Source organism: Pristiophorus japonicus, chromosome 3, assembly GCF_044704955.1.
Source record: "Pristiophorus japonicus isolate sPriJap1 chromosome 3, sPriJap1.hap1, whole genome shotgun sequence".
NCBI classification, from domain to species: Eukaryota; Metazoa; Chordata; class Chondrichthyes; family Pristiophoridae; genus Pristiophorus; species Pristiophorus japonicus.
In genome coordinates, this window is record NC_091979.1 from 249,298,691 (window position 1) to 249,370,779 (window position 72,089).

At 45.5% G+C, this 72,089-nt stretch overlaps 1 long non-coding RNA gene across 1 annotated transcript; it reads right to left on the reverse strand.

Annotated features, from left to right (window-relative positions):
- Positions 1-7,884: 7,884 nt before the first annotated feature.
- Positions 7,885-57,168, reverse strand: LOC139259488 (uncharacterized). Its single transcript, XR_011592577.1, has 4 exons — positions 57,069-57,168; positions 56,211-56,317; positions 41,137-41,369; positions 7,885-10,030 (listed from the first exon to the last, which is right to left on the reverse strand). It is a non-coding gene; the product is annotated as an uncharacterized lncRNA (long non-coding RNA).
- Between the last annotated feature and the right edge of the window lie 14,921 nt (positions 57,169-72,089).

The following is a 72,089-nucleotide window of genomic DNA, read 5'->3' on the forward strand; positions in this document are numbered from 1 at the left end:
CTCCAAAAGTATTTCATTGGCTGTAAAGCGCTTTGAGACGTCCGGTGGTCGTGAAAGACATTATATAAATCCAAGACTTTCTTTTTTTTCTCTACAAGTTAAAGTGTCATATTTTAAATTTTATTCAGTTCATTTCAGATTCCAAGCAGTTGAGGTCGGTAACACAATCTCATCACGAAGATTTTATAGTTAAGTATATTCCAATGTTATAAATTATCCTACACTAATTGTACATTTTCCTAAATCTCCTTTCCAATCTTCAGTATTACAAGTTGCTGGAAAATATATTTTTCAGAAGGTTCAAAAAAAATGATTTGCACAATTGGAAAGTCAACAAGATCATACAGTATTCAAAGGGTGTAATGTATTTTAGATCTAGGATACATGATGTTACTTAGGATTCAAAAAGCACATACTGTCAGATTTCTTCATATAACAGGAATCTACTGAAAACGTGAAAATAAACCAGTGCGCAGAAACAACAGTTCCACACCAGTCTATAACATACATTAAGGTAGGGGTTGTTGTGTGAATTCATTCAGCATTATCAGGAGAAATTACAATGTAGGTGAGTGTTACTAATATTGTCATGGTGATGAATGACTGTTTCCCCCTCAAAACAAATCTAATGTTATAATCATTGATGGTTCAGTACAACATGATTTTGTTTTTTGCAACATCCCATCTGGTTTGTAGTCTGCACATACGCCCACCCCCGCCCTCCCCTCCACAACTGAGATTTTTTTTTGGAATACCGATCTAAGTTTACCATCAGAAATAGCTGGAATTACTTTAGCTAAAGTTCAACACTGAAGGGATAATAACTTTTAGATTTGTACATTCCTACAGCAATTAAGCAAAATGTAATTTAGTAACAAAATGAACTATCCCTTTGCTAATTCATAAAATATACCCAGCTTTAGATTATAATGGCCATAAGAGTTGGCATGGTTACCAGAGCACCAGATGCGATGTGATACAGGCATTACTGGGGCCACCACGTGAATTTGACACAGACATCATTGGGATGAGAACATTGGTAGAAAAAGAGAGAAAGAAAAATACAACCGTGTGTCCTTATTCACCCATGAGCAGCCCACCCATGTTCCTGCAAAACCAGCTGTGTATGTCAACTTCTGCCAGCATAGTACCGGCAGTAGTTTACCTGAATATAGAAGGATTGTAGCTGAAGAGGCCAAGACTGGCAGTGTTGATAATGTTGCAGATGCCTATCTGATGGTGAAATGGACACTATTGATGGGCAAATCTACATAAACACACAAAGGTCTTTTTCAGCAGAGGCTATTTTAAAAGTGATATGTTCGTAATAAAGGATGAAACTGAGTACTGTGTACAATGAGCAAGTGTGACCTTAGCTCCTTTAATAAGACTCCAGAGTGCAGGTACCTCGTGGGTGGCCTGCTTATATACTGTGCTCCCAAGGGATGCTGGGATCCCTTGGGATTCCAACAGGTAGGCCCTCTGGTGGTAGTGTAATACAGGTTACAGGCGTTAAATACATAACTTCAATTCCCTCGTGAAGTCAACAGTACACTTATTTACAAGGTGAGGCGATCTGGGGCTTTTCGCTCCCTTGTCAATCACCTCAGTACAAATGCAGGTGTCGGTGAGTTGGTTAGTTCTTCACTGGGCTGCTGGGCAACCGGCCTTGCCGGGCTGCTGGGGATGGTGAATTCGGCTTCGTGGTCAACCATGATGTCAGTTGCCACTTGTGTGTGTGTTGGAGGGTCAAAGTTGGTGGTGTCTTCTTCGGGTTGTTCTTGGATGTTGGTGAACCGCAATTTGATTTGGTCCAAATGTTTTCTGCACGTTAGTCCATTGGCCAACTTGACCTGAGATACCCTACTCCCCTCTTTGGCTATGACCGTGCCAGAAAGCCATTTGGGACCATGTCCATAATTGAGTACAAACACAGGATCATTGACCTCAATATCCCATGACAAATTTGCGCGATCATGGTACACACTTTGTTGATGCCACCTGCCCTCCATGTGATCATGGAGATCAGGGTGGACAAGAGAGAGCCTTGTTTTGAGCGCCCTTTTCATGAGCAGCTCGGCTGGGGGAACCCCGGTGAGTGAGTGGGATCTGGTGCGGTAGCTGAGCAGCACACTGGATAGTCGGGTTTGCAGGGAGCCTTCCGACATGCGTTTCAGGCTTTGCTTGATGGTCTGAAACTGCCCATTCTGCCTGGCCGTTGGATGCGGGCTTGAACAGGGCAGATGTGACATGCTTGATCCCATTGCGGGTCTTGAATTCCTTGAATTCAGTACTGGTGAAACACGGGCCATTGTCACTGACTAGGACATCAGGCAGGCCGTGAATGGAAAACATGGTTCGTAGGCTTTCAATAGTGGCTGTTGATGTGCTTTCAGACATTATTGCACATTCAATCCATTTTGAGTAAGCGTCCACGACAACCAAAAACATTTTGCCTAGAAATGGGCCCGCATAGTCCACGTGGATCCTAGACCACAGGTTGGAGGGCCACGACCACAAACTTAGTGGTGCCTCTCTGGATGCATTGTTCAGCTGAGAGCAAATGTTGCGCTGGCGCACGCATGACTCTAAATCTGAGTCGATGCCGGGCCACCACACATGGGATCTGGCTATGGCTTTCATCATTACAATGTCTGGGTGAGTGCTGTGCAGTTCACAAATGAACGTATTGCTGCCTTTCTTGGGCAAGACCACGCGATTACCCCACAACAGACAGTCCGCCTACAGGGACATTTCGTCTTTGCACCTGTGGAACGGCTTAATTGCCTCCTGCATCTCCGCTTGGATGCTGGACCAGCTCCCATGGAGGACACAGTTTTTTTACCAAGGACAGTAAAGGATCCTGGCTGGTCCAGGTCCTGATCTGACGGGCCGTAACGGGGGACTTTTTGTTTTCGAATGCATTCATTACCATGAGCAAGTCCGCTGGCTGTGCCATTTCCACCCAGGTGGTGGGCAATGGCAGCCGACTTAGAGCATCTGCGCAGTTCTCTGTGCCCAGTCTGTGGCGGATTACATAGTTGTCTGCCGACAGGGTAAGCGCCCATCTTTGGATGCGGGCAGAGGCATTGGTGTTAATCTCTTTGCTCTCAGAGAACAGCGATATGAGCAGCTTGTGGTCAGTTTCAAGCTCAAACTTGAGGCCAAATAAGTACTGGTGCATTTTCTTTACCCCGTAAACGCACGCCAGAGCCTCTTTTTCAATCATGCTGTAGGCCCTTTCGGCCTTGGACAAACTCCTGGACGCATAAGCGACTGGTTGCAAAATCCCCGATTCTTTAGCCTGTTGTAACACACACCCGACCCCGTATGACGACGCATCGCAAGCTAGCACTAATCTTTTACATGGGTTATACAGGACAAGCAGTTTGTTTGAACACAACAGAGTTCTGGCTTTCTTAAAGGCAGCCTCTTCTGAATTCCCCCATACTCAGTAGTCTCCCTTGCGCAGTAACGCATGTAGGAGTTCTAGCAGGGTGCTTAACCCAGGTAGGAAATTACCAAAATAGTTAAGGAGTCCCAGGAACGCCCGCAGCTCCGTCACGTTCTGTCATCTCGGCACGTTCTTGATGCCCTCTGTCTTGGCATCGATGGGTCTGATGCCGTCTACTGCGATTCTTCTTCCCAAGAACTCAACCTCCTGCGCCAGGAAAACACACTTCGAGCATTTCAACCTGAGCCCCATGCGATCCAACCAACTAAGAACCTCTTCCAGATTCTTCAAGTGCTCAGTGGTGTCCCGACCTGTAACCAGTATGTCGTCCTGGAAAACCAAGGTGCGAGGAACCAACTTTAGCAGGCTCTCCATGTTCCATTGGAAGATTGCCGCGGCCGACCGAATCCCGAACGGGCATCTGTTATAGATGAACAGACCTTTGTGCGTGTTGATGCAGGTGAGGCCTTTCGAAGACTCCTCCAGCTCCTGTGTCATGTAGGCAGCGGCCAGGTCCAGCTTGGTGAACGTCTTACCTCCAGCCAGAGTCGCAAATAGGTCATCTGCCTTGGGTAGCGGGTACTGGTCCTGTAGCGAAAAACGGTTAATCGTTACTTTATAGTCCCCACAAATTCTGACCGTGCCGTCCTCTTTAACTACTGGGACAATCGGACTAGCCCACTCGTTGAATTCCACCGGCGCGATGATGCCTTCTCGCTGCAGCCTGTCTAACTCAATTTCCACCTTCTCACGCATCATATATGGTACCGTCCATGCCTTATGGTGGATGGGTTGCTTACCGGGAACCAAATGGATCTGCACTTTTGCCCCCGAGAAGCTTCCAATGCCTGGCTCGAACAACGAAGGAAACCTGGACACATGAGGCGTCGTCGACGGACGAAAGCGCTCGGATGTCATCTCAGTTCCAGCAGATTTTTCCCAGTCAGCTTCTGCCAAACAATGTAGGGCCATCCCCTGGCACAATCCACAGCAGGAGTTCGTGTACTGCTCCATCATAGGAGACTTTGACTTTTGCACTGCCAATTACAGGGATTAGTTCCTTGGTGTAAGTCGTTAGTTTGGTGTGAATGGGCTGAGTTTGGGCCTGTGTGCCTTTTTGTCCCACAGCCTGTCGAAGGCCTTTTTACTCATTATGGACTGACTTGCATCTGTGTTCAGTTCCATAGATACTGGAATTCCGTTCAGTTCAACTTTTAACATTATTGGTGGACATTTCGTGGTGAATTTGTGTACCCCGTACACTTCTGCCTCCTCGGTACATGTCTCCAATTCAGCCTGATCCAAAGTGGATCGATCTTCCTCTGCAACGTGGTGGTTTGCAGGGTCTGAAGCTCACCTGCATGTTCGCTGGAGGTGTCCCATTGTTCTGCAACCGTTGCACGCATAGTGCTTAAAGCAGCATTGATGGGGCCTGTAAAGTCCTTACTCTACAGCATGAAACCACACGAGGCACATTCTGGGGACAAGGTCACTCTGTGACTTCAACTTTTTATTCACAGCATTCAACAAGTGATGACCTTGCATGGGACCTCCCTTTATATACCTGGGAGATCAGGTAAGGAGTGTCTCCCACAAGTTCACCCCTTGTGGTCAAGGTGTGCATCTAGGTTGTGTGTATACAGTAATACAGTGGTGTTACATTGTGGTTACATACATGACATCACCTTCCCACCCCCCAAAGTCTTGTTGGGATCATAGGTTTAGTCTTTCAGGTGGTCTACGCTCCCTCGTGGAGCGCCGCAGTTGGGGCTCTGGTTGTTGGACACTGACGCGAATGTCTGTCACCTGTGGTGATTCCGGCCTGTCCGGACTGACCGCAGGGACTGTGCATTCTTCTGATTGCTCTTGTTGCTCATTCACTGGCGGTGGTGTGAGCTCCATCTCATGGTCTTCTTCAGGTTCCTCCGTGTCGATGCTGAACCTTTTTTTTACTTGGACCATTGTTGAGTTTTACCATGAGGACCCTATTTCTCTCTTTGTTAATTACAGTACCCTCAAGCCATTTGGGCCCCATAGCGTGATTGAGGATGAATACAGGATCATTTATTTCTATACATCTCCCCCTCGAATTGCGGTCATGGTACTCATTTTGTGACTTGCAATTGCCCTCAACTATGTCGGTTAGGACTGGGTGAATGAGGGACAACCGGGTTTTGAGTGTCCGTTTCATTAGTAGCTCTGCGGGCGGGACTCCCGTGAGCGAGTGCGGTCGGGATCTATAGGCCAGCAGGAGACGCGATAGGTGGCATTGCAGGGAGGGTCCTTGAATCCTGAGCATACCTTGCTTAATGATTTGGACCGCACGTTCCACCTGGCCATTGGAAGCCGGCTTGAACGGCGCAGTCCTGACATGGTTGATGCCATTGCCCGACATAAACTCCCGGAATTCGTAGCTTGCGAAACATGGGCTATTATCACTAACCAGGATGTCTGGCAAGCCATGGGTTGCAAAGATTGCACGTAGGCTTTCCACGGTGGTGGACAACATGCATGAATTCAGAATGATGCACTCAATCCATTTCGCGTACGCACCTACCACAATAAGGAACATCTTTCCCATGAACGAGCCCGCGTAGTTAACATGAATGCGTGACCATGGCCTGGTGGGCCAGGGCCACGGGCTGAGCGGGGCCTCCCTGGGGGCATTACCCAGCTGGGCACACATCGTGCACCTGCGAACACAGTGTTCCAGGTCTGAATCAATTCCAGGCCACCAGCCTTCATCAGCACAATGCCTGGGTGCTCGCTGTGGAGTTCCCTGATGAATGCCTCCCTGCCCTTCCGGGGCTATAACTACCCGGCTGCCCCATAATAGGCAGTCGGCTTGGATGGAGAGCTCATCCATCCGTCTGTGGAATGGTCTGACCTCCTCAGGGCATGCTCCGTGTACGTTCTGCCATGTATATTACTGCTCGAAAATGACGTTACTTTGTGCACAGTACTGGCCGAAACTTCTTTACTCTGCAAAATCTTTGGTGTTGTCGCTGGTGGACATAAATGCCTGGGCTATCGTTGTGGCTTTACTTAGATTCGGAGTTTCAACAATCAACAGTTTGTGAAGGATTACCTCATGGCCAATGGCCAGTACAGAAATGTCTCTAAGTATTTGTTCTCGGAATCCCTCAAATTCACAATGTCCCGCGAGGCGCCTTCGTTCGGCGACATAGCTCACCACTTCTTGGCCCTCCGACTGTTGACACGTGTAGAACCGATATCTCGCCATCAAAACGCTCTCCTTAGGATTTAGGTGCTCCCGGACCAGCGTACACAATTCTTCATAGGATTTAGCTGTTGGTTTTTCCGGAGCTAGGAGATTCTTTATGAGACCATAGGTTGTTGCCCCACAGACAGTTAGGAGGATCGCCCTTCGTTTGGCAGCGTTCTCGTCCCCTTCCAGCTCGTTGGCCACAAAGTATTGGTCGAGTCTCTCCACAAATGCTTCCCAATCGTCCCCTTCTGAGAACTTCTCCAGGATACCAACTGTTCTTTGCATTTTCGCCGGTTGTTCGTTACCTCGTCGCCAATTGATATGTTCGTAATAAAGGATGAAACTGAGTACTGTGTACAATGAGCAAGTGTGACCTTAGCTCCTTTAATAAGACTCCAGAGTGTAGGTACCTCGTGGGTGGCCTGCTTATATACCATGCTCCCAAGGAATGCTGGGATCCCCTGGCACTCCAACAGGTAGGCCCTCTGGTGGTAGTGTAATACAGGTTACAAGAAGTTAAATACATAACAAAAAGAAAGAAAGATTTGGATTTATACAGTGCCTTTCATGATCACCGGACGCCTCAAAGTGCTTTGCAGCCAATGAAGTACTTTTGGAATGAAGTCACTGTTGTAGAAAACGCGGCAGCTCATTTGTGCACAACAAGCTCCCACAAACAGCAATGTGATAATGACCAGATAATCTGTTTTTTTGTTATGTTGATTGAGGGATAAATATTGACCAGGACACCAGGAATAACTCACCTGCTCTTCTTCAAAATAGTATCATGGGATCTTTTACATCCACCTGAGACAGCAGACGGAGCCTCGATTTAACATCTCATCTGAAAGACGGCACCTCTGAGAGTGCAGTACTCCCTCAGCACTGAACCTGAGTGTCAGTCTAGATTATTGTGCTCAAGTCCCTGGAGTGGAACTTGAACCCACAACCATCTGACTCAGAGGCACGGGGGCTACTCACTTCAAACTAATTAAATGAGAATAAAGAATCGCATGTACATCGTAAAGTTCCATCATAAAACATAAGAACATAAAAAGATAAGAAATAGGAACAGGAGTAGGCCATACGGCCCCTCGAGCCTGCTTCACCATTCAATAAGATCATGGCTGATCTGATCCTGGACTCAGCTCCACTTCCCCGCCCGCTCCCCATAACCCCTTATCCCCTTATCGTTTAAGAAATTGTCTATTTCTGTCTTAAATTTATTCAATGTCCCAGCTTCCACAGCTCCCTGAGGCAGCAAATTCCACAGATTTACAACCCTCTGAGAGAAGAAATTTCTCAACTCTGTTTTAAATGGACGGCCCCTTATTCTAAGATCATGCCTCTAGTTCTAGTCTCCCCTATCAGTTGAATCATCCTCTCTGCATCCAACTTGTCAAGCGCCCTCATAATCTTATACATTTCAATAAGATCACCTCTCCAATGAGTAGAGGCCCAACCTTCCTCATAAGTCAACCCCAGAATCAACCTAGTGAATCTTCTCTGTGAACTGCCTCCAAAGCAAGTATATCCTTTCGTAAATATGGAAACCAAAACTGCATGCAGTATTCCAGGTGTGGCCTCACCAATACCTTGTATAGCTGTAGCAAGACTTCCCTGCTTTTATACTCCATTCCCTTTGCAATAAAGGCCAAGATACCATTGGCCTTCCTGATCACTTGTTGTACCTGCATACTATCCTTTTGTGTTTCATGCACAAGTACCCCAGGTCCCGCTGTACTGCAGCACTCTGCAATCTTTCTCCATTTAAATAATAACTTGCTTTTTGATTTTTTTCTGCCAAAGTGCATGACCTCACATTTTCCAACATTATACTCCATCTGCCAAATTTTTGCCCACTCACTTAGCCTGTCTATGTCCTTTTGTGTCCTCCTCACACATTGCTTTTCCTCCCATCTTTGTATCAGTAAACTTGGCTACGTTACACTCAGTCCCTTCTTCCAAGTTGTTAATGTAGATTGTAAATAGTTGGGGTCCCAGCACTGATCCCTGCGGCACCCCACTAGTTACTGGTTGCCAGCCAGAGAATGAACCATTTATCCCGACCCTTTGTTCTCTGTTAGTTAGCCAATCCTCTATCCATGCTAATATTTTACCCCCAACCCCGTGAACTTTTATCTTGTGCAGTGACCTTTTATGTGGCACCTTGTCAAATGCCTTCTGGTAGTCCAAATACACCACATCCACTGGTTCCCCTTTATCCACCCTGTTCATTACATCCTCAAAGAACTCCAGCGAATTTGTCAAACATGACTTCCCCTTCATAAATCCATGTTGACGCTGACTGATCAAATTTTGCTTTTCCAAATGTCTGCTACTGCTTCTTTAATAATGGACTCCAACATTTTCACAACCACATATGTTAGGTTAACTGGTCTATAGTTTCCTGCCATTTGTCTGCCTCCTTTTTTAAATAGGGGCATTACATTTGCAGTTTTCCAATCTGCTGGGACAAGAATCAAGGGAATTTTGGTAAATTACAACCAATGCATCAACAATCCCTGCCGCTACTTCTCTCAAGATCCTAGTGTTATACATGTAAACCTGTAAATACCTTATGTAACCATCAGAGGGCTCATCCCCTGGAGTCCCAAGGGATCCCACAATCCCTTGGGAACACCTGTACTTAAGGAGGCCTCACAGGCTGGAGAGGCACTCTGGAGACCTGTAATAAAAGACTAAGGTCACACTTTACTTTGAGCTCACAGTATCTGGCCAGACTCTTTATTCATACATAACACCTAGGATACAAGCCATCAGGTCCAGAGGACTTATCTGCCTTTAGTCCCATTATCTTACTGAGTACCACCTCCTTATTATTGTGATTGTGTTACGTTCCTCCCCCCCTATAGCCCCTTGACTATCCACTGTTGGAATATTGTTAGTGTCCTCTACCATAAAGACTGATACAAAATATTTGTTCAGAGTTTCCCATCTCCATGTTCCCCATTACTAATTCCCCATAACATCATAACGTAACATTTTATATAATGATGCTTTACAAACAGATTCAGAGTTGTAACACCATTGGAAGATTTGATTTAAGAAAAGTAAACATTCAGTCTCCCAAACTTTGATCCATATTGGAATTCCTTTTCACTTTAAGATGACATCATTTTAAAACATTTCTCTGAATACAGTTTGGTGTCTTTTCCATCTCGCTCGTCTCACAGCAGTGATGTTTCTTTCAGTATGTACCATGTATTAACAATTCTGAAACATGATCCATCTGTGTAGACATATCTCTGAACATGAAAGATTTTGGTAGCTATTTAACGTCATAAAGGATTTTATGGATTGATTTTTCTCCCGAGACAAAGGCCCTAAAGAGGAAGAAAGAAAGAATTTAACTTCCAAAGTGCCTTATTAGGTCCTAAACATGTCTCAAAGCACATCACATACGAAGATTTTATTCTTCATTGTAGTTATATAGGCAAATAAAGCAATCACAAATTGCAATTAAAATGAAATGAATCTGTTACTCGTGGTATTGGTTAAGGGAGAGTTGTTGGCCGGGACATTGGTCGACCTCCCTGCTCCTCTCGGAAAGAGCCATGGGATCTTTTACGTCCACTTGGCCAGGCAAACAGGGTCTTGGTTTCTCAGCTGTCCTCTGTCAGCAGCACCTCAGCTGATAAAGTCAATGTGCACTACCACCATAGATACATGTACCCTCTCCCTCCCCCCACCACACACACACACACACACACATACCTCCACCACAGCTATCAGACACACAAAAGATTCTTCACCTACAAACCTGCAGCACCCACATCCTCATAATTACGGCGGCACTGTAGGAAAAAGAAAGAAAAGAAAGACTTTCACAACCACCGGACATCTCAAAGCACTTTACAGTCAATGACGTACTTTTGAAATGTAGTCACTGTTGTAATGTGGGAAACGTGGCAGCCAATTTGCGCACAGCAAGCTCCCACATACAGCAATGTGATAACGAGCAGATAATCTGTTTTTTTGTTATGTTGATTGAGGTATAAATATTAACCAGGACACCAGGGATAACTCCTCTGCTCTTCTTCGAAATAGTGCCATGGGATCTTTTATGTCCACCTCAGAGAGGAGACGGGGCCTATATTTTAAGGCCTCATCTGAAAGACGGCACCTCCGACAGTGCAGTGCTCCCTCAGCACTGCACTAGGAGCGTCAGCCTAGATTTATGTGCTCAAGTCCCTGGAGTGGGACTTGAACCCACAACCTTTTGACTCAGAAGGTGAGGTGCTACCCACTGAGCCACAGCTGACACTGACAAGAGGAGGAATGATTTGCTGAAACATCTGCAGGGATATGTAAAACTTGAAATGTTGTCAGAGGATCTTTCATTCCCTCTATTCCCACCTCCATGCAATCCATCACCAGATCTTGAGCTATGGGGAACATCAGAATAGGATATCTAGGCCCTTTTTACACGTCAATTTAGAGACTGTGCATGTCACTAAGCAAACATGGTGGTCATTCGGTCTGTGTAAGCCTGAGCAGTGAACACAGGCAGTCTATTCGATCAGGGCAGCATCACAACTCACTTCATACACTTCTTATCTGAGCACACACAAACACACACCCACCACACACCTCCCAAACCCACACGATTTCCAGTAGTGAATCGCTGAAGAACGGTGATAAAATTTAAGCACAGAAGGAGGACATTTTAACCCAAACATGCCTCTGGAGAGAGAAATCAATCCATAAACTCCTTTATGCAGTTATTTTCCTGCTCTTTCCCTATAAAATTTGCTTCAAGTGTTGTTCTAACTTCCTCTTAAATATTGTGAGTGAATCAATTCCATTATTGTACGATAGTGTATTCTAGGTTCTAATAACGCTGTAAAATTCTCATCGTGTGTTCATATGTCCCCATGGCCTTGCCCCTTCCTCCAGCCCTACAACCCACCTAGATTTCTGCGTTCTTCCAATTCTGACCTCTTGCGCATCCCCGATTTTCATCGCTCCACCATTGGTGACCGTGCCTTCAGCTGCCTGGGTCCTAATTTCTGGAATTCTCTCCCTAAACCTCTCCACCTCTCTCTCTCCTCCTTTAAGATGTTCCTTAAAACCTACCTCTTCTGGCCTGATATCTCCTTGCGTGTCTCGGTGTAAAATTTTAACTGAAAATGCTCCTGTGAAGCATGTTCAGATGTTTTATCGCATTAAAGGTGCTATATAAATACAAGTTGTTGTTGTTAAAAAAAGAAAGAAAAACGTTTCTATCTTCCCCAGGATCAGGAACAGTGGCTGATATCACCCCCACCACACCCCGCAATTTTAAAAAGGCTAATTTGAACGTTCCTACTATTGTATTTGACAAGCTCAATACAAATTAAGGAAGGAATCTGGTCTGTGGGTTCAAATCCCAATCCAGGGACTTGAGCACATAAATCTAGGCTGACCCTCCAGTGCAGTGCTGAGGGAGCCCTGCACTGCCGGAGGTGTCGTCTTTCGGATGAGACGTTAAACCGAGGCCCCGTCTGCTCTCTCAGGTGGATGTAAAAGATCCCACGGCACTATTTTGAAGAAGAGCAGGTGAGTTATCCCCGTTGGTCTGGCCAATATTTATCCCTCAATCAACATAACAAAAAACAGATTATCTAGTCATTATCACCTTGCTGTTTGTGGCAGCTGGCTGTGCGCAAATTGGCTGCCGTGTTTCCCACGTTACAACAGTAACAACACTTCAAAAGTACTTAATTGGCTGCAAAGTGCTTTGAGATGTCTGGTGGTCATGAAAGGCGCTCTATAAATGCAAGGCATTCTTCTTTTTCAAACACGTGCCTGAACGTGCTCATGCAGGTACAACCCCACAGTGCAGCTGTTACAGAACATGGCAGTGGGACAGTGTGGCAGTGAGTTGTGCTTCCAGCAGTATCCCAGGGTATGGGTGCTCCTGCCCTCACTCACCTTGGCCAACCTGCTGACAGCTTTAAAAATTGTCCAGCTAATAGTGGCCATCTGTTGCTGCGGAGTACCCAGAATTGGTGTGAGAAGCAGGCATACCAAATCACTGATAACTGTAAGCAAATACCTGTTTTTTTAAAAGCATCATTAAAACACTCTTTACATGCAGTACTTTTATATTATGAGTATTATACAACATTATAATTTAGATGGAGCGTCCGTGATTACAAACCATTTGAAAAAGAGCCCTTCAACCAAAATAGCTTGAGAACAGCATGGATTGGTTAAGGGAAGGTCGTGTCTGACTAGCTTGATTCCATTTTTTGAGGAGGTAACAAGGAGGGTCGATGAGGGTAGTGCATTTGATGTAGTGTATATGGATTTTAGCAAGGCTCTTGATAAGGTCCCACATAGCAGACTGGTCACAAAAGTAAAAGCTTATGAGATCCAAGGCAAAGTGGCAAGTTGGATCCAAAATTTGCTCAGAGGCAGGAAGCAAAGGGTAATGGTCGATGGGTGTTTTTGTGACTGGAAGGCTGTTTTTAGGGGGGTTCCGCAGTGCTCAGTTCTAGGTCCCTTGCTTTTTGTGGTATACATCAATGATCTAGACTTGAATGTAGGGGGTATGATTAAGAAGTTTGTAGATGATACAAAAATTGGCCATGTGGTTGATAATGAAGAAGAAAGCTGTAGATTGCAGGAAGACATCAATAGACTGGTCAGGTGGGCAGAACAGTGGCAAATGGAATTCAATTCAGAGAAGTGTGAGGTAATGTGATAGGCTAACAAAGCAAGGGAATACACAATAAATGGTAGGACACTGTGTGGGCGATTACTTCAGCGATCAGCTCGGCGATATGAGCCGAAAGTGAGGAGGATAATTTTTCGGCGATGTTCCAGCCTGAATTTCCACTTTTTTGTCAAAATGGGTGATAAAAAGCCGTTTTGGGCGATATATGGATGATAAATGGGCGATGTGGTGGAAAATCTAGCCCTCAGTGTAGAGGAACAGAGGGACCTTGAAGTGCATGTCCACAGATCCCTGAAAGTAGTAGGACAGAAGGCACATGGGATACTTGCCTTTATTAGCCGAGGCATGGAATATAAGAGCAGGGAGGTTATGCTTGAACTGTATAAAACACTAGTTAGGCCACAGCTAGAGTACTGCGTGCAGTTCTGGTCACCACATTACAGGAGAGATGTGATTGCACTGGAGTGGATACAGAGGAGATTTACGAGGATGTTGCCTGGACTGGAGAATTTTAGCTATGAGGATAGATTGGATAGGCTGGGGTTGTTTTCTTTGGAATAGAGGAGGCTGAGGGGAGACCTAATTGAGGTGTATAAAATTATATGGGGCCTGTATAGAGTGGATAGGAAAGACCTATTTCCTTTAGCAGAGGGGGTCAACAACCAGGGGGCATAGATTTAAAGTAATTGGTAGGAGGTTTAGAGGGGATTTGAGAGGAAATGTTTTCACCCAGAGGGTGGTGGGGGGGCTGGAGCTCCATGCCTGAAAGGGTGATAGAGGCAGAAAGCCTCACCACATTTACTTGGATGTGCACTTAAAGTGCAGTAACCTACAAGGCTACGGACCAAGAGCTGGAAAATGGGATTAGGCTGGATAGCTCTTTGTCAGCCAGCATGAACACAATGGGCCAAATGATTCTATGATTCTATGTTAAACCACTGTCCAAGTGTATTCTCATTCATTCTATGAGATCCATAGATTGTAATATATACTTAAATTTTAAATTAACACATAATGTCTGCCTTTACTAAAAGAAACACAATTTGCGTTTAAGTAGCAGAAAGATTTGAAACCAGTATAATAACTTTGCTATTACAGGGTATGTATTTAGGCCCAATTACAATTACCTTTAAAGTAATCTTTTCAGGAGTATTTTTAGACATTCTACCTACAAAAGGGACATTTTGTGCTTTTTCCAGTATAATATCCATTGGCAAGGAGCCAGAATTAAAGTGATGCAAGAAAGAATGTATGAATTTGACGGGTTCTGCAGCACTGGACCAGAACTGAGATTTTTTAGCTCACGGCCAAATGTTGAAAATCACAAGAGTATTTTCATTGTTTTATGTTGTGTCAGCAACATTGCTACACGACAGCTACAATTTGACCAAAAAGCTCCAGCTACCAGCAAAGTGGAGGAGCAAGGTTGCGTGCTGACTGTTAAGGGCTTAGCCCTAGCTCTTGAACTTCAGGTAGGCCAAGGTAAGTGGAGAGGAATGGGAATACTGGGTCAGAGAGAGCCTTTGCCTCAAGCAGTTCATGGCTGCAGGGATCCAATTAAGGTAGCAGATCTGGTAGCAAGGCAATACAACTCATGATCGAAAAAATCTCTACATAGGAGCTCATTATCAGAGGATCTAAAGCCTCTATTGAGAGGATCAATGGTGTAGTCAAAGCATCCAATCTCAGCCAGTTTACTCATTCCCAATTACCAGACTCTACTGGTTACTTTGGCTATGATTTTGCCGACCGGGTCGGGAGGCGGGCAAAGTCAGTGGTGGGTTTCGACCCCACTCCTGTCTCCATGCCGACTTCTCCAACGAATTTCCCCAGATTGGGCTTGTTAAACCCGCCCTGCGAGGTTCCCGGCTAATTAAAAGGAAGCGGGTCCGATGATGTCATTTGATGAGGCGTCATCAGTCGGTTTCCTTAAAAGGACCGCGGCCCACTTTATTTTGACAGTTGTGCTGTCAGTGTTCTACAGCATTGAGGTGCTGCAAACACTGACAAGCATGGCACAGAGATTCAGGGCTGCACCCAGGCTCTCCCATGACTCCCACCCAGATGCTTATGGCGGGAGTCACAGCACATAGGGAGGTTCTCTTCCCTTCCAATGAGCAGATGAGACCTCCCCAGGACACCAACGCAGCCTGGTTGCACATTGTACAGAGGGCACAAGCAGGGATGTCGTCAGGAGGATCTGGCTGCAGTGGCACAAACCTTTCAATGATCTTAGTAGATCACAAAACGTTACTGCAAACCCACACTCAACCTCATCCTACTGTGCCACTCATCACATCCCCATCACACTGCCTTCCCTACCCAATTCCTACACATCCTTACTCACACCAACTTACCTTGGACCTCTCTAGCTACATTATCACATCCCCATCTCACTAGTCACCCCTCATCCTTGTCCAATCATACAAACTAACTACACACAAGGGTAGGCACTTGCGTCTTTTACCCAATATTCATGTAAAGTTTCTGTTAATGTGTTGCCAAACATTGACATCTTTATTTTCAACACTCTGTCTCCTTGGACATATTTGTGTACACCTTTGGAAGTGGTTTAGTGAGTTCCAGTGAATGGTGAAACATAATGGTATCCCCACAATGGTGATGAGTGTGAAAGGAATGGCTTGGGCATTGCAGGGATGCTTTATGGGGTGGTGCCAACCTGGCGCATCATGTGGCAGCCAGAGTGTACAGCATGAAGTGAAGTAAATCTGACCATGGTGAGGCCATCCCTGGTGTCCCGGCAGCAATGTAGTCATGTGCTGATGCCCTGTATCTTATCCAGCATCAGGTGATTGCCAAGAAGTTTGGTGTTGTTGTTGGTGCGGCTGGTGTGCCTGGTGATGTTGCTGTTGGGGCTGATCACGGTGAGATTCTGAGGACCAAGGTGAAATTTTTTCATGGGCACCAATACTGCTGGAATAGATGGCAGCTGAAGTTGAGATGACGGAAGCGATTTGTCAATGGTGAGAGATGATGCGTTCATAATAAAGGATGAAACTGAGTACTGTGAACAATGAACAAGTGTGACCTTAGCTTCTTTAATAAGACTCCAGAGTGCAGGTACCTCATGGGTGGCCTGCTTATATACCGTGCTCCCAAAGGATCCCAGCATCCCTTGGGAGCATGGTAGGCCCTCTAGTGGTAGTTAAAGGTTGCAAGGGGTTAAATACATAACAAGAGAGGTTGCTCCAATGAGGTGACACTGGATAGAGTTTACTCCAAGCACTTCCAACCTTCCTAAAGCTGAAAAGTGCATTCCAAATCCTGAAGACTCCAGCTTCTAACATTGGAAAGTGAACAGCTGTGAAATGGTAGCTTTTATACCACTTTTGCAGCTGTCACTTACTCAGAGCAACGGAGCGTCATCGCAAACCCGACCTACTTACCTGACATCATCCCCGAGCATCGTGAAACTCGTCAAAAAGGATCTTTTAACAACCTCTTAACTATTTCAATTGGCTCACCCGCCGCTTAGTGTTGGTTCTGTAAAGCGCAGACAGACCCGGCACTTGAGAAACTGAGAGGGAGGTGGGTTCACAGCAGGATCCCGACCCGCTGTCAATCTTTTACATTTTGACAGCAGACCCGCCTCCGAACCTGCCCTCTGAGCGCCGACAAGATTCCATTTGATTTTTCTCCTATTCCCTTTCACCTATCCACAACCACACATCTTCACTGATGGAGAAAATGGTCTGAAGTCTAGCTCCCAAACCTCCTTTATCGCAGTTCTGGATTTGGTGAAGATGGAGCTAACATTTAGCCACTATTACTCCTCCGTTCAAAAAAACCCATGTGATTACGTATTCAAGCTTGGCAATAAAAACAGCGGTAAGTATTTTTGATAGATAGCGTGTGGGCATTTGTGGTCAGTCTCAACCCAGGATAAAATCGTTGAGGATTATAAAAAAAATGAAACAGCAAATAAACGGGAAAAAGATCTACCATCCTCACGTGATTTCTGTCATGCATCACGCCTACAACTTGCTTGAGATTTTCTTCAAAATGCTTTTCTTTTAAATAGAAAGAATATGCATTTAAATCCCACCTTAGGGACATAGGAGTAGGCCATTCAGCCCCTCGAGCCTGTTCCGCCATTCAATTAGAATTCCTTGCTCTTCTTCAAAAAGTGCCATGGAATCTTTAACATCTACCTCAGCAGGTAGAGTCATCCATTTAGTGTCTCATCCGAAGGACAATAAGATTAAAATGAAGATATTTTTCTTCTCCTTTACTTCTTTAAATTTGCAGGGCAATGGGGAAAGAGCAGGGGAGTGGGACTAATTGGATCGCTCTATTAACGGCACGATGGTTAGAATGGCCTCCTTCTGTATGATTCTGTAAGGAGTTGCCTAACTGCAATGAAGAAGCCACTGTGCGAGGAACCCTTATGAATCCACCCCCTCCCACTCCCTGCCAATGCTGTCATTTTGACATTACTCAACTCAATCTTTTCTGATATAGTATGTTCTTAAGTGTGTGAATGACTTTGTACCATTAATGCATCAAAGAAAAGCAGATAAAATGTGATGCTCTACAAAAAGTAATGCAGCTTTAAACATATGAATAATGGGGCACTTTAGGATTGTATAAAGAGTACATTATATTGACTCAAGCACCCAACATGAACATCAAGTAGATTAGCATTTGCAATATGGAGAATGGGGAGGGGGGAGTATAACCATACACTTAACAGAAAATTACCCTGATTATTATGATAAACACAGTTATTTCTGAAATCTCCAAAAACATTTTAAGCTCTTCAGGCTGGAACATAATGAGCTTCAGTCGGAGACACTCAAGAAGTAATATGGTGCCATTTTTATAATGGTTTCTCTATGTATTAGAGGACATCGTAGGATACTTAATGTAAATAGTGTGTACTGTTTAACTGTTCGATGCTTTCCTGCTTTTCAGCTTTCAGTCGTGTTCTTGAAGACATTAGCTGGCAAGTTCTCGGTGAACTAGCGTACACAGGTAGGTTGTCATCGGCTCCCCTCATCATTGACCAACAGCAGAGGTCCCTGGCCTTGACCTCCCTCGAAGACAGTGGACAGCGCTCCACTGAACCCGCACGGGGCACGGACAATGTGGACCCTTGCTCCACAAGCAGAAGGTGATGGACGACCCAAAATACAACTGTGGCCTTGAGTCCCAGACCACGGAGCACTTCACATTGACCTGCCCACTAAGATCTGTCGCGGGAGGTCCCTCATTTCTCCACTCAACATCTCAGGAGGCCGTCGAATGGACAGCCAAAGTAGACATCCCATTATAAGCTTTTCCCCTCATATGAAACAACAACAACTCCTAACTGTAGTGCTGATTCACCCCTAATTTTTGTTGCACGCAGTATGAAGTGTGATGCAATTGGAAATAGGCAGCTATTACTAACTGGTTTGGGTCTGCTTGAGAACTCAGAGTGATGACGTTTAGCGAGGAAGACTGGACAAGTGACAGGCACATAATTGACAAATTACCATTTAAAATGGTGAGAACAAGCACATGCCTTGCAAAATCCTACACTTCACACAACATTTGCATCTTCTGCGCTTAAAAGGAAGAGGTTTCCATGGAAATTAATAACAAGAAATATGAATTTCTTTTCAAAAATTATGACATTATGATAGGGCCATATATTTAATGGGTGCGTGGTTGAACTGAGATTATACCATTTGTGTCTACGCTGATATTATTGTGACAATGGTTGCAAAATCTTGTGCAGCATGCACCAACATTTCTGATATACACTGCCTGCCAGAGTTCAAAATTGGAAAATTACCCTCTTTTAAAATTATATATATTAAGGAGCTAAATCAAAATAGTCAAAGTCAAATTAGATTCTATAAACGACTAGCTGAAAAGGATACCTAATGGCTTCTCTGTATGAACACACACCACTATCTGTCTGAACCCCCTGCAAAGTTAAATGGAAGCAGGAATTTCCTTCTGGGAACAATAACTAATCAAATGCTACATCCTTAAAAGAACAATGGGTGGGTTAACTTGCAGTTTACCATCAGACACAATTTAGCTGCTGATATTGCCAATTAGTGTAATAAAGTGCAAAGCCGATCTGTGATAAAAATAGCTAATAGAATGATTGAATCATACAGCACAGAAGGAGGCCATTTGGCCCATCGTGCATGTGCCAGCTCTTTGGAGCTCTCCAATTAGTCGCACACCCCTACTCTTTCCCCATAGCCCTGCAAATGAATGCTTTCCAAATATATATCCAATTCCCTTTTGAAAGTTTCTATTGAATCTGCTTCCACCACCCTTCCAGGTACTGCTTCCAGATCATAACAACTTGCTACGGAAAAATATTTCTACTCATCTTCCCTTTGGTTCTTTGTCAATTATTTTAAATCTGTGTTCATTGGTTACCGACCCTCTTGCCAGTAGACACAGTTTCTCCTTATTTTCTCTGTCCAAACCTTTCATAACTTTGAAAACCTCTATTAAATCTTCCCTTGACCCTTTCTGCTCTTCTCTAGCCTTGCCACATAACTGAAGTCCCTCAACCCTGGTATAATTCTAATAAATCTTCACTGCATTCTTTCTAAGACTTTGACGTCCTTTTGAAAGTGTGGTGCCCAGAATTGGACACAATACTCCAGCTGAGGCTCACTGAGCTGCTAACCTCCTGTACATATAATTTACTGCAGTTGCAATTGTTCAAGAGTTGGAAAAGATTAAATGTAGACATGCCACTTATGGATGTTTTTGGTCTATTTGGAACCATTATCAGTCGAGAGAATCCAACCTCCCGAGCTCAGCAGAAAACCATTTTTAAGCGCTCAGTAATTAGCATCATCTCTCTCCTGCACTAACCTGTACTTTCCTGGAACCTTAAACTTCTGGACCTCATTCCCCTCCCTCAATCTTCCCTTCCTCTGACAATCACAGTTCACTGCAGTGAGGGAGGACTCAGGAACACAAAGGCTGCTGTGAAAAATACCTCAAAAGATCCATTAATTTGATTCAAGAAAAATGCTTTTAATAGTACCAGTCAAAGGTTCAGCATTTTATTAGCATTTTTAGGCTGCTAATTTGTTTTTTCTTTTATATCATTTTCATTTGTGGTAAACAGGGAGTCAAGGGTTATGGGGAGCGGGCAGGGAAGTGGAGTTGAGGCCAAGATCATATCAGCCATGATCTTATTGAATGGCGGAGCAGGCTCGAGGGGCCAAATGACATACTCCTGTTCCTATTTCTTATGTCCTATTTCTTATGTGAACATGAATGAATCGTTTTTGGTACAAGCTATATAGTCTGCCAGCATGGTGTTTTCGACTAGTTGAGTGGGATCTGGCATACAGGATGAGGAGGCCATGGCCAGAATTTTCACAGGTAAGAACGGGCAGGTGGAGGTCTGGGGGAAGTGAAAGTTGTAAAAATGTAAAACCGCAACCCCAACCTGCCTGCTTTTACCTTTCACTCAGGCAGAACGGTGAGAGGGAGGGGGGGGATGGGGCAGGCTGTCAACCCACTGCCAGGAAGTGGTTTAGAAACATAGAAACATAGAAAATAGGTGCAGGAGTAGACCATTCGGCCCTTCGAGCCTGTTCCACCATTCAATATGATCATGGCTGATCATGCAACCTCAGTACCTCATTTCTGCTTTCTCTCCATGCTCCTTTATCCCTTTAGCCGTAAGGGCCACATCTAACTCCCTTTTGAATATATCTAACGAACTGGCCTCAACAACTTTCTGTGGTAGAGAATTCCACAGGTTCACCACTCTCTGAGTGAAGAAGTTTCCCCTCATCTCGGTCCTAAATGGCTTACCCCTTATCCTTAGACTGTGACCCCTGGTTCTGGACTTCCCCAACAATCGGGAACATGCTTCCTGCATCTAACCTGTCCAATCAGAATTTTATATGTTTCTTAAAAAGATCCCCTCTCATTCTTCTAAATTCCAGTGAATATAAACCTAGTTGATCCAGTATTTCTTCATATGTCGGTCCTGCCATCCTGGCCATCCCGGGAATCAGTCTGATGAACCTTCGCTGCACTCCCTCAATAGCAAGAATGTCCTTCCTCAGATTAGGAGACCAAAACTGAACACAATATTCCAGGTGAGGCCTCACCAAGGCCCTGTACAACTGCAGTAAGGCCTCCCTGCTCCTATACTCAAATCCTCTCGCTATGAAGGCCAACATGCCATTTGCCTTCTTCACCGCCTGCTGTACTTGCATGCCAACTTTCAATGACTGATGTACCATGACACCCAGGTCTCATTACACCTCCCCTTTTCCTAATCTTTCACCATTCTGATGATATTCTGCCTCCCTCTTTTTGCCACCAAAGTGGATAACCTCACATTTATCTACATTATACTGCATCTGCCATGCGTTTGCCCACTCACCTAACCTGTCCTCGTTGCCCTGCAGCCTCTTAGCATCCTCCTCACAGCTTACACTGCCACCCAACTTCGTGCCATCTGCAAACTTGGAGATATTACACTCAATTCCTTCATCTAAATCATTAATGTATATTGTAAATAGCTGGGGTCCCAGCACTTAAGCTTGCGGTACCCCACTAGTCACTGCCTGCCATTCTAAAAAGGACCCGTTTATTCCTACTCTTTGCTTCCTGTCTGCCAACCAGTTCTCTATCCACGTCAATACATTACCCCCAGTACCATGTGCTTTAATTTTGCACACTAAGCCCTTGTGTGGGACCTTGTGAAAAGCCTTTTGAAAGTCTAAATACACCACATCCACTGGCTCCCCCTTGTCCACTCTACTAGTTACATCCTCAGAAAACTCTAGACGATTTTTCAAGCATGATTTCCCTTTCATAAATCCATGCTGACTTGGATCTCTTTCAAATGCTTTCCAAATGCGTTGCTGTTACGTCTGTAATAATTGATTCCAACATTTCCCCACTACCGATGTCAGGCTAACCAGTCTGTAATTCCCTGTTTTCTCTCTCCCTCCTTTTTTAAAAAGTGGGGTTACATTAGCTACCCTCCAATCCATAGGAACTGATCCAGCGTCTATAGAATGTTAGAAAATGACCACCAATGCATCCACTATTTCTAGAGCCACTTCCTTAAGTACTCTGGGATGCAGACTATCAAGCCCTGGGAATTTATCGGCCTTCATTCCCATCAATTTCCCTAACACAATTTCCACCATCAGCCTGCACACCCCGAGATTGCGACTCTGCCCGGGGTCAGGGATTGAGAACCTCCCCCCCCCCCACCCCCCACCTTGCCCAAGGGATTGGAATCCTCCCTGCAACCATTCTTGTTCCAGCCTATCTATCAAGCCTGTTAAAGCTCCACAGCATGCCGGGAATTCCAAACTTCCAATTTTCTGGCCGTCTCCCGCGTCCCCCAGCACCACGCAGGTGGGACCCAGGAAAATCCCGTCCCATGTTACCACCAGTGCGTAACTCAATGGTAGAACGGTCCCTTGTTTGTCCTGTTGCAATACTATCCCAGATGCTTCTCACACAATGCCAAGTTTGGTTCATAGGATGTAGGCATTTGCCTACTGAGACTAACTTTTGCAGTGAGCACAATAGAGGAATGAAAAGGAAAGAAAAACAATAAGAAAAAAGGACGGAAGAATTAGCATGTAATTAGTGCTTTTTATGACCCCAGGATGTCCAAAAGTGATTTACAGCCAATAAGGTACTTTTGATGTATACTTACTGTTATAATGTAGGAAACATGACAGCTAATTTGCATACAGCAAAGTCCAACAAACAGCAAATTTGACAGTGACCTGATAATGTTCTTTTTAGTGACGTTGGTTGAGGGATAAATATTGGAGGAGAACTCCTCAGTTCTTCTTTGAAATGGTGCCATGTGACCTTTTGCGTCACCCAAGAGGGCAGGTGAGGCCTCGGTTTAATGTCTCATCTGAAAGATGGCACCTCCGACAATGCAGCACTCCCTCAGTACTGCACTGGGAGTGACTGCCTAGATCATGTGCTCAGGTCACTGGGATGGGACTTAACCCACCACCTTCTGACTGAGAAGCAATAGTGCTACCACTCACCCACGGTTGACATCTTATGCCAACATGAGAAAAGAGAGTTGCAAGGTTGCCAGAATTGTAACCATTAGTTGGGTCATTGAATATATTTAAGGTGGAGAGAGACAGATTTGTGAGCGATAAGGGAGTAAAGGATTATGGGAAACAGGCAGGGAAGTGGAGCTGAGTCCATTATCAGATCAGCCATGATCTTATTAAATGGCAGAGCAGGCTCGAGGGGCCCAATGGCCTACTCCTGCTCCTATTTCTTATGTTCTTATGTTCTTATTACAACAGTGAGTACATTCCAAAAACTTCATTGGCTGTAAAGCGCTTTGAGACATCCAGTAGTCGTGACAAGCACTATATAAATGCAAGTATTTTCTGTGTTTACAAGGTTCTTGACACAATACAAAATCTTCCCCAGTCAAGCTGCTGTAGGTAAGAATTGAGCAGAGGCCTTGGCATTTTCTTCACAGGAAGAGAAGGAATTGTACAGTGATGCACGCCAACTCCTCTTATGCCTCAATATTAGGTCAGTACAGAAGCTCGGAGCAGTTCACCAGTGCAACTTCTGACCAGGGATGGTAGATTGCATAAGGAATTCAAAAAGGAAGAAATGGGGGACTAAAATGAATTCATATCAAAAAGAAACAAAGAAAGTGGTTGAAAATGATTGAAGGTTTGCTTATGTATGATCAGATAAACATTAGGCTCGAAATTGCAGCTGACAATTAGCAGATCAATAAGTAGCACCTTAACATAAATTAGTTAACATTTCTGTTAAAATAGTGGCGAGAGATGACGTCCTTTGAATATATTAAGCACTTGTCTATTAGTAATAGCAACTGACAATTTTAGCTTACAGTGCATCATACATTTCAGCACATTATTTTTCATTACTGACATATTGCTGTATAATTTATCCAAAATTAAATTTACAATCAGTACATAAAACCCTTCTTTCAGATAAGTCATTAAATGAGGGTTCTATAAGCCTGGTTGATTGTAAATTATAAGTTGTAATGGGAACTTGCTGAAGTTAGTATTCTGGAAGGAAAACATCAAATGGACAGCAGGCTTTCATTACTCAAACTCATCTTGTGGTCTCATAAGTCAATTGTAGTGGTTTGTGGGGAAGAGGGGTTAAAAAGATCAATTTTAATATTTTAAAAAAAGAAAGCAGAGAGCATCCCTTACTCATTGGTGGTCATTGGATATGAAGCACTGACCACACTCGACCAGGCCAACATCGAAACACTGACCACATTCAACCAGGCCAACAGCCCCAGCATCAAAGCACTGACCACACTCGATCAGGTCAACATCCCCAGCATTGAAGCACTGACCACATTCGACCAGCTCCGTTGGGTGGGCTACATTGTTCGCATGCCTGGCACACGACTCCCAAAGCAAGCGCTCTACTCGGAACTCCTACACAGCAAGCGATCCCCAGGTGGGCAGAGGAAACATTTCAAGGACACCTTCAAAGCCTCCTTGATAAAATGCAACATCCCCACTGACACCTGGGAGTCCCTGGCCAAAGACCACTCTAAGTGGAGGAGGAGCATCTGGGAGGGTGCTGAGCACCTCGAGTCTCGTCGCCGAGAGCATGCAGAAAGCAAGCGTAGACAGCAGAAGAAGCATGCGGCAAACCAGACTCCCCACCCACCCTTTCCTTCAACCACTGTCTGTCCCACCTGTGACGGAGACTGTAATTCCCCCATTGGTCTGTACAGCCACCTGAGAACTCACTTTTAGAGTGGAAACAAGTCTTCCTCGATTTCGAGGGACTGTCTATGATGATGATTGAAATCACAATCCCCAATCCTAAACACCTCATTATAACAACTATGAATTACTTCTCATAACAACCAATTTAATTTATCATAAATAAGGTTTCCGTGACAAAAATAAGTACAAGATATGAATATAGACTAATGATTAAAGTGGGCAGAAGCATGATAAAAAGGGATAGGTTGCCATGCTCCCAGGAACATACTTCATTTCTGTTTAGAAGCTTTTAAGTTCCTGGTCTTTTGCACTTGCTCAATAAACTCCACATTCGGTACTTCACAGGGAATTATCTTGGATGTGATTATCAGTTACCCAGCTTATCACGGGCATCATTTGTCCCTTGACATGGACTGCACTGCAGATAACCTAATCAAAGGCAATCGCAAGCACGTCCAAAAAAAGGACTTGTTAACGTTCGAGTTGTTGGAATGACAGAAAAACATTGAAGCCACTGGCATCTCCCCATTATTGGCCTGTGCACCATCAGCATGAAAGGAAAAATAAGGAGTATTTCACAGCTGAGCTGGCCGCAGATTATACATCTGTGCAAGACTTAACAGGAGTAAATGGAGTCTGACAGGGCTAATATCAGACAGCCATTCAGCGGGACCATTAGAAGATTATGCTATTATTTAGCCCAGTCGGAAGACAAGAATTGTCAAGGTACAGCAACAGTTGTGCGGCACATTCCAGTTTGTTTTGTCATGCTAAAGGGTTGAGAATGTCTCCATGATGGGACATATGCAAGCTTTTTATGTATCCCTGTGCGCTCAGCTATATATAGTTACTTCTCTCCTGCTGTTCAGAACTCCTTCTGAAAGCTCTTTGCTTAGATTGTGAGCAGTCCGTCAAGCGAGCAGCACAAACTACAATTCCACCAACAATAAGCATGAAGGGGATATGCAGGATGTGTTGAAGCGATCTTGGCTGATTTGAAATTATATCTCTCGGGGACACAATTGATGGCCACCAATAAAAGAGAGAGTGATGAGCCACAGTGAGATTATACTTTGCAAGGTTTCTCACTGTAGAAAATAAGTAACTATCTTGCAATACGTTTATCCCTGTCAGGCAATTGACGTGCATTTTTTTACATCACAAATCCTTGTAAATATGTACTCAGTGATACCATACTTTCAAAGATGCAAGTACATAAGAACATAAGAAATAGGAGCAGAGTAGGCCATACGGACCCTCGAGCCTGATTCGCCATTTAATACGATTATGGTTGATCCGATCATGGACTCAGGTCCACTTCCCTGCTCGCTCCCCAGAACCCCTTATTCCCTTATCGGTTAAGAAACTGTCTATCTCTGTCTTAAATTTATTCAATGACCCAGCTTCCACAGCTCTGAAGCAGCAAATTCCACAAATTTACAACCCTCAGAGAAGAAATTTCTCACCTCAGTTTTAAATGGTACCCAAGGAATCTATGTTCTATAATTCTCCCCACTTTCATAAACTTCCTTAAATTCCACATGTTTGACCTCGGATTCAGTTCCTCCCCAAAACTCATATCCTTACTCCTGCTTGGGTGTAATATATAGCATATACAGCACAGAAACAGGCCATTCGGCCCAACTGGTCCGTGCTGGTGTTTATGCTTACTGCGAGCCTCCTCCCATTCATCAAAACCTATCAGTATAACTTTCCATTCCTTGCTCCTTCATGTATTTATCTAGCTTCCCCTTGAATGCAACATATGCCATTTTGTGAAGCACCATGGGACGTTTTGCGGCATTTAAGGCACTATATAAATGAACATTGAATTATTTTTCCCCACTTTATTTGATGTTAATTGTTAGATATCAACCAGAATGAACTAATGGGAAGGGAGGGAAAAAATTGTACATAGCAGCAAACCAGTTGGCTGACTGCCGTCATTCAATACTGTGGCACTGCTCCAAAAATAGCTTCTCTTTCCACTACCACACTAACATCTCTGGGATTCCCCCAAAGGTCCATCCTTGGTGCCCTCCCTTTCCTTAACTGCTTGGTGCCCCTTGGCAACATCATCCTTTGATATAGAGGAAATTCTGTTCCAAATGTTTGTGTATTTAAAAAAACTAAACTTTCACCGTATAATCAACCACAAAAGTTGCGCAATGAGTGATTGTTTCCTTACACAGCATGTTGGGGAAGCCACTCGAGATAAACACATTTTAGATCTGTTTTTTAACAGTGATTCTATTGCTGTATCAAACCTCTATGTGGGAGCACTTGGACAGCTCTGATCAAATACACAAATCGCTAAAAGTAGCGACAGGTTAACAGAGCCATAAAAAAGCAAACCTAGCACTAGGGTTTTTTTCTAGAGATAGAGGGCCCAAGTTTCCCCAGGAGTTGCTCCTTTTTTTTTTGGAGCAACTTGATTTTTCTGGAGTATCTTTTTAGTTGCAATTCTGGCCATTTAATTTGTGCAAGTGTAAGTGAATTAGGTTTTTTTTTTAGTTCAGTTTTTTTTTCAAAAGGGGACATTACCAGGCACTTACGCCTGTTTTAGGTGTTTGGCCAGCAAATAGTTGTTCCAAATTAACTTAGGCCAGTGTATGTTGCACTTCTGACCACAGAAAAACCTTACCTCGTGTTAAAGAATCGGCGCAAGTAACTACATTTAAAGCACGACCAAGCACCAAACAAAGCACAAAAAGTAATAAGCATTCAATAAAAAATAAAGAACTAAAGTAAATAATTAAATGAACAAATAAAGAACTGAAGCAAATCTTACCTTGAACTAAAGTCGGCAGCGGCTGTCCATGCTGGAGACCCTTCGGCCTGGGATAGGGGAGGGAAAACACGGCATCCCAAGGGCGGGGGGGGGATGCGGGGGGGGAGAATGCTCAATGTGGCAGGCTGGGGGGTGGGGGAAGGAGAGGGAGGAGGCTGAATTCAGCTGGCTTGGTGTTGGGGGATGCGGGGAGGAGAGGTAGAATGTTCAACCTGGCATTTTAAGGGTGGGGGGGGTGGTGGGGGGAGGGAAGAGATGCACTGCGGGCCCACACCGGCCGGTGCGGGAGTCTCTTTGGCCTGGGATAGGGGAGGAAGAACGCGGCATCCTAAGGGGGGAGGGAAAGAATGCTCAACGCGGCAGGCGGGGTGGGGGGGGGCAGCTGGGGATGGTGGGTGCTGACATCTGAAGTGGAGGGAGGGAGAAGGCTGAAAACGGCAGGCAGGGTGGGGGGGGGGGGGGTGGTGGTGATGATGAGGGAGAGAGAAGTCACATGACTAAAGGGGGTGGGGGCAGAGAACAAAACACCTTTGGGTGTCTTACCTTGTTTGAAGAGGGAGAAGAGCTGTGCTGCCATTTTTCACCTTTGAAAGTTTAACTTTTACTTTAACGATGGGTGCAGCAATATCAATGCCACGGATTATTCAATGGTTATGCATCACGGTGCTACGTAGGAGAGAATTGATTAGAGCTCATCGCATCAGGAACATCAGAGCCCGTAGGCTGCTGGGCATGAGGCCTTACCCACCTCGGCAATTTCGAGTCAGGCGTTCGTACCTGGACATGAGTGAGGCTGATTGTGTCAGAAGGCTGCGTTTCCGCAGAGAAGATGTCCGTGAGATCTGCGAGTTGATGAGACCAGATATACAGCCGTGAAGCAGCAGCTGCACTGCCTTGTCTGTTGAAGTGAAGGTTACAGCTGCACTTTCTTTCCATGCCTCGGGATCGTTTCAAGCTACAACTGGAGATGTGTGCGCCATCTCTCAACGTGTGACCAATGTCTCCATTCACCAGGTCACGGCTGCTCTGTATGCGCAGAGGAATGACTTCATTAAGTTCCCAATGACCGCACCAGCAATGCGTGACAGGGCTGTGGGCTTCTCCAGGATTGCTGGCTTCCCAAAGGTGCAGGGCTGCATTGATTGTACCCACATCGCCTTGCGAACACCTGTGGAGGATGTCGAGCAGTGCAGGAATAGAAAAGGTTTCCACCCCATTAATGTGCAGCTCTTGTGTGATGACAAGTATCGCATCATATCAGTCGATGCAAGGTACCCTGGCAGCACCCATGACGCATTCATCCTATGTGAGAGCGCTACATCTGACATCTTTGAGCAGCAGCCACAGGGGCAGAGCTGGCTACTGGGAGACAAAGGGTACGGCCTGGCCCCCTGGCTCATGATGCCCCTACGCGTAACGTGGACGGAAGCTGACCACCAATACAACATGGCGCACATTATGACACGCAGCATCATAGAGAGGACCACTGGCATCTTGAAACAGCGTTTCCGATGCCTGGACCATTCCCGGAGGCTACTTGCAATTTTCCCCTGAGATTGTCGGTCAGTTCACTGTTATGTGCTGCATGCTGCATAACTTAGCCATCATGAGGCAGCAGCAGCTGATAGTGGAAGAAGACGACCCACCTGTGGTGAGAATGCCTGATGATAATGATTTCAAAGATGCAGGTGACGACCAGGAGGAGGAGGAGGATGATGATGACAATCAGGAAACCATGCAAGTGCCTGAGGCCGGAGCACGACGTCGGCAGAGAGTGGGCCATCATGCTCCTTTAACGATTGCTCGAGCCTTGCGCCAGCAGCTCATCCGTGAATGTGATGCCTGAGGGCTCAGCGACAACTGTTCCACATGGACATGTTTATTTTTTGTCGTTTTCCTAAATCTTGTGTTGTGTTAATGGTACACGATTCAGTTGTAATGTAAAAAGTATTTTATTGAAAACTTTAGAATGTACTTCACTTTAGTGTGATAAAATTATTCTTCTATCAAACTTTACTTTAATATGACTCTTTAAGATCACTTAAAAACTTTAAGGGCACTTATAAACTTGTAAAGTTACAAAACGTACAAAACAATTTCAATTCGAAAAAAATGACACTCTAGTCATGTATTCAACTGTCATTGTAACCCATGTACAAGCTGACCTAAGTTGTACACCTTGAGAACACTGACCACAGGGGGTGAACTTGTGGGAGACACTCCTAACCTGGACTTTCTGGTATAAAAGGGGAAGCTTCACCCGTCTGTCTCTTGAGGTCTTGGTAATAAAGGTAACTGGTCACAGAGTGATCTTCTCTCAAGTATGGGCCTCGTGTGCATTTATACTGTATAGTAAGGACATATTAACTCTAAGATCACTTAAAAACTTTAAGATCACTTATTTAGTTGCACATGTACATAACTTACAAAAAACTTTCAATTTGAAAACAGTTACAAGAGTAACATGAACAACAACAACAGCAGCCAAGAAAGGCTGCACCCATCTCCCATCCACATTTCAGTGAATGTGCACTTCTTCATGGGTGCAAGTGCGGGGATTGCAGTGGAAGTGGCAGTGGATTGGCCTGGCTGTGTTCCCTTATTGCAACAGCTACCTCCCTGATGGCCTGTGCCTTCGTTCCCACTGCCTCTGAAATTCCCTCCTTCATTTCCCGTGTCATTACTGCTATTTCTCCCGACAGTCCCATTACCTCCTCGCCCACCCCACTGATGGTGTGCATGAGTGATCGGGTAAGCTCATTGGTCTCCACACCCAATGCCACCACCTGAGCCACATCTGTTGCACCCTCCATCTCAGGACAGTGTGGTACATTTCTCCTTGCCCTCGCCCTGGGTCTGTCTCGCGGCACCCCTCCAGTGGGAGGCGCAGGCTGGGATGGTGTGGCCATGGCTGTTCCATACTGCATTCCACCACCACTGGAAGGTGCAGGCTGGGACATTGGGGCAGTGAGTGTTCCATACTGCATTCCACCAGCGGCACTGGAACCCGCAACCTCGGAACTTTCAAAAGCATCCAATGTCGGACCAAAACTTAAACCACTATGCAGGGACTGGGACGAGCTGAAACCACAGAATGTCGAACCAGACCCTAAACCACGATGCAGGGACTGGGACGAGCTGAAACTACGGAAGGTCGAACCAGAACCCATGGAAGTGCTTGGCAATGTAAGTTCAAGATTCTCCCCTTCATACCTCTCAATGCCCACACCCTCCCCCCTCCAAAGTTGGTCTGGCTTGTCCGTGTCTGAATCTTCTTCTATATCTTCAAGATTGGCATGAGGTTCTGCAAAATATAATAGAACAGTCAACTGGTTAGCAGCACAGGAGGGGGCAGGATGGGTGGCATGAGTAGGCTCACACGTAGCAGGCCAGGCAGCAGGTTGATTAGAAGGGCCACGATGAATTTTCAGTACTTACCCTCTCCCTCGCGTGTGGGCCCAGCTTGTGCTGTACTGATTGCTTTTCTCTAGGTAGCGCCCATCAAAGTAGCAACCCTTTGTTCCAGTGGTGTCAGTTGTTGCAGATTTCGTGTGCCTCCTCCTGTTCGATTTCTTTCCCTTTTGTTGTGGGCCAATTTCTTCTGCAAAGATGAAAATATAACTTGTTAAAGAGGGTGTCTTTCTGCTGGGTGGGACATCTACGGATGGTCACATTTACAAATGCAATTCCATTGAAAAAGGAAAATATTACTTACACTAACTATTTGACCAAGGTCCTGCCATTTCTTTTTACACTAGCTTCCAGATCTCGTGGTATTCACCGCTGCGCAGTAATCTTCTGCAACTTGGTTCCAGCGTTTCTTAATTTCTTTGAGTGTCACTTTTGTGCGACCTCTGTTGCTGGTATCCAGTTGTAAGGGGAGCTAAGGTTGTGGGTTCGAACCCACACTCCCCTGGGGTTCTGTACCTGCGATTTATGAGGATGGGTGAGTAATGAGGCACCAGACACAGTGGGTAAGAGTGCAAAATGGCTAATGTTGTTTATTTAGAATAGTAAACACCAAGATAGAGGGCACAGGAAGAGGTCATAAATCTCAGTAATGGCACAATCACACTCAACAACACGAAAAATCTCGCAACAGGGAAGGGGAAAATAAGAGGTTAAAACATTCCATTCACACACAACCACACTTCCCACTTCCACCCTTCTTACCCATTCCTATCCTAAATTGAGTCTGTGAGGGGGTTTGGGCTCTACTCACAATCCCATCAACTCCGGGGTTCTGGGGGGCACTTAATTCAGCTCGGGGTCCCCCTGGGGTGGGTTTTACGTTGTTGGTCGTTTCGATTTTCCTCCTCGATGTTGCGTCGGTTTCTTCTATTTGCCTCTCGGTTGGCTCCTAAGCAAAAAGCTGCTGGAGTTAAGCACACCTTCCCCAGAGCGAGGGCCCTGTGAAAAACTGACTCAACTCCCAAAAGCTGACTCCAACCTCCAACCTTTGGTTGGTTTCCTTGCTCAGCTCAGCTGTGGGAAGTCACTGCCACTGCCTGCTGGTTTTCAGTCTCGGTGGCTTCATCTGCGGAACTGCTGCTTCTTCCTCTGGTGGAGCGAGAGCGAGAGCTCTTTCTGCATGCAAGCTGCAAGCTCCCCAACTGCCTCCACACCCTGCTGCTTCTACCTCCCGGTGGTTCTGTGGGTCCTATAACCAATTTAGTTCTGGCCTTTTCGTGCTCAAACTCAGTTGGTGGTCCATTGTGCAAGTTTGGACAGGGAGATAGCTTTGAATATTTAATCAGAAGATGTCACAGGTACAGATAGGTGTGAGGACAGAGGTATTGTTTCAGCGCACATTGGTGCCTAAAAGTCTGCTGGTCCTTTGTTACAGTCCTGGGAGTCTATTGGTTTGGGCCTCCCCTTTGATGGGCCATTACTGCAGAATCTCAGGGCTATTGTCCACTGTCCATATGATGGTCCACATTCATAATTTGAGTCATATTTTCAAACTGGGCCGGGCAGTCCCTATTGGTAGAGGATTTCCCCGCTTCAGGCCTGACTCAACCCCTGATTGGCCTGCCAGAATGCACTTTTCCCCCATTGGCCAGTGCCTCTGTTTCGCTTGTGAGCCAGACTCCACAAAGTCTGTATCCGCCCACTCGTTTCCCAGCCTGCCTGGTCTGTGGGTTTGGTGGCCAAAAAAAAGTTCATTTAAAATGAATAGAACGATCCCATGTTAGTTTTCTTGTCCTTAGGGTGTTTCAATAAAATGCGGCTGTGGATTTTCAAACCTCGCTCCTGCCATCTGCTCTCAATCATACAATGCTCTCAAAAACTAGTATATCCGCCTCTTTATGCGAGAATTTCTTTGTTCTTGGCACACGGTTTTGCATTGCTGTGATTTTTCAAAACACACACACATTATATATTGCATGCAGCAATGAATGATTCTGACCTATGCAGCACGCCTTCTGGAAGTTAGCAGCAACACAGAGCATTCAACGATTCCAGCAGCTGATTTCTTCCACAGTACACCAAACAGCATTCCTGCAGGCTCCAAAAATCAAACAGGCACCAAAACTCACTCCCCAATGCTTTCCCTTTCAAAATGGCCAATTGTATGTGCAACATTGCCGGCACTGAAACCGACGCTGGACCCTAGCCCCGCCCCCCTGCCAGCTCTCTCTAGCCAGCATGTCTCTAGCTCCGCCCCCCTCTCACTCTCCTGCGCCACGCTGCGGCTGAAGACGCCCCGAGGGTCGGCCAGAATTGCAGGTTATGTTTTTGGCGCATTTTTTCTCCCAGGAAGTTGGCGGACCTCCTTAAGATGCACCGGTTTTTAAGGGGGGGGGGGGGCGCGGGGAGGGGGAACTTCAGCCCATAGAATTGAAACGTAGGGAACTTATGCTAAAGCTGTATCGAACCTTGGTTAGACCGGATGTAGATTACCGCTTACAGTTCTGGTTGCTGTATTATGAAAAGGATATAGAGGCACTGGAGAGGGTGCAGAGAAGATTTACAAGGGTGATATCAGAAATGCAAGGGTATACCCATCAAGAAAGGATGAACAGGCTGGGTCGCTTTTCTCTTGCAAAAAGAAGGCTGAGGGTTGACCTAATAGAGGTCTTTAAAATTCTGAAAGGTTTTGATAGAGTGGATACAGAGAGAGAATGGACTCAATTTTTCCCAGTGATTTGTGCCGGTTTTTTTGCGCGCGCACTGCTTTTTTTTGGCCTAAATTAAAAAATCAAAGTTTCCCCAATCTTTGTGCACCAGCGTAACTCAGTTAGTTATGATTTTTTTAGGTTAGTTTTTTTTGCGTCATGGGGGCATAACCTGATATCTGCGCCAGTTTTTGACCAAAGTTTGGCCAATTTACATTTCTCCTAGGACGACGTATGTGACCACTCCCGAAAAACCTTCTGGGCACTTAAGGAAAACCAGCGCACATTAGAAAATTGGTGCAGAATGACGCCATTGTTTTTAGGCAAAGTTTTGGAGGGAGTCAAGAACACACAAATATGCATCATCAAGCTTTAAATTTTTAAAACTTAAAAGGCAGGAAATGGAATTTTAATGGAATTCTTTAAGTTTTGATTCTTTTTTTAAGTTGACATGCCACCACTAAACATCTCCAAACCGCGCTCGAGGGTCGGAGCGTTGGCCGGCAGAATCGATCCCTCATCCGGACACAGGCGCTCGGGGCTCTGGGCTCGGCTTGAAAAGAAGCCCAGACTGGGGGTGGAGGGCTGTGGAAGCCGAATTGAAGGGATGAGAAGCCTGACACTATGCATCAAATGAAGGGGCATAGTTTCAGAATAAAGGGTCGCCCATTTAAAACGGAAATGAGGAGGAATTTCTTCTCTCAGAGGGTCATGAATCTTTGGAATTCTTTACCCCAAAGAGCTATGGAGGCTGGGTCATTGAATATATTTAAGGTGAAAAAAAAATAGACAGATTTTTGAATGATGAGAGAGTCAAGGGCTATGGGGAGCAGGCAGGGGAGTGAAGTTGAGGCCAAGATTAGTTCAGTCATGATCTTATTGAACGGCGGAGCAGGCTCGAGGGGCCAAATGGCCTACTCCTGCTCCTATTTCTTATGTTCTTATGTAAAATTGATAAGGCTCCAGGTCCGGATAATATTCATCCAAGGGTGATTAATGAGATGATTAAAAAAGCCTTAAAACTTTTACCAATCAATTCGTCTCCTGAGAGCAGATTGGTTGCCCTCACGCTGACCTGCCTCCGCTAAAATCGCAAGTGGGCAGGTTGGAATCTATGAGAAATCGTGAATTGGAAGAAATAACTTGAGACATAAAAGTCTCTTCAAACTGGTGTTGGAATAACTGGATAGACACTTAGGGCCCAAGTTTCCACAGGATAAAAAATGGGCGCCCCTCCGAGCTGGGCGCCCGTTTTTCGCGCCTAAAACGGCGCCTAAAAAAAAACTCGCGATTCTGGAGCGTTCTGCAGCTCCTTGTCTGCCTGGCGCGGCGCCCAGGGGGGGGCGGAGCCTACACTCGCGCCGATTTTGTAAGTGGGAGGGGGCGGGTACTATTTAAATTAGTTTTTTTCCTGCCGGCAACGCTACGTGTGCGCGTTAGAGCGTTCGCGCACGCGCAGTGTGAAACAAATATTGGCACTCGGCCATTTTTGTAGTTCTTTGTAGCTGTTTAATTTTTGAACATTTTTTTAATAAAAGCACATTGCCATCAGCACATCAGCACTTGCAGCCTTCTCACTGTCTCCTTCCCCCCTCCCCCCCCGCGAGAAGAATGGGCACCTCCTCCCCCCGCGGGAAAGAATGGGCGCCTCCTCCCCCCCCCCTCCCGCGGGAAGAACAGGCACCTCCTACCCCCCCCGCGGGAAGAACAGGCGCCTCCTCCCCCCCCCCCCCCACCGCGGGAAGAACGGGCGCCTCCTCCACCCCCCCCCGCGGGAAGAACGGGCGCCTCCTCCACCCCCCCCCCCCGCGGGAAGAACGGGCGCCTCCTCCACCCCCCCCCCCCCGCGGGAAGAACGTGCGCCTCCTCCCCCCCCCCCCCCCCCCGTGGGAAGAATGGGCGCCTCAGGCTGACTGCAGCATTCTCCGTGCCTGAAGCACGTTCACACAGGTAGGAAGATGGTTTATTTAATCTTTTCTTTGCTTGTAAATGTTTATTCAGGTTGGATTTATTTGTATAATATTTGTATAAGTATAAATAAGGATTTATTATAGAATTTAATGAGTTCCCTTCCCCCCCCCCTCCCCCCCCACCTCGTTCCGGACGCCTAATTTGTAACCTGCGCCTGATTTTTTAATGTGTAGACAAGGTTTTTTCAGTTCTACAAAAATCTTCACTTGCTCCATTCTAAGTTAGTTTGGAGTACGTTTTCACTGTGGAAACTTTGAAATCAGGCGTCAGTGGCCGGACAAGCCCCCTTTTGAACAAAAAATTCTGTTCCAAAGTAGAACTGTTCTACCTGACTAGAACTGCAGAAAAATAAATGTGGAGAATTGCAATTTCTAAGATAGTCCGTTCTCCACCAGTTGCTCCTAAAAATCATGTGGAAACTTGGGCCCTTAGAAACTGCCTATATTTTTGGTTCCCTGTGGATTTTATATCATTCTGCTCTGTGGGAATCATATACAACCTTGTTTCCAGGCTAGCTATCTGCTGTTTGTGTGCTAGGAAGGTTGTTTAATGTATCTTTAATTTGACTAACCAAGGCCCACGCCTTTGTTTCTTCCATTATTCTTAATAAGCATATTATAATTTAATGATTCATTCCATGGTACAATAGTCTGATAATGTTATAAAATAGTTCATTTTGCACAGCTGAAGCTATTTGAACAGCGTGAACATATATAACTGATAACAATCAACCACAAACATATGAAGGCCAAGAATATCATGTCTGACTCCAAACTTGGGAGGATAAGGACAGGAGAGATAGGAGGAAATCAAATAGATGGGCCTTCAGAAAGTATAAACAGGCAAGACATGTGAAGAGGAGGGGTTTCACCTAAGAGTTGAGACAAAGAACTCAACGAACCATTGGATACCTTGGTTTGGGAAGAGCCCTTACAGGTTAGATCGTCTTGACCATCTTCTACACCAGGCCCATGCCTAAAAAGAGAAGAAAGACCTACAGAGCTTTTTAACACAGACGGTATAAAGAGCTGTCCATGCCACCAGTGTCTGTCCAATCGAGACTGATACCAGCTACTTTTCACAGTCGTACGTCTACTATGTCTATCCTGATTGTGTGTTGGGTTTGACTATATTTGAACTACCGCTCCTTAATAAAGATGCCTTATGACTCCCAAGATCCTTTGGGTAATATGTGTGTAACCTGTGATCCTAATCTTACAGATCGGGTGTGAACTTTTAACATTTTGAACTTATCACCTGCATCCAACCCATCCTTCTTGGGGGGTTAAAATTACCCACAATGTTTTGGTGTGATGGAGGAGTTTGTTAAATTTACCTTATGTACCAAAATTTTTGACTTAATGTCACAAGTTAATTACAGATAAGGACAGCAATTCGTTCATCATGATTCATCCTTCCAGAAAGTCCTGACAGTCCCTCATTGCAGCACTTAGTTGTTTCAGAAATGGTTTCAGGTTTTTGCCTCCAGGTCAAGTGTGAAACTGTTCTTTGCGTGAAGGCGATCTTCATATCGTCAATCCTAAATTTTCTTGTACTAGTCTGGACCTGTGTCCTCTTGTCCTAAACTCACAATTTAATTTAAAGTCATAATCTGGATTTATCTTTTCCATTCCCATCGTTATTTTATAAAGCTTATACGGTTGCCTCCCAGATGGCGCCTTGCCTGGCCGGAAAGCACAGGTTTCTCCGGCATTTCCTCATAACTCCGGCCTGTGCCACTGCAGATCAACCATGTGGCTCTGTGTCTGGTGCTTGATTTTCTCCCTCATTTCTCAGCGGTCAGAACTGGACACAGTATTCAAGTGCAATCCAACCATAGCACGGTACAATTGGATCATAACTTTCTCTGATTTATATCGTTTTGTCTGGGACATTAAACCCCATTTATGTTCATGTATGATGATGCATGCAAAGGCACTTTTAAAATCAAAAAAGTTAAAGTGATTCATAGGAGCACATGACATCAACAAATAAAAGTACACAAGGGAGGTTCCCTCATCTCCTAAAGTCCAATTACGACTGGACATTAACTTTAATGGCAAATGAATTTCATGCTTCCTATAAATGTAACTGTGGTAGATTCTTCTGACAGCATGATCTACAGCCTACCTTCAGCTGCAACATAAAGTGCATTACCATGCCGCAAAGAAGTGCTTTTATAAGTGCCATTAGTCCCTCCAAGTAGTGCAATCTGAATTTTAGTGGTTATTAGGAAATAGCTTCCTTAGAAACCATGGGGGAGGAATTGCAATAGTCGCTCAAGAAAAATGTGTTCACTAGAAATACCAACCAAAGCAAGCCTTCGTGAGCACATTTTTGATGTTGTTAACCCATAAAAACCACGGCCATTCTTCTCCGCGTGCTTTTTAGGCCGAGCAAATAATTTGATGCCCGCCATGGTCAGTAATGCAATTTATTGAAACATCCTTTTTACAGATTAGCTTAATTAGGTGAAAACAGATTGTCTGCGAGACATGTGTTAGCTTCACACGAGTTCAAATAAAAGTCAGGTCATCTTTAAGTGGAGTTTTTTCTGCATCGATTATGCGTTCAGCTCTGATAGAACATAAATGAACTTGTAATCCTTATTTTCTGCTCTGACTCCATTAGAAATATATGATCAAATATAGGAACTCTCTAAATGTATAAAGTGGAGGCGAAATTGGCCTGATGTGTGTCTCCCCTTAGTGCCTCCGGTGGAAGCTTATGGGGCACAAATGTGTTTTCATCCGGGGGGGGGGGGGGGCTACTGGCTCCCACGAAATTGCACGGGAGTTAGCTCCCGCCGGTAGCGCCCATGGCGATGCGCCTCCGGCGATGACGTTATCCACGTGCGCAGTGACCCATTTTTGCCCCGCGGCAACGCCCCATGAAGCTGCCATGGGCGATGTCAGCTCCAGCCTCACCCGTTGCGAACGGGGCCACACTCCGCTCGTGGAGCGAAGGTTAAAGGGGAGGTGCTCGGGACCATTTTAAATTTTCGCCCGATTTACCGGCTCGGCCTCCGTGAGTTTCGCCGCAGGTCCCGTGCCGCGATGGTGCAGCCCGGCACGCCGCTTCCGAGTGGAGGCCCCTCAAACATGTGCAGAGATCACAGCGTGCCCGCCCCTTGAATGGAAGGGGAGGGCCCAGTGATCACCTCAGCGCTACGGGGAGAGACCGCGCAGCGCTGTGACTTTCGCCCAGTGCGCGCCCCAGACCCGCCCCCGAGAGGAAGTGGATCGCCTGACATTGCGCTCCACTTCCTCGTGGGGATGATATCCCAAATTTAGGTCGTGGGGCGGGACCTCCGCGCTGGGCAGCGAAAGTCCCGCCTCGCTAAGGTTACCACCCCAAACAGGGCGATATGCAATTTCACCCCCACTGCATTTGAAAATATGCAGAACTGTGCCATTTCAGGTCTATTCAACAGAACAGAAAATGCTCAAGTTTGAAACACTTTGAACCAGTCTCTTTGAACTGAACAGTATAAAGATTTCTTCCCTCTGTACTGTATTTTTCTAAGTCGCAATAATAATCGCATGAGAGGCAGAAGGAAATACATTTTCTCCCACTGCATTGTGTGGGTGGTGGTTTGGGATATCCTTCCATTAGCTTCCTATCTGTTGGGTGCAAGGATTCCATTTATGATTATTGCACTAGAACAGAGATTTTCTCACAAAATAAATAGTTTTCTAATATGGTTATGGGCATCTATCTGATCCTTGGTAGCACAGTCAAAGTTGGGGGAGTTGAAGACAGAAATACACACACACTAATCTTTTGAAAATCTGACGATCCCTTGCATTGTTGATAGATCTTGGGGTCAGTATTATATTTAAACCTTGAAGGAACTGCAACCCTGATGTGGTTCAGACTCTATTCATCTAAATTGAGCTTTCCTGTTCAAAGGATGTTGAAATAAATTGAATCCAATTGTGACCAAAGGCAGGTTATGAATCATTAGATTATTTTATCAGCATTACAAATGTACAAGAAATATATATATATATTATGTATATATATACATACATATATAGATATAGATAGAAGATTTATTACTTGGAACTTAAAACTTGGAAGTATAATGAATAGTGAGGAGGACATTGATAGACTTCAAGAGGAGACAGACAGGCTGGTGGAATGGATGGCAAGTGGCAGAGGAAATTTAATACAGAAAAGTGCAAAGTGATACATTTTGGTAGAAAGAATGAGGAGAGGAAATATAAACTAAATAGTACAATCCTAAAGGGGGTGCATGAACAGAGAGACCTGGGGGTATATGGGCACAAATCGTTGAAGGTAGCAGGGCAGGTTGAGAAAGCTGTTAAAAAAGCTTACAGGATCCTGGGCTTCATGAATAGAGGCATAGAATACAAAAGCGTGAACATTTTGATGAACCTGTATAAAACACTGGTTCGGCCTCAACTGGAGTATTGTGTCCAATTCTGGGCACCACACTTTAGGAAGGATGTGAAGGCTTTGGAGTAGGTGTAGAAAAGATTAACGAGAATGGTTCCAGGGATGAGGCACTTCAGTTACGTGGATAGACTGGAGAAGCTGGGGTTGTTCTCCTCAGGGCAGAGAAGGTTGAGAGATTTGATAGAGGTGTTCAAAATCATGAGGGGTCTGGACAGAGTAGAAAGAGAGAAACTGTTCCCATTGGCGGAAGGGTCGAGAACCAGAGGACACAGATTTAAGGTGATTGACAAAAGAACCAAAGGCAACATAAGAAAACTTTTTTACACAGCGAGTGGTTAGGATCTGGATTGCACTGTCTGAAAGGGTGGTGGAGGCAGACTCAATCACTGCTTTCAAAAGGGGAATTGGATATGGACCTGAAACAAAAACATTTGCAGGGCTATGAGGAAAGGGCAGGGAAGTAGGACTAGCTTAGGTGCTCTTGCAGAGAGCCGGCACGGGCTCGACGGACCGAATGGCCTCCTTCTGTGCTGTAACCATTCTATGTTTCTATGACTGTATGATTACTGGCCCTTGGACTTGAATCTTCAGCAACAACCTGCACAGTCATCACAAAAATTGAATACTGATATCCCCTTTGATCCTTCCTTCCCTTTTCTCTTGTATTTCCTTACTGAGATCCCAGCACTTGTAAGCTGGGGCCCGAAATTGCTGCACTCACCGCCCACTGCTGCCGACATTCCTCCTCGGGTTCTGCCCAGTGCCAGTTTCGATCTGGTCTGGAGCGGGCGGGAGGGGAGAGCCGTCGGGAACCGCCCGCTGACGTCAGCGGACGGCCGAGTGGCGTAAGTGGACTCCCGCCTGCCGAGATGCCAGATTGGTGGGAGTCGGCGCCAGAACGGGGGTGGACCGCTGCGAGGAGGCTGGTCTGTCCCCGACAGTAGGTCTGAAGAGCTGAAAAAGAGAGTAAATATTTTTAAATGTTTTTCTTTACAGGGACTTACCTGTATGGGGTCCCCTGAAGGTGTTCCAATGGTTTTTACATTTTTTTTTATGCTTTTTCCTTGCAGGTCTTCGACCCTCCGTGGACCCAACTCCATCCTCGGCAGCACTTGGGCGGCAAGAGCCTTTGCCGCCGAGATTGGGAGCTCCCGCCCGCTGCCACCCAGATTGGCGGCGCAAGTCCCTCATTTGCCGCCCATCGCCCTTTGAAGGACCTTTTTGATGAAAACCCCGCTCAAAGTACCGTCAGGTACCTCAGCAACTATCGGCAGTCCTTTGGGCGGGCCCCTTATCTTTATAGAGGTTCCATTTATAATGCCCAATCAGGAGGTAAATGTACATTAATAAGAATGACGTTCTCTCCAAATTGCTGTCGGCAGCCTCTAATACCTACTTTATGGAATTGCCTTTTACTTTAGATCAAAGTTCCTCCATGGAGAAGTTTATCTCTGTCTTGTAGCTTTGACCCCTACAGTGCAAAGAGGCACTTTACTGACAATCATGAACACCATCCTCTGATCATCAATGGAAAAGGGAGATCTGCTCTGTCAGACTTATTTGGCATCCTTCATTCAAATAAATAATCACCTCTCAGATTTTTGCATCAAAATTGCAAGGCCTGCTGTCAAATCCCACTCCGGACACTGGAGCAGAAAAGCTAGACTGACACTCCCAGTGCAGTGCTGAGGGAGTGCTGCACTGTCAGAGGTGCCGTCTTTCGGATGCGACGTTAAACCAAGGCCTCCGTCTGCTTTCTAAGGTGGACGTAAATGATCCCGCGACACTTTTTAATTCAATTCATCGTAATCAACTGCTCCCATCGCAGCACCCTCACCTCCTTCCGATTGTGGTGCCTCTCATGAGGTAGCACTAATGGTAAATTAAAGATGAAGCATTCAACTGATCCCTGACCTACTCACAGATTGTATCTCAGAGATGTTGGCGAAGCTTATCTTCCCCAAACCAAATCATCCTAAATCTTATAAGGGTCTTTTACACTTGATATATTTAATTGAGGGTGAAGTCATTTATTTTAAAAAATTGATCTCTAAAGCTGGACTGAAACCACCATTTCAATTTCTCTGTTCTAACAGCAGTTTTTACCTCAGCAGGGAGGTGAGCAGGCTTCAGCATGTACAAGCACTCTGTACAATTGTCATGACTTGGTTAAGGAAACCAGCTTATGAATCTTGTCCTGGAAGGTTCCTTTGAAATGGGCCTCACAGCCTCATTACATTCCACTGGCATTGTCAAATTGTTGTCACTAAATATAGCTTACAGTGGATCGAGAGAGTAAGGATTAATGGTGGTAGGGGTCTGTGCGCTAGATGGGTTGGTGACAGTGCTGAATGTATTGCAGAAACCAAGGCAAGATAAATTTAGTCCATGAAACCTTTTGCGAATTGTTTATATGAGTTGGGTTATTTGCTTAGGTTTTAAATGCAAGGCACAATCTGCACTTTCAAAAAGAATACAAAGACTTGCAGTTATGTAGTGCCTTTCATGACCTCAGGACACCCCAAAGAGCTTTACAGCCAATTGCGTACTTATGGAGTGTCAGCTGTGGCTCAGTGGGTAGCACCCTCGCCTCTGAGTCACAAGGTTGAGGGTTCAAGTCCCACTCCAGACGCTGGAGCAGAAAAGCTAGACTGATACTCCCAATGCAGTGCTGAGGGAGTGCTGCACTGTCAGAGGTGCCGTCTTTCGGATGCGACGTTAAACCAAGGCCTCCGTCTGCTTTCGAAGGTGGACGTAAATGATTCCGCGACACTTTTTAATTCAATTCGGTGACCTGGGTCAGTGAAGAGTTTGTGAAGATAGAGGAGGAAAGAGCTGCACGTATGAAAATGGAACAATCCTGGGTCAATGTTGAATGCATCCATTTGAGGTCAGTAAGTGATGGACTATGAGAAGATACATCGGAAAATACTGCAGTCAGATATAATAAGGCACTCAATCAAAGCAAGTAGTATTGTTACTGGGATGCACTTCAAGTGCATTTGATTACACATCAACAGAAGTGATTCTAGTCTTACAAAGTCCTAGTTAGAGATGGTCAAATTCCCTTCTTCTGGCCTAACTTTGTTTTCTTTCATACCACAACGTGTTAACTACAAAAGGCACCATGGTACACGGCATAGTGTTACACTGTAGGGTTCTCATGCAGAAGATTTAATCCCAATTTTGGCAGACATTTGTACTGAAGATTCTCAAAAGAATGGCCAATTTTTTCAAATAAAGGGAAGGTAAAAACGAGCCAGTCATTGGCAGGCGTCAAATCTGATTCTGAGTCGTTTGTTCAATGAGAGGCATTGCTACTGCCCATGCAGTGCCTGTTATTTCTCTCTTAAAGGGGCGGTGCCTTTACTAAGAGTTAGAAACATAGAAACATAGAAAATAGGTGCAGGAGTAGGCCATTCGGCCCTTTTAGCCTGCACCGCCATTCAATGAGTTCATGGCTGAACATGCAACTTCAGTACCCCATTCCTGCTTTCTCACCATACCCCTTGATTCCCCTAGTAGTAAGGACTTCATCTAACTCCTTTTTGAATATATTTAGTGAATTGGCCTCAACAACTTTCTGTGGTAGAGAATTCCACAGGTTCACCACTCTCTGGGTGAAGAAATTCCTCCTCATCTCGGTCCTAAATGGCTTCCCCCTTATCCTTAGACTGTGTCCCCTGGTTCTGGACTTCCCCAAAGATCAATCTTTTCTTGTTTGGCAAACTGTTATGTATGCAATAAAGGTACAAACTGAGTACTGTTTAACTGAACAAGGTACAACCTTGGCTCTGTTTTATTACAGCCCAAAGTGCCTGACTCACAAAATGGCTGGCCTTTTATACCAGAGCAGCACCATGTGTGTGCTGCTAAGTGGCTTCCAACAATGGCACCATCTGGTGGCTACAAACAGCATGTACATACATGACAATACCCGCCTCTGAGATCTTATTACAGTCTTTCACAGGTTGAGACGGTCCGGTGCTTTGCGTTCCCGGGTTGACCGTCTCAGTTCGATTCTGGCCTTGGGTGAATGTGCGGAGTCTGTTGTGGCTGGATGGCTGACTTGTTGGGAGTGGCAGTGGCCATGTCAGGAATTGCAAGTCCATTTTTATTGAACAAGTCCGTGATGGAAATTCCGGGTTCACTGAAGACCCTTGAGTCCACTGAAGGCTGCTGGTAGGTTGGTTGGTCGTCGACGGTTTCTTCGTCCGACTGCTCTGGCTCGTCTGTGTGCCTCAGCTTTGTTTGATCCATGTGTTTCCTACAAGTTTGCCCATTCTTGAGCTTAATAACAAATACTCTGTTGCCCTCCTTGGCCATGACCCTACCAGCGATCCATTTGGGACCCTGACCATAATTCAGCACATATACAGGATCATTAACAGAAATCTCACATGACACAGTTGCGCGATCGTGGTACCCTTGTTGACTCTGTCTTTTGTATTCAACATGATTACTTAAATCCGGGTGTGCAAGAGATAACTTGGTCTTAAGACCTCTTTTCATCATGACTTCAGCAGGTGAGACCCCTGTGAATGGGGTCAAGTTTCGGGCCGCGCCTAGAACCCCGACCTGGACGTCCGTTTTTCGCGCCTAAAAGTGCAACTTTTATACCTCTTAATATCTCTTAATTCTCCGGCTCCTTGCTGATCCCTGGGAGCTCGGTGCACACAGCAGTGGGGAGCAGAGCCAGAGTTGCACCGATTCTGGAGGTCGGGGCTAAGTTAAGTGAGGTAATGTCATGCCAGCAGCCCTGCACATGCGCGTTGGAGCGCCCACGCACGCACAGTAGTCCAGAAACATTGGCACTCGGCCATTTTTAAAGGGACTTAAAGTAAAGTGTTGATTTGTCTCGTGAACCCCTGGAAAGGCTTGGGATTGAATTTTGGTGATTTTTTTGTGTCTGAAGGAATGCTTTTAGCAGCACTGTTGAATAAATCACCTGCTGAAATCAGTGAGTGCTGCTTTTCGCTGCTAAATTTGCAGAACAGGTGCTGCATTGGTGCATGCAAATTAAGCACTGCGTGTTTTGAAAAAAAGGAGTGTCAATTCAATACACCAATGGAATAACGTCCACCAAGAACAAAGAATTTCTTGCATGAGGAAGTGGAGATATTAGTCAACGTCACTGAGCAGAGATGGCAGGAGCTAGATACCAGCAACAGAGGTCGCATAAAAGTGCCACCAAAAGAAAAGAAGAAACGTTGGAACCAAGTTGCAGAAGATTACTGTGCAGTGGTGCATACCATGAGATCTGGAAGCCAGTGTAAAAAGAAATGGCACGACCTTGGTCAAGTAGTTAGTGTAAGTAATATTTTCCATTTTTAATTTAATCGGAATTGTCATGTGACTATCTGTATGTCCCACCCTGCAGAAAGACACACTCTTTGCACAAGAAATTGGCCCACAACAAAAGGGAAGCAACTCGGACATGAGGAGGCACGCCCAATCTGCATCCACTAACACCCTTGGAGCAGAGGGTAGCTGCTATGATGAGTCGTACATGGAGAAAAGCAATCAGTACATCACAAGCTGGGCCCGCACACGAGGAAGAGGGTAAGTCCTGAAAATGCATCGTGGCCCTTCAAATCAACCTGCTGCCTGGCCTGCTGTGTGTGAGAGTACTCATGCCACCCATCCTGCCCCCTCCCTTGCTGTTAAACATGTGACTGCTCTGATGTATTTTGCAGAACATTATGATGATGATGATGCCAACCCTGAGGATCCTGAAGATACAGAACAAGAACCAGTACAACCAGATGCGGAAGAACCAAGACTGGATGATGGCGGCGATGACTGAAATGTCTACAGAGGAGAGCTTCCAAATTAATGTTTATGAGCCCCCATTAAGGAGCATCAGAGTTTCAACCCATTGCATAGGTTCTGGTTCCACCTTCCATGGTTTTGATTCCGACATTGCGGGTCCCAGTGGTGCTGGTGATATAATGGAGCAGTTTACACCCATTCACCCATCATTCCAGCTCACGGCTCGCACTCGAATGCTGTCGTCTGGAACACCGAGCGCCCCATTGTCCCAGCCCACGCCTCTCTCTCTAGTACTGCCGTCTGGAGCACAGAGCGTCCCACTGTCCGTGCCCGCGCCTCCCAGTGTAGTGGTGCCACGAGGCAGACCCAGGCAGAGAAGAAGGAGATTGGAGACACGCTCTCCTGAGATGCAGCGTGCAACAGATGCGGCTCAGGTTGTGGCATTGGGTATGGAGACCAATGAGCTTACCCGATCACTCATCCGGTGGGTGACGGTCCTGACGGGAGAAATAGCAGTAATGACACGAGAACTTAGGGAGGAAATGTCCGAGGGAGTGCAATCGATGGCACAGGCCGTCAGGGAGAGCATGCAAATGTCGGCACAGGCCGTCAGGGAGATAGCTGCTGCAATAAGGGCACACAGCCCCGCCAATCAAATGACACCCACATGAGGAAGTGAACATTCACTGAGATGTGGATGAGAGATGGTTGCAGCCTTTCTTTGCTGCTTTTGTTCTTGTTCTTGATGTAGCTGTAGTAGCGTTTTTCAAATTGAAATTGTTTTGTAAGTTTTGTAACTTTACAAGTTTTTAAGTGATCTTCAAGAGTCATATTAAAAAGTAAAGTTTGATACAACAAATATTTTTATTGCAGTGATGTTAACTTTTCAATAAAATATTTTTTCATTAAAACTGAATCATGTTCCATTAACACAACAGAACGTAGGAACAATGCCAAAGAATAAACATGTCTATGTGCAACAGTTGTCGCAGAGCCCTCCGGCATCAGTAGTTGAAGCGTTCATGGATGAGCTGCTGGCGCAAGGCTCGAGCAATCGTTAAAGGAGCACGATGGACGGCCCTCCTCCGACCTCGTGCTCCGGCATCAGTCACTTGCATGCTTTCCTGATCGTCACCATCATCCTCATCCTGCTCTTCCAAATTACTTTCATTAGGCACTCGCCCCTCATGTGGGTCTTCTGGTTCCACTACCAGCTCCTGCTGCCTCATGATGGCTAAGTTATGAAGCATGCAGCACACAACAGTGAAGTGACCGACAATCTGAGGAGAGTATTGCAAGTGGCCTCCAGAATGGTCCAGGCATCGGAATCGCTGTTTCAATATGCGAATGGTCCTCTCAATGATGCTGCGTGTCGCAATGTGCATGTTGTATTGACGGTCAGCTTCTGTCCGTGTCACGCATAGAGACGTCATGAGCCAGGTGGTCAGGCCGTACCCTTTGTCTCCCAGTAGCCAGCTCTGCCCTTCTGGCTGCTGCTCAAACATGTCAGATATAACGCTGTCGCGTAGGATGAACACATCGTGGGTGCTGCCAGGGTATCTCGCATCGACTGACATGATGCGCTGCTTGTCGTCACACACGAGCGGCACATTGATAGAAAGGAAACCTTTTCTATTCCTGTACTGCTCGGAATCCTCCACAGGTGCTCGCAAGGCGATGTGGGTACAATCAATGCAGTCCTGTACCTTTGGGAAGCCGGCAATCCTGAAGAAGCCCACAGCCCTCTCATGGATCGCTTGTGCAGTCATTGGGAAATTGATGAAGTCATTCCTCCGCGCATACAGTGCAGCCGTGACCTGGTAAACGCAGGCATGTATTGCACGTTGAGAGATGGCGCACACATCTCCAGTTGTAGCCTGAAATGATCCCGAGGCTTAGAAGGCAAGTGCAGCTGTTACCTTCACTTCAACAGACAAGGCAGTTGCCGTTCTGCTTCTGGGCTGCAAATCTGCTCTCAGCATATCACAGATCTCAGCGACAACTTCTCTGCGGAAACGCAGTCTTTTGACACAATCAGTCTCGCTCATGTCCAGGTACGAGCACCTGGCTCGATATTGCCGATGTGGGTAAGGTCTCCTGCCCATCAGCCTACGGGCTATGACGTGCCTGGTGCGCTGAGCTCTAATCAATTCTCTTCTATGCAGTGAATTGATGGCGAACCATTGCATAATCCGTGGTGTTGACAATGCAGCACCCATTCTGCAAATTTAAGTTTCAAACTGGCTATCTGGCTGCCTCTCCCTGTCCCTGGGTGAATGGCCTCAGTCTCCCTCGTAGCTCGAAGGCTGCTCACTGTGTCTTCGGCTGCCGTCAGCCACTACCGCCGCCCCTATCCCGTGGCCGAATAGCCTCAGTCTCCCTCGCAGCTCGAAGGCTGCTTGCTGCCGTTGTTGGGCTGCCGTCAAGTCACTGACGCCGCCCCTGTCTCCTACATGCACGGCTTGCCTGAAGCACCGCAGCTCGAAGGCTGCTGCTGCTTCACACAGGTAGGAATATTCAATATTTTGTCTTTGCTTTGTTTATAATTTTTTAGTCAGGATGGCTCTTTATTTGTATAAGTAAGATTGTTGAATGCTTGTAGAATTTAATTACTTCCCTTCCCCCTCCCCCCACACCCTCATTCCCTACGCCTGATTTGTAAAATGTAGGCAAGGTTTTTCTGAGCGTACAAAAATCTACACTTACTCCATTCTAAGTTAGTTTGGAGTAAGTTTTCACTGCCTAAACTTTCAAAACAGGCGTAAGTGGCCGGACATGCCCCCTTTTGAAAAAAAAAATCTGTTCCAAAATGAAACTGTTCTAACTGACTAGAACTGGAGCAAACTAAATGCCGAGAATTGCAATTTCTAAGATACTCCATTCTAAACCAATTGCTCCAAAAAAATAGGAGCAACTCTGGCCGAAACTTTTCCTGTAACTCAGCAGTATGCAAGACAAGCGGGTCTGCAGTGACCCTTGGGTTACTCTCCTCATTCTTTGCTTGATAATTTGTACTGCATGTTCTGCTTGCCCATTGGACGCAGGCTTGAACGGTGTTGACCTTACATGTTTTATGCCGTTAAGTTTTACAAACTCTTGAAACTCCTGACTGGTGAAGCACGACCCATTGTCGCTCACCACTATGTCAGACAGACCATGTGTCGCGAACAAGACATTGTGATTCTCTATGGTTGCCGTGGACGTACTGGATGACATGATTATGCATTCTATCCACTTCAAATAAGCATCCACCACCACTAAAAACATATTGCCCAGGAATGGACCTGCAAAATCTACATGAATCCTGGACCAAGGTTTGGATGGCCATGACCACAGACTCAGCGGCGATTCCGCTGGTGCTTTGCTGAGCTGCATGTAGGTATTGCAATGATGCACACATGCTTCCAGCTCAGAATCAATTCCTGGCCACCATATGTGGGACCTGGCGATGGCCTTCATCATCACTATACCAGGATGTGTGCTGTGTAACTGACGCACAAACTTCTCTCTCCCTTTCTTAGGCATTATAACTCGATTGCCCCACAATATGCAACCTGCTTAAATAGACAGTTTGTCCTTGCGACGAATGTACGGTTTGGCTTCCTCGCATATTTGCTTAAGTATGGCAGACCTTTGACGATGCAACCCTTTACCACCGATAATATCGGGTCCCGGCTGGTCCAGGTCTTAACTTGTTGAGCCGTGACAGGGGTACCTTCGCTCTCAAAAACATCCATGATTAACATTAAATCTGTCAGTTGTGGCGTTTCCACCTCCGGTGTGGCAACGGCAACTGGCTCAAAGCATCGGCATAATTTTCTGTGCCAGGTCTGTGGCCAATGACATAATCATAGGCAGATAATGTCAGCGGCCACCTTTTGATGCAGGATGAAGCGTTGGTATTGATACCTTTGCTCTCGGCAAACAACGAAATGAGCGGCTTGTGATCGGTCTCTAATTCAAACCTCAGACCGAACAAGTATTGATGCATCTTTTTAACACTGTACACACACACTAAAGCTTATTTTGCTACCATACTGTAGGTTCTTTCTGCTTTTGACAAACTTTTGGATGCATATGCGACAGGTTGAAGTTCCCCCGACTCATTGGCTTGTTGTAACACGCAACCAATTCCATATGACAATGCGGCACAGGCCAAAACTAAACGTTTACATGGGTCATAATGTACCAGCATCTTCTTAGCTCCAGAGGTAGAATTCCTGGGGAGGAGGGTAGCAGCAGACGGGATCAGACACACTGCGTCCAAAACGGAAGGGATCCAGAGAGCACCCAGACCCCGTTACACGATGGAGCTGCATTCTTTTCTGGGGCTCCTGAACTATTTTGGTAACTTTCTTCCCAAATTGAGCACGCTGTTAGAGCCGCTACACGTGCTCCTACGCAAAGTACATAATTGGGTCGGGGGGACAGCCAGGAAAGGGCTTTTGGTAGAGCACGCAATTTGTTATGCTCCAACAAACTGTTAACATTATATGACCCGTGTAAGAAACTTGTTTTAACGTGTGATGTGTCGTCCTATGGGGTCGGGTGTGTGTTGCAGCATGTGAATGCCAATGGTCAGTTACAGCCGGTAGCTTATGCCTCCAGAAGTCTGTCCCAGGCATAAAGGGGCAACGGGATGGTAGAAAAGGAAGCGCTTGCATGTGTATATGCAGTAAAAAAAATGCACCAGTATCTGTTTGGCAGGAAATTTGAGCTGAAGACAGATCACAAACCCCTAACGTCCCTTTTGGCCGACAACAAGGCCATAAATGCGAATGCATCGGCCCGTATACAGAGGTGGGCACTTACGTTAGCCGCCTATGACTACACAATTCGGCACAGACCGGGCACTGAAAACTGCGCCGATGCACTCAGCAGGCTCCCACTAACCACCACTGAGGGGGCAACTGAACATGATGCTGAGATGATCATGGCTGTTGAAGCTTTCGAAAGCAAAGGCTCACCTGTGACAGCCTGTCAGATTAAAGTCTGAACAAATAAAGACCCGCTACTGTCTTTAGTTAAGAAATGTGTCCTGAATGGGGACTGGGCAGCCACGTACGGGGCATGCCCTGAGGAATTCAAACCATTTCACAGGCGCATGGATGAACTCTCGATTTAGGCCGATTGCCTACTGTGGGGAAACCGAGTAGTCATGCCCCAGATGGGCAGAGAGGTGTTTATCAGAGAATTCCACAATGAGCACCCGGGCATTGTCATGATGAAGGCAATTGTCAGGTCACACGTTTGGTGGCCAGGGATAGATGTAGACTTGGAACTTTGTGTTCGCAGGTGCAACACGTGTGCTCAGCTGGGCAACGCACCCAGGGAAGCCCCCCTTAGCCCCTGGTCCTGGTCCGCCAAGCCATGGTCACGCATCCATGTGGACTACGCAGGTCCTTTCATGGGAAAAATGTTTTTGGTTGTAGTAGACGCCGACTCCAAATGGATTGAATGTGCCATTTTAAATTCAAGCACATCCTCTGCCACGATAGAAAGTCTACGGACAATGTTCGCCGCCCATGGTCTACCAGATATTTTGGTCAGTGACAATGGCACGTGCTTCACAAGCACTGAATTCCAGGACTTCATGGCAGGCAATGGAATCAACCATGTCAGAACGGCACCATTCAAGCCGGCGTCAAATGGCCAGGCGGAACGAGCAGTGCAGATAATCAAACAGGGGATGCTCAGGATCCAAGGGGGTTCCCCACAAAGCCGCTTATCACGCCTCCTGTTGGCCAATAGATCCCGACCACACTCGCTCACAGGGGTTCCACCCGCAGAGCTACTAATGAAAAGGACGCTCAAAACCAGATTATCCCTTATACACCCTACTATGAAAGAAATTGTTGAGAGCAGGCGTCAGTCACAATGTGTCTACCATGACAGGAATGCGAGAGCGCGATATATTGATGTCAATGACTCTGTTTTTGTCCTTAATTACGCTGCAGGGGCAAAATGGCTTGCAGGCACTGTGATTGCCAAAGAGGGGAATAGGGTTTTAGTAATTAAACTTACCAAGGGACAAATCTGCCGCAAACACGTGGATCAAACTAAAAGGAGGTTCAGCAACCCCATAGAAGCAGCAGAGGAAGAACACGATGTAGAGTTTACTCCACCACAGGTGACCGAACACCGGAACCAAGTGGAGGAGAGCCCAGTCACTGTGGGCAGTCCGGACAGGCCTGAGGCACCGCAAACAGCAGACACTCAGGCCAGCACCCAACAACCGGAGCCCCAACTCAGGCGCTCTACAAGGGAGCGTAAACCACCAGAGAGACTTAACCTGTGATCCCAATAAGGGGGAGGTGATGTCATGTATTCAACTATCATTGTAACCCATGTATAAGCTGACCTAAGTTGTACACCTTGAGAACATTGACCACAAGGGGTGCACTTGTGGGAGACACTCCCAACCTGGACTTTCAGGTATAAAAGGGGAAGCTCCACCCACCTTCATCACTTGAGATCTTGGTAATAAAGGTAACTGGTCACAGAGTGACCTTCTCTCAAGTATGGGCCTCGTGTGCATTTATAATGTATAGTAAGGACATATCAGAATCAATTGCATTTACATTACTTGCCGAGTTTCAGTTCTTCACCGTTATTTGCTTTAAACTCCTGTCCGTCGTCATACACGATTGAGCGATCTAGATGGCCCTTTTTAAATCCAACTCCTCCACCGCCAGAAGTTTGCGCAGGATCACCTAGAGTTGATATCGATAAGAAAGTCGTCCCGCAGCATGTCTGCCAACACCGTCTCGAACTTGCATGATCCCGCTAGACGTCTCAGATCGGCAACGAATTCCGCCACGCTCTGGCCCTCCGATCGAACATATGTATAAAACCTGTATCTCGAGATGATGATGCTGTCACCTGGCTTGAGGTGCTCCCGTACCAATGTACACAACTCCTCGTTCTTTTTCTCTGTTGGATCACTAGGCATGAGTAGATTCTTTATCAGACCGTAGATCTTTGAACTGCACACAGTGAGGAACACGGCCCGGCACCGATCTGCATTGTCGACCACCTTCATTTTGGTGGTCACGAAGTATTGGTTCAAACGGCTCACAAAGTCTGCCCAATCTTCTCCCTCCACGAATCGCTCTAAAAATCCAATCATGCTCATTTTGCAAACAAAGGTTCTTGTATTCTCGTCGCCAAATGTTATGTATGCAATAAAGGTGCAAACTAAGTACTGTTTAACTGAACAAGATACAACCTTGGCTCTGCTTTATTATGGCCCAAAGTACCTGACACAAAATAGCTGGCCTTTTATACCAGAGCAGCACCATGAGCGTGCTGCTCAGTGGCCTCCAACAATGACACCATCTGGTGGCTACAAACAGCATGTACATACATGACACAAATATATACCTGTACAACCAAATTTATATTGAAACGTGTCACAGTGTTAAAACAAAATGGAGCGATACCAGTTGGCTCACTTTAAAAAAAAGATGCGAGATTGTTCCGACTCTTCTAAATTCCCAGGCATTAAGATAATCGTCTTTTAACCAAGAAAGGTTATAAGCAAACAAGAAACAAACTAGGGCTGGTGGAATAGTGGCGAGAATGAGAAGAATGTTTTTTCTCAGTGATTAAGCATAGTGAAGTCAAATGTGGTGGTTTGTGTCGAAGCTTTGATTACAGACTCAGAATACAGTCCTGTATTAGTTTTTCATTTGGTTTGTTAAACTTGCCTTCCCTGGAGTGCGATTATGTCAGTTTGAGGTCCTGCATTTCATTAAATGGAATGAACGTACTTTCAATAGCAACAGATATTTTGCAGTAAGCAGTAGAAATAATCATACTGTTGATTAACTTTTATTTGCCGAGCTCCACGATTGAAAATATACTTGTCTGCTGTATTGCGGAATTTTATGCCAATATCTCTTCTGCATATACAATTCTTGCATCTAGCATAAGTCTGTCACATTCCAATTAACTGAACTGTCAAACTTTGTTACAGATACAAAATATTATCAAAATAACAAAGAAGCTGGATTCTTTTGACCTGGATCCCTAAATTTACAAACTAAATGCCTTTGGGAATTTACAAGCAGCTGCAACTATGTGGGTTTGCTGATTTTAGTCCAATTCCCCGCACGGAGTATTTGAGCAGTGAGCTTAACAGGATATGTAAAATAAAACACAGCTCCATCTTAACAGTTAAACATTGCAACTCCACGAAAAATAAATGAAGTAGAAAGACTTGCATTTATATAGCGCCTTTCACGACCACCGGACATCTCAAAGGGCTTTACAGCCAATGAAGTACTTTTAGAGTGTAGTCGCTGTTGTAATGTAGGAAATGTGGCAGCCAATTTGGGCACAGCAAGATCTCACAAACAGCAATGTGATAATGAGCAGATATTCTGTTTTTTTTGCTATGTTGATTGAGGGAGAAATATTAGCCAAAACACTGGAGACAACTCCCCTGCTCTTCTTCGAAATAGTGCCAGGGGATCGTTTACGTCGACTTGAGAGGGCAGGTGGGGCCTCGGTTTAACGTCTCATCCGAAAGACGGCACCGCCGATAGTGCAGCACTCCCTCAGCACTGCACTGGGACTATCAGCCTAGATTTATGTGCTCGAGTTCCTGGAGTGGGACTTGAACCGACAACCTTCATCAATGCATCCAGCATCTGCTTCCTTTTCGCATGTATTTGAGCCAGGTATTCCATAGTCATTTTGATCTCTCCAGCGGATTGGAGATAATTAGTGGATGTTTGACAGCAGTCAGCAGACTGGAACTAAGTGGGAGAGCATTCATTTCCCAAGCAAGCTTTAATACCACACCTGCAATAAGATCCAAATGGAAATGCTGCAGAAATCATGTGGGCATTTGTCTGGCTCTGTTGCACACTAACTGATCAAGATTGATTGCTATGATTAGTCAGCAACTCCATTATCATTGTATCATGTGGCTGCCAGGTAGGTAGACGGAGAACTAAATGGACTTTGGTCTTTTTCCATCTAGCAATTAGCTATGTCCCCAAGCTGTTTAAGGTCACATCTGTCCCTTCTGAATGCAATAGGAATCGGGCCATATGCAAAACTAGGTCCTGAACATAATCTGTGACACAGAAATCAGCTCCTTTGCATCATAATGCTGCCACCTGCTGCCAATGGCCCTCTGTCAGTAGGTAAGTACATAAGAGCCAGCCAGAAGGATATATTGGCCTTGGAGGGAGTGCAGCATAGGTTTACCAGGACGATACCTGTTCTTCAAGGGTTAAGTTACGAGGAGAGATTACACAAACTGGGGTTGTATTCCCTAGAATTTAGACGGTTAAGGGGTGATCTGATCAAAGTTTTCAGGATATTAAGGGGAACTGATAGGGTAGAGAGAAACTATTTCCTCTGGTTGAGGATTCTAGGACTAGGGGCCATAGTTTAAAAATTAGAACCAGGCCTTTCAGGAGTGAAATTAGGAAAGACTTCTACACACAAAGGGTGGTAGAAGTTTGGAACTCTCTTCTGCAAATGGCAATTGATACTAGATCAATTGTTAATTTTAAATTTGAGATTGATAGTTTTTTGTTAACCAAAGGTATTAAGGGATATGGGCCAAAGGCGAGTATATGGAGTTAGGTCACAGATCAACCATGATCTCACTGAATGTTGGAGCAGGCTCAAGGGGCTGAATGGCCTCCTCCTGTACAGTTATTTTAAAACTGGGAAGCGGTGAATCTGCTGCCTATGATATGGAAGTTTGAAAAGGTATTGGAAAGATAAAACATGAATAATAAAGCTCTTAAAATGAAAGGAAAAAAGTCAGCAGGAAAATTGGAGAGACAGCTCAAGGCTGAAGTTAGTAAAATCACAGTTCAAACCAGAAGGCTGCTGAATGCCTGGGAGATAGATGAGCTAATGTTCCTGAAGTTTGGATTGAGCTTGGGTGAATCAGTGTAAATAAAACATTTGGTTGGGAAAGGAGTTGCAGTGATGAGCACAGGAGGGTCAGAGTCACATTTAGAGATAGAATGGAAATGTTTGGAAAACTAGTTGTACCGGTTTCTGTCCGAGCATTGCGTACGGCGAACGATAACTCTGATTCTCCAGCTCGCTCAAAGGTCAGAGTTTCAGGATCCAAATCCTTTAATAATGTAGTGTGAAAGCTGTTGATAAAGAATAAAAGACAGATCTAACATTCTTGTAAATCAACATTAACAATCAAATAAAAACAGTAATAAAGAGAAGTTACTTATGCATTACATATAAATACAACAATTCCAGAATAATTGGATGAGGAGAAGTTACTTCCAACTCTTTTAATAGGAGACAAAATTAACCGGTTAAATCAAGTGCCCCCCAATCTGGGGGACACTCCAAACATTTTTCAAGGCCCTTTTTTTTTCTTTTTTTTTTGTATTTTTTGTAGTTTTTTTTGTGCTCTAAAATCATATTTTTTTTACAAGTGCCCCCTATAAAAGGGGAGGGGGACATTAAAACCGGCAATTGAAACAAATTAAACTTTAAAACATATAAAATCAAATTAAAGTTTGGTTGCCGGGGGTAATAATGCACTCTAGTCTCTCCAGTGCCCACCTCTCGTGGAAGGTCGTGAGAGAAGTTACTTACAACTCTTTTGGGGGGGGAACAAAATAGACATTAGATCGAGTGCCCCCCGATCTGGGGGACACTCCAGACACTTAACTGCCTCTTTTTCTAATAAATGTTTTTTTTGTATTTTTAAAAAAAATTTGGGGGGGGCATTGAAACCATATATTTTACAAGTGCCCCCTATAAAAGGGGAGGGGGACACTAAGAACCCGGCAATTAAAACAAATTAAACCTTAAAACAAATAAAATCAAATTAAAATTTGGTTGCCAGGGGTAATAATGCACTCTAGTCTCTCCAGTGCCCACCTCTCGTGGAAGGTCACTGCACTTCTGGGGAGGTTTGTTTCTAATCACTAAAAGTTACAGACAGTCCAAGCTAAAATGGATTCTGTTTACTCTCTGTGGCTGCTGGTTTTCTCTTTGGTTTTGCTTTCTCTTTGTTCTTTATTGTCCAATTGGAAAAACACCACCCTGTGGCTGGAGTACTTCATGATAACTACTGTGTCCAGAATTAAACTGGCTCCAACTAATACACTGGTAATGATATCTGTGTTTGATCTTCAAATATAGAGGAGACCACACTGTCATTAATGACTACACTAGAGGAAGTATTTGTAAAATCAATGGGGTATAAATTTAACCTGGGCAACAGCACTAAATAGAAGTAGCAAATTGGCAGCCCGCCTTGCACTCCACTCGATATTCTTTTCAACACCACTGGCACACCTTGGCCGCAGTGTGTACCATCGACAAGATGAACTGCAGCAACCTCTACCACCTAAAAGGACATGGGCAGCAGATGCAAAAGAACCAGAGGTGACACGAGGGGAAACTTTGTTACGCAACGGGTGGTTAGGATTTGGAATGCACTGCCTGAGAGGGTGGTGGGTACCGATTCAATAAGCGCCTTCAAAAGAGAATTGGACAAATACTTGAAGGAGAAAAAAATAGCTAGGGACATGGGGAAAGAGCAGGTGAGTGGGACCAACTGATTGCTCCTCGAAAGAGCCGCCGCAGACTCGATGGGCCTAATGGTCTCCTTCTGTGCTGCACTATCTGAAGCAGCACTTCAGCTGTCCAGACACATTACAGCACAACTCCCACATGGTTTCCAGGAAAACAGTCATCTGATACTATCAACAAGAGCAGACATCGATGACGAGATCCAAACCGCCTCCAGTGTGCCAGTGCAGCCTTCGGCCGCCTGAGAAAAAGAGTGTTTGAAGACCAGGCCCTCAAGACTGCCACTAAGCTCATGATCTACAGGGCTGTAGTAATACCCACCCTCCTATATGGCTCAGAGACATGAACCATGTACAGCAGACACCTCAAGTCGCTGGAGAAATTTCACCAACGATGTCTCCGCAAGATCCTGAAAATCCCTGGGAGGACAGGCACATCAACATCAGCGTCCTCGTCCAGGCCAACATCCTCAGCATTGAAGCACTGACCATACTATCAGCTCCGCTGGGCAGGCCACATAGTTCGCATGCCAGACATGAGACTCCCAAAGCAAGCGCTCTACTCGGAACTCCTTCACGGCAAAAGAGCCAAAGGTGGGCAGAGGTAACATTACAAGGACACCCTCAAAGCCTCCCTGATAAAGTGCAACAGCCCCACTGACACCTGGGAGTCCCTGGCCAAAGACCGCCCTAAGTGGAGGAAGAGCATCCGGGAGGGCGCTGAACACCTCGAGTCTCATCGACGAGAGCATGCAGAAATCAAGCGCAGGCAGCGGAAGGAGCGTGCAGCAAACTAGTCCCACCCACCCTTACCCTCAACGACTATCTATCCCACCTGTGACAGAAACTGTAATTCCCGCATTGGACTGTTCAGCCACCTAAGAACTCATTTTAAGAGTGGAAGCAAGTCTTCCTCGATTCCAAGGGACTGCCTATGATGATGATGACTATCTGAAGCAGCACTTCAGCTGTCCAGACACATTACAGTACAGCTCCTATAAGGTCTCCAGGAAAACAGTCATCTGATACATGATCCGTACATTTACACCACAGGGGGCTAATCATGGAGGAAGAGCAGGATGCCAATCTGGAAGCAAGACCACAGCAGGAGGCAGATAGTGACCACAGGATATAGTTCTTGAAATTATCGAGCAACCATGATGACTGGCGCTCCACCTGCTGATACACGATACATTTAGCTAAGTGCCTGAGCTGCCACAGTTTGATCCAATTCCCTTTTGAAGGCTACTATTGAATCTGTATCCACCACCCTATCAGGTAGAGCATTCCAAATCCTAACCACTCATTGCGTAAAAAGGTTTTTCCTCATGTCGCCTATGATTTTTTTGCCAATCGCCTGCACATATCTGATCACATAGGCAGCTGCAGTATAGACAGAGATCCAATCCACATGTCTAAAGTATGTAGCCCAACACACTTTCAGCAGAACTGACCTCTGTGCTTCCTCAACTACCATCAGTGTCCAACTTCTGCTGTGTTGGTACATTACTCTTCACAATGATTTGAGGGTACTCTTATAGCAAGGCAGCTACCTGCCATTCCAAACAATATGTTAGCTGATTACTTCCAGTCTTTTTTCCTTACTTATCTCCGAGTCCACTGGGTTCCTCAGCCTGATTACATAAGAACATAAGAAATAGGAGCAGGAGTAGGCCATTGAGCCCCTCAAGCCTGCTCTGCCATTTATGGCTGATCTGATCTTGGACTCAGCTACACTTCCCTGCCTGTTCCCCATAACCCTTGACTCCTTTATCATTCAAAAATCTGTCTATCTCCATCTGACATATATTCAATGACCCAGCCTCTACAGCTCTCTGAGGCAGAGAATTCCACAGATTTACAACACTTTGAGAGAAGAAATTCCTCCTCATCTCAGTTCTAAATTGGCGACCCCTTATTCTTAAACTATGCCCCCTAGATCTAGATTCCCCCACGTGGAAACACCCTCACTGTATCTATCTTGTCGAGCCCCCTCAGTATCTTATATGTTTCAATAAGATCATCTCTCATTCTTCTAAACTCCAATGAGTATAGGCCCTAACCTAAGCAACCTTTCGTCATAAGTCAACCCCTTCATCTCAGGAATCAACCTAGTGAACCTTCTCTGAACTGCCTCCAATGCAAGTATATACCTCCTTAAATACAGAGACCAAAACTGTACGCAGTACTCTAGGTGTGGTCTCACCAATACCCTGTACAGTTGTAGCAGGACTTCCCTGCTTTCATACTCCATCCCCCTTACAATAAAGACCAACATTCCATTTATCTTCCTGGTTACTTGCTGTACCTGCATGCTAACGTTTTGTGTTTCATGCACAAGGACCCGCAAGTCCGTCTGTACTGCAGCATAGAAACATAGAAACATAGAAAATAGGTGCAGGATTAGGTCATTCGGCCCTTCGAACCTGCACCACCATTCAATATGATCATAGCTGATCATGCACTTCAGTACCCCATTCCTGCTTTCTCTCCATACACCTTGATCCCTTTAGTCGTAAGGGTCACAGCTAACTCACTTTTGAATATATCTAACGAACTGACCTCAACATCTTTCTGTGGTAGAGAATTCCACATGCTCACAACTCTCTGAATGAAGAAGTTTCTCCTCATCTCGGTCCTAAATGGCTTATCCCTTATCCTTAGACTGTGACCCCTGGTTCTGGACTTCCCCAACATCGGGAACATTCTTCCTGCATCTAACCTGTCCAATCCCATCAGAATTTTATATGCTTCTATGAGATCCCCTCTCATTCTTCTAAATTCCATTGAATATAAGCCTAGTCGATCCAGTCTTTCTTCATGTGTCAGTCCTGTCATCCCTGGAATCAGACTGGTGAACCTTCGCTGTACTCCCTCAATAGCAAGAATATCCTTCCTCAGATTAGGAGGCCAAAACTGTACATAATACTCAAGGTGTGGCCTCACCAAGGCCCTGTACAACTGTAGTAAAACCTCCCTGCTCCTATACTCTCGCTATGAAGGCCAACATGCCATTTGCATGACTGATGTACCATGACATCCAGGTCTTGTTGCATCTTCCCTTTTACTAATATGTCACCATTCAGATAATAATCTGCCTTCCTGTTCTTACCACCAAAGTGGATAACTTCACATTTATCTACATTATACCGCATCTGCCGTGTATTTGCCCACTCACCTAATCTGTCTAAGTCATCCTGCAGCCTTTTAGCATCCTCCTCACAGCTCACACTGCCACCCAGCTTAGTGTCATCTGCAAACTTTGAGATATTACATTCAATTCCTTCATCTAAATCATTAATGTATATTGTAAATAGCTGGGGTCTCAGCACTGAACTTTGTGGTACCCCACTAGTCACTGCCTGCCATTCTAAAAAGGACCCGTTTATTCCTACTCTTTGCTTCCTGTCTGCCAACCAGTTCTCAATCCACGTCAGTACATTACCCCCAATACCACGTGTTTTAATTTTGCACACTAATCTCTTGTGTGGGACCTTGTCAAAAGCCTTTTGAAAGTCTAAATACACCACATCCACTGGCTCCCCCTTGTCCACTCTACTAGTTACATCCTCAAAAAATTCTAGAAGATTTGTCAAGCATAATTTCCCTTTCATAAATCCATGCTGACTTGGACCGATCCTGTCACTGCTTTCCAAATGTGCTGCTATTATATCTTTAATAACTGATTCCAACATTTTCCCCACTACTGATGTCAGGCTAACCGGTCTATAATTCCTTGTTTTCTCTCTCCCTCCTTTTTAAAAAAATGGTGTTTCATTAGCTACCCTCCAATTATTAAGGATGTCATAGCAGTGCATTTGGAAAGAGGTGACATGATAGGTCCAAGTCAGCATGGATTTGTGAAAGGGAAATCATGCTTGACAAATCTTCTGGAATTTTTTGAGGATGTTTCCAGTAGAGTGGATAAGGGAGAACCAGTTGATGTGGTATATTTGGACTTTCAGAAGGCGTTCGACAAGGTCCCACACAAGAGATTGATGTGCAAAGTTAGAGCACATGGGATTGGGGGTAGTGTACTGACATGGATTGAGAACTGGTTGTCAGACAGGAAGCAAAGAGTAGGAGTAAATGGGTACTTTTCAGAATGGCAGGCAGTGACTAGTGGGGTACCGCAAGGTTCTGTGCTGGGGCCCCAGCTGTTTACACTGTACATTAATGATTTAGATGAGGGGATTAAATGTAGTATCTCCAAATTTGCGGATGACACTAAGTTGGGTGGCAGTGTGAGCTGCGAGGAAGATGCTGTGAGGCTGCAGAGCGACTTGGATAGGTTAGGTGAGTGGGCAAATGCATGGCAGATGAAGTATAATGTGGATAAATGTGAGGTTATCCACTTTGGTGGTAAAAACAGAGAGACAGACTATTATCTGAATGGTGACAGATTAGGAAAAGGGGAGGTGCAAAGAGACCTGGGTGTCATGGTACATCAGTCATTGAAGGTTGGCATGCAGGTGCAGCAGGCGGTTAAGAAAGCAAATGGCATGTTGGCCTTCATTGCAAGGGGATTTGAGTACAGGGACAGGGAGGTGTTGCTACAGTTGTACAGGGCATTGGTGAGGCCACACCTGGAGTATTGTGTACAGTTTTGGTCTCCTAACCTGAGGAAGGACATTCTTGCTATTGAGGGAGTGCAGCGAAGGTTCACCAGACTGATTCCCGGGATGGCGGGACTGACCTATCAAGAAAGACTGGATCAACTGGGCTTGTATTCACTGGAGTTCAGAAGAATGAGAGGGGACCTCATAGAAACATATAAAATTCTGACGGGGTTAGACAGGTTAGATGCAGGAAGAATGTTCCCAATGTTGAGGAAGTCCAGAACCAGAGGTCACAGTCTAAGGATAAGGGGTAAGCCATTTAGGACCGAGATGCGGAGGAACTTCTTCACCCAGAGAGTGGTGAACCTGTGGAATTCTCTACCACAGAAAGTTGTTGAGGCCAATTCACTAAATATATTCAAAAAGGAGTTAGATGAGGTCCTTACTACTAGGGGGATCAAGGGGTATGGCGAGAAAGCAGGAATGGGGTACTGAAGTTTCATGTTCAGCCATGAACTCATTGAATGGCGGTGCAGGCTAGAAGGGCCGAATGGCCTACTCCTGCACCTATTTTCTATGTTTCTATGTTTCTATGTTTCTATCCATAGGTACTGATCCAGAGTCTATAGAATGTTGGAAAATGACCACCAATGCATCTACTATTTCTAGGGCCACTTCCTTAAGTATTCTGGGTTGTAGACTATCAGGCCCTAGGGATTTATCGGCCTTCAATCCCATCAATTTTCCGAACACAATTTGCTGACTAATAAGGATTTCCTTTAGTTCCTCCTTCTCGCTAGACCCTCGGTCCCCTAGTATTTCCGAAAGATTATTTGTGTCATCCTTAGTGAAGACAGAACCAAAGTATTTGTTCAACTGGTCTGCCATTTCTTTGTTCCCCATTATAAATTCATCTGATTCTGACTAAGGGATTCACATTTGTCTTCACTAATCTTTTTCTCTTCACGTATCTGTGGAAGCTTTTGCAGTCAGTTTTTATGTTCCCTGCAAGCTTACTCTCATATTCTATTTTCCCTCTTCCAATTAAACCCTTTGTCCTTCTCTGCTGAATTCTAAATTTCTCCCAGTCCTCAGGTTTGCTGCTTTTTTTGGCCAATATATATGCCTCTTCCTTGGATTTAAGACTATCCCTAATTTCCCTTGTAAGCCACGGTTGAGCCACCTTCCCCGTTTTATTTTTACGCCAGACAGGGATGTACAGTTGTTGAAGTTCATCCATGTGATCTTTAAATGTCTGCCATTGCCTATCCACCGTCAACCGTTTAAGTATCATTCGCCAGTCTATTCTAGCCAATTCACGTCTCATACCGTCGAAGTTATCTTTCTTTAAGTTCAGGACTCTCGTCTCTGAATTAACTATGTTGCCCTCCATCTTAATGAAGAATTCTACCATATTATGGTCACTCTTCCCCAAGAGGCCTCGCACAACAAGATTGCTAATTAATCCTCTCTCATTACACAACACCCAGTCTAGGATGACCAGCTCTCTAGTTGGTTCCTCGACATATTGGTCCAGAAAACCATCCCTTACACACTCCAGGAAATCCTCCTCCACCGTATTGCTGCCAGTTTGTTTAGCCCAATCGATATGTAGATTAAAGTCACCCATGATAACTGCTGTGCCTTTATTGCACGCATTCCTAATTTCCTGTTTGATGCCATCCGCAACCTCACTATGACCGTTTGGTGGCCTGTACACAACTCCCACTAGCGTTTTCTGCCCTTTGGTGTTCTGCAGCTCTACTCATACAGATTCGACCTCATCCACGCTAATGTCCTTCCTTACTATTGCATTAATCTCCTCTTTAACCAGCAATGCTACCCTACCTTTCCTTTCAGTCTTTCTTTCCTCAATATTGAATACCCCTGGTTGTTGAGTTCCCAGCCTTGGTCATCCTCGAGCCATGTATCCTTAATCCCAATTACATCATATCCGTTAACAGCTATCTGTGCAGTTAATTGATCCATCTTCCTCGCATTGAGACACAGAGCCTTCAGGCTTGTTTTTCTAACAATCTTTGTCCTGTTAGAATTATATTGTAATGTGGCCCTTTTTGATTTTTGCCTTTGATTTTTCTGCCCTCCACTTCTACTTTTCTCCTTTATACCTTTTGCTTCTGACCCAATTTTACTTCCCTTTGTCTCCCTGCATAGGTTCCCATCCCCCTGCCCTATTAGTTTAAATCCTCCCCAACAGCATTAACAAACACTCCCCCTAGGACATCGGTCCGGTCCTACCCAGGTGCAGACCGTCCGGTTTGTACTGGTCCCACCTCCCCCAGAACAGGTTCCAATATCGCAGGAATTTGAATCACTCCCTCTTGCACCATTCCTCAAGCCACGTATTTGTTAAATCCTGACTCTATTGTACTGACTTACACGAGACACATGCTGAAGTCAAGGTCACTCAGGATCTGCACCTTTAATTCCAGCTCTCCAGTGCTGCATTTGCCTGAGACCTCCCTTTATATACCACAGTGGGACAGGTATGGAGTGTCTCCTGCAAGTGCACCCCTGGTGGTAAGGTATGCTTATTGTTACAGGTCATATCCAGTTACAGTCATGTATAGCATGGTAAGATACAATTATATACAGTAATGTGAGATACATGACAGTATTCATCTTAACTATCCTGCTATATCTACTTTGACTAGCACGTGACACTGGTAGCAATCCTGTGAATACTACCTTTGAATACTTTTTAATTTAACTCCTAGCTCCCTAAATTCAGCTTGTAGGATCTCATCCCGCTTTTTACCTACATCGTTGGTACTTATATGCACCACGACAGCTGGCTGTTCACCCTCCCCCTCCAGAATGCCCTGCAGCCACTCCGAGGCATCCTAGAGACCCTTGCACCAAGGAGGCAACATACCATCTTGGAGTCTCGTTTGTGGCTGCAGAAACGCCTATCTATTCCCCTTACAATAGAATCCCCTATCACTATAGCTCTCCCACTCTTTTTCCTACCCTCCAGCGCAGCAGAGCCACCCCTGGTGCCATGAACTTGGCTGCTGCTGCCTTCCCCTGATGAGCCATCTCCCCCAACAGTACCCAAGGTGGTATATCTGTTTTGGAGGGAGATGACCGCAGGGGACCCCTGCAGTACCTTCCTTCCACTTCTGAGCATTTTGTAATCTCACTCCATAATAATTTGCTTTTTTATTTTTCCTGCCAAAGTGGATAACGCACACTTTCCCACATTATACTCCATCTGACAAATGTTTGCCCACTCACTTAGCCTGTCTATATCCCTTTGAAGATATTGTGTGTTCTCCTCATAACTTGTATCATCAGCAAACTTGGCTACATTACACTCGGTCCCTTCAGCCAAGTCATTAATATAGATTGCAAATAGTTGAGGCCCCAGCACCGATCCCTGTGGCACCCCGCTAGTTACCGTCTGCCAACCGGAAAATGACCCATTTATCCCAACGGGCTTTCACCCCATCTGCTGTTTGTGCCCATCCCCATTGTGCCAGCAATTCCAGGGAGATTGCCCATCACTGCCATGCGGTCGGCCAGAATTTCCTGCACAAATCACGCACAGTCGGGGCGTAAAGCCAATTTCCGGCGTAAAGGATCGAGGAAATCTGGGAATAAGTGTGTTATCCACATACGTTGTGCCCAAATTTCCTTGATATTTTGCCTGTTCATTGGTTCCTATGTCTGGGCATATCGTGGTGCATTATTGTGGCACCACTTCACCCACCTGCTGGTTCGATATGGGTAAGAATTTTAGGCACAGCGGGAAACAAAGCCATATTTTTGGCGTTCTACGGTAATAACCATTTTTTCAAATTATTTTCCTCACTGAGATCTGCACTTTATTTTCTGTTTCTTTGAATGCATTTTTATGGCATCAGAATGAGTTACTTTATAAATTGGAAAGCTTCTGAGCTTGCCTTTTTGGAAAAAAAAAATGCCGTGTCGATAATGTGCAGAAACTGGCGTACACTCATGAGATTGCCAGGAAATTTCAACGTAAATGGCTGTCGGCAAAAATGGGCGTAACAACGGGCATAAATTTAGGTGCAACTTGCCATTTGTGCGTCCACAGGAAATTCCAGACCTCTCTTTATCTCCTCCAATGTGGTTTGTAACAGAATCACTTACAGCGCCTGCTCCTCTGAACACTTGCATTTTACAGCAATTTGGGGGTTAAACGCCGCCCTCGTCTAGTTAACAGCCGCTGTGACTTGTTATTGCTGCTACCGCTCCATTGGTCAGCGTGCTGTGTGAGTGTTAAAGCACACAATTTACTCCCACAAGCAAAAATACAACAATATTGAGGGGGGCGGGGCGGGGGGACGGCGGGGTGGTGGTGAGTCGGGGGTTAACTACTGGGCTTTAATTCTGCCGGAAACTTTCAGAAGCTCACAGTTAGCCTCTGTGAATGCACCAACTGCAATTCGCTGATGAAAGAAAGTAATGGGGGAGGGCGGCGGGGGATATCAAGGAGAAATCTAAGATTTGCAGTGTGGGATTTAATCTGTATCAAAGCAAACTGCACAGGGGCAAGGGGATGGACTGGACCTGCGTATCTCATCCCACCTCTCCCTGCCCCCAGATAGACTATGAAAGTAAACAAGCACAAAATATAAAAACAGATAGCAAGAGTTTCTATAGGTATATAAAAAGAAAAAGAGTGGCTAAAGTAAATGTTGGTCCCTTAGAGGACGAGACCGGGGAATTAGTAATGGGGAGCATGGAGATGGCAGAAACTCTAAACAAGTATTTTGTATCAGTTTTTATTGTAGAGGACACTAACAATATTCCAAAGTGGATAGTTAAGGGCCCTCTCATTGCAGCCGGAATAATGTGTTCAGTTTTGGTCTCCTCATCTGAGGAAGGATGTTCTTGCTATTGAGGGAGTGCAGCGAAGGTTCACCAGACTGATTCCAGGGATGGCTGGACTGTCATATGAGAAGGGACTGGATCAACTGGGCCTTTATTCACTAGAGTTTAGAAGGATGAGACGGGATCTCATAGAAACATATAAGATTCTGACGGGACTTGACAGGTTAGATGCGGGAAGAATGTTTGCAATGTTGGGGAAGTCCAGAATCAAGGGACATAGTCTTAGGATAAGGGGTAGACCATTTAGGACTGAGATGAGGAGAAACTTCTTCACTCAGAGAGTTGTTAACCTGTGGAATTCCCTGCCGCAGAGAGTTGTTGATGCCAGTTCACTGGATATATTCAAGAGGGAGTTAGATATGGCCCTTACGGCTAAGGGGATCAAGGGGTATGGAGAGAAATCAGGAAAGGGTACTGAGGGAATGATCAGCCATGATCTTATTGAATGGCGGTACAGGCTCGAAGGGCCGAATGGCCTACTCCTGCAGCTATTTTCTATGTTTCTATGTTTCTATGTTTCTTCACTCAGAGAGTGGTGAATCTTAAGAATTCTCTGCCCCAGAGGGCTGTGGATGCTCAGTAATTGAGCATATTCAAGACAGGGATCAATAGATTTTTAGATATTAAGCTAATCAAGAGATATGGGGACAGTGCAGGAAAGTGGAGTTGAGGTCGAAGATCAGCCATGATCTTATTGAATGATGGAGCAGGCGCGAGGGGCCAAATGGCCCACTCCTGCTCCTATTTCTTATGTTCTTATGTTCTTACCCAGTCTGGCCTATATGTGACTCCAGACCCACAGCAATGTGGTTGACTCTTAACTGCCCTCTGAAATGGCCTAGCAAGTCACTCAGTTGTATTCAACTTCCCAAGGGCAATTAGGGATGGGCAATAAATGCTGGCCTTACCAGTGATGCCCACATCCCGTGAATGAATAAAATAAAATGCATTTTAAAGCAGCATTTGTTTTCCAATCATACAGCACTGCACATGCAGAAATCAAAAAAATACAAAAAACAAAAACTGAAAATCTGAAATAAAAGCAGCAGACCTTCTGGGAAAGGGCCTACAACCAAAATATGAACCTGTCTTTTCTCTTGTCAGCTGCTGATGGACCTGCTGTGCATATCCAGTTCTGATTGTACTTCTGCGATCAGATATCTCAACTGTTCCATTTATCGAAATGGAGTTTCAATTAACTGAATGGGTTAGGAGGAGGCTGGCATTTACTCTATTCATATAAATAATGGCTTGCTGTACCAGCTTTGTTATGTTTTTAACCCTTGACAATCTGTATCACACCACCACCAGAGGGCCTACCTGTTGGAGTCCCAAGGGATCCCAGCATCCCTTGGGAGCACTGTATTTCAGCAGGCCACCCACGCGGTACCTGCACTCTGCAGTCTAAATAAAGGATCTAAGGTCACACTAACTCATTGCTTACAGTACTCAGTTTCATCCCTTATTATGAAAGTAATAATTGGCGACGAGGTAACGAACAACCACGCAAAAATGCAAAGAACAGTTGGTATCCTGGAGAAATTCTCAGAAGGGGACAATTGAGAGGTCTTCATGGAGAGACTTAACAAATAGTTAGTGGTCAACGAGCTGGAAGGGAACAGGAATGCTGCCAAACAAAGAGCAATCCTCCTTGCTGTCTGTGGGGCAAAAATCTATGGCCTCATGAAGAATCTTCGAGCTCTGGTAAAACCAACAACCAAATCCTATGAAGAATTGTGTACACTGGTCCGGGAGTACCTAAATCCTAAGGAAAACATTTTGATAACGAGGTATTGGTTCTACACGTGTCAACGGTCGGAAGGCCAGGAAGTGGCGAGCTACATCGCCAAACTAAAGCACCTTACAGGACATTGCGAATTTGATGGATTCCTTGAACAAATGCTGAGAGACTTTTTTGTGCTTGGCATTGGCCATGTGGTAATCCTTCGCAAACTATTGACTGTTGAAACTCCAAATATTAGCAAAGCCATAACGATAACCCTGGCTTTTATGTCCACCAGTGATAACACCAAACAAATTTTGCAGCATAAAGAGGTTTCGGCCAGTACTGTGCACAAAGTAATGTTGTTTTCGAGCAGGAATGCACATGGCAGAACGTACACGCCGGCTGCTGCACGACCTCAGATGACCCAGAGTCCGCCATCAATCGTTAATGCAAGGCAGTTAACACCTTGTTGGAGTTGTGGAGGTGATCATCGGCCCCATCAATGCTGCTTCAAGCACTATGTGTGCAACGGCTGCAGAACAATGGGACACCTCCAGCGACTGTGCAGGCGAGCTGCAAACCCTGCAAATCACCACGTTGCAGAGGAAGATCAATGCACGGTGGATCAGGCTGAACCAGAGACTCAAACCGAGGAGGCAGAAGTGTACGGGGTACACACCTTCACCACGAAATGTACTCCAATAATGTTAAAAGTTGAACTGAACGGAATTCCAGTGTCCATGGAACTGGACACGAGTGCGAGTCAGTCCATAATGAGCAAAAAGGCCTTCGACAGGCTGTGGTGCAACAAGGCACACAGACCCAAGCTCAGCCCCATTCATACCAAGCTAAGAACTTACACCAAAGAACTGATCCCTGTAATTGGCAGCGCAGCAGTAAAAGTCTCCTATGATGGAGCACTGCACGAACTCCCACTATGGATCGTGCCAGGGAATGGCCCACACTGTTCGGCAGGAGCTGGCAGGGAAAAATCCGCTGGAACTGGGACGACATCCGAGTGCTTTCGTCCGTCGAGGATGCCTCATGTGCCCAGGTTCTGAGCAGATTTCCATCATTGTTCCACGCAGGCATTGGAATTTCTCGGGGGCGAAAGTGCAGATCCACTTGGTTCCCGGTACACGACCCATTCCCACAAGGCACGGGTGGCACCATATATGATGCGAGAGAAAGTGTAAATTGAGCTGGACAGGCTGCAGCGAGAAGGCATCATCGCGCCGGTGGAATTCAACGAGTGGGCTAGTCCGATTGTCCCGGTACTCAAAGGTGACGGCACGGTCAGAACTTGCGGGGACTATAAAGTAACGATTAACCGTTTTTCGCGACAGGACCAGTACCCACTACCCAAGGCAGACCCTGGCTGGAGGAAAGACGTTCACCAAATTGGACCTGACCTCGGCCTACATGACACAGGAGCTGGAGGAATCTTCGAAAGGCCTCACCTGCATCAACACGCACAAAGGTCTGTTCATCTATAACAGATGCCCGTTCGGGATTCGGTCAGCCGCGGCAATCTTCCAACGGAACATGGAGAGCCTGCTAAAGTCTATTCAACGCACCATGATTTTCCAGGATGACATACTGATCACTGGTCGGGACACCATCGAACACTTGAAGAATTTGGAAGAGGTTCATAATCGGCTAGATCGCGTGGGACTCAGGTTGAAATGCTTAAAGTGTCACCAGAGGTTGAGTTCTTGGGAAGAAGAATCGCAACAGACAGCATCAGACCCACCGACGCCAAGATGGAGGCCATCAAGAACGCTCCGAGACCACAGAACATGACGGATCTGCGGTCGTTCCTGGGACTCCTCAACTATTTTGGTATTTTCCTACCGGGTTAAGCACCTTGCTAGAACCCCTACATGTGCTACTGCGCAAGGGAGATGACTGGGTATGGGGGAATTCACAAGAGGCTGCTTTTGAGAAAGCCAGAAATCTGTTATGTTTAAACAAACTGCTTGTTCTGTATAACCCATGTAAACGATTAGTGCTAGCTTGCGATGCGTCTTCATACGGGGTCGGGTGTGTGTTACAACAGGCTAACGAATCGGGGATTTTGCAACCAGTCGCCTATGCGTCCAGGAGTCTGTCCAAGGCCGAAAGGGTCTGCAGCATGATTGAAAAAGAAGCTCTGGCGTGCGTTTACAGAGTGAAAAAAATGCACCAATATTTGTTTGGTCTCAAGTTTGAGCTTGAAACTGGCCATAAGCCGCTCGTATTGCTATTCTCAGAGAGCAAAGGGATTAACACCAATGCCTCTGCCTGCATCCAAAAATGGGTGCTGATGCTGACGGCATAGAACAGTGTAATCCACCACAGACTGGGCACAGAGAACTGCGCTGATGCTCTCAGTCAGCTACCATTGCCCACTACCGGGGTGGAAATGGCACAGCCTGCAGATTTGCTCATGGTGATGGATGTATTCGAAAATGAAAAGTCACCCATTACCGCCCGCCAGATCAGGACTTGGACCAGCCAGGATCCTTTACTGTCCCTGGTAAAAAAAACTGTGTCCTCCATGGGAGCAGGTCCAGTGTCCCAGTGGAGATGCAGGAAGAGATTAAGCCGTTCCACAGGCGCAAAGACGAAATGTCCTTACAGGCGGACTGTTTTTTGTGGGATAATTGTGGAGTCATGCGCAAAAAGGGCAGAGAAACGTTCATTTGTGAACTACACAGCACTCACCCAGGCATTGTAATGATGAAAGCCATAGCCAGATCCCATGTGTGGTGGCCCGGCATCGACTCAGATTTAGCTTCATGCGTGTGCCAGTGCAACACTTGTTCTCAACTGAGCAATGCACCCAGAGAGGCACCGCTAAGTTTGTGGTCGTGGCCCTCCAAACCGTGGTCTAGGATCCACATTGCCTATGCAGGCCCATTTCTAGGCAAAATGTTCTTGGTTGTTGTGGATGCTTACTCAAAATGTAAGCACATCCACCGCCACCATCGAAAGCCTACAAACCATGTTTGCCACACACGGCCTGCCTGATGTCCTAGTAAGCGACAATGAGCCGTGTTTCACCAGTGCTGAATTCAAGGAATTCATGACCCGCAATGGGATCAAGCACCTCACATTTACTCTGTTCAAGCCCGCATCCAACGGCCAGGCAGAACAGGCAGTCAAAACCATCAAGCAAACCTTGGAACGTGTGTCGGAAGGCTCTCTGCAGACCCGA